Below are 63,445 nucleotides of genomic sequence, written 5' to 3'. Positions count from 1 at the left end.
GTCCTAAAAAATGAGGACTCAGCCATGTAATGTGTGAGGCGCAGCTCCCTTGAGTTCTGAAGATCAGTGCTGTGAAACTCCACTTGTCAGATGGTGAAGGGTAAAAACATGCAGGGGATGAGCTGGGAATGTGAGCAAACGGCAGCAGCGGGCGGTGTGCAGTCCCTGCAGTCTCACGGGGTTACACTGCCTGCTGATCTTACTTTGGCAGTCCTGTAGCCATTTTAAAACAGGCTTCCCAGAGGCCTCTACCTTCTGCAAACCCAGATCTAGCACTCAGGAGTTGAAAACCTCACACAGGTACTCAGGGCTCTCTTTTATACAGCCAAATGCAGATCGTATTTATTTATTGGCCAGTGAGCAGTTCCAGTAGGGTTGTTCTTTGAATAATGGCTCATTCCATTTTTTTTCCTTCTCTCTCTCACCCAGGTTCTCCCCTCTGCCTGCATGTGCTTTGGAACTGCTTCCCTCAGTGCAGGAGTTAAAGTGCCCTCCCACAGCCATGGCCGACGAGGACCTTATCTTCCGTATGGAAGGGATTGATAATGCTAGATTGACTGAAGTGACCTCTGGAAATTACCTGGATGCAGACAGTGATGATGAAGACAACTATTACATCTGCCCAATAACTGATGATCCAGTTTCTAACAAATCTGCCAGTAGTAAAGTTGACAGTTATTATAGCAACTTAGCCAAAACCGAGCAGTACAGTTCTAGCTCTTCTCCTAGAAACTCCTTTAACTACAAGGTAAGTACTGGCTGCAGCCTTCAGTGAGGTTTGGATTTTGCATAGGTGGCATGAGAGGGAAATGTTCTGTAACTGCTTTGTTTCTTTAAACTAATGCTTTCCAGTAAAACATGCAAGTCTCTTGTCTCCAGACCTGCAGTTAATTCTATGAAACAGGTGGTCTGCCACTGAACTGCAGACTGTCCCTCTTAGGACAGGAGGGGAATCCCCAGGAGACAAAGCCTCAAAACCAGAAGTGACAGGCACTGCATGGTTGGGTACCTGTAGCACGCACTGCTCATGCTCAACTGGAACGGCCCTCAGATTTTCTCTAGACTAAGGTTTAGAGTTTTATTCATGCACCCTTTATTAAAATGTTAACATTGTTTATTTAATAGATACTCTGAAATCTCAATTATGCCTAATGCATGCTTTGTTTCTGCAGAGATACCAGAGGTTTTATGTAAGTCAGCTGACAGATAATCCATCAAAAGTGAAACCATTTTGTCTATAGTAAGGTTTTTGAGAAAGCTAGTTAGGAGAAGCATTAGAATGTACATCTTCTAAAGAATGTGAGGAGTAAAACATTTAGTATAGACAATGGAACAGATCTTAATGTGTGCTGGGCTAGACAAGTTAAGACCTGTGGGGAGATTGGTCTGTAATTAGTTTTGTAGTAAAAACCTGCCCCTGGGTTTGCATATGTGTGGGAGTTCTGAGTCATGTGGCCAGAGATAAAACTGATAAGGATTTAAACTGCATTAATTTCCTCTTTTCTAAGCTATCGTGCTGCTTCTGCTGTAAGCTTATGTCCTGCAGTAGGGAGAGCAGAATGTGTGTGCTGTGCTTTGGGCTTTGCAAGGCCTGCTTTGGTATCTTGGCTCTAGCACAGATAAAACGTGATCAGATGTGGAGCAGGCAGCTCTCCGGACATTGCTGAAGTCACAGAAATGGTGACTTCTGACACAGAACGAAGCAGCCAGCCGGGGCTGACAGCACCTTATAACCTCCACCAGAGCTGCTGGCAGCGTGGGGCATTGCTAAGGAACTGCAGAGATGGAACAGTTACTGCCAGTGCTGTGCCTTTAGACAGCCCTCAGCAGTGATTAATTTGCTAGGTACTGAGCAAGACTCTTAACTCCTGTTTGAAAAAATTGCCAACTTGAACAGGTTTGTTGACAGATGTTCTAAGAATTAACTTAAATGAGGGACTCAGTCTAAGAGCGGCTTTTAAGTGGAAAAAACTTCTTTTTAATTAACAGAGAGGAGGCTATTTGTCAATCAATTGACTTATCACCTGTGTTTTCCTACTTTCATGTCTCTATGCGTCCTATAGAGTGACACACAGCATCGCTCTAAGCACGGCTCTGTGGTTGACCGTAGTCGGGTAGGTTAAAACAATGTGAACACCGTATCTAATAGATGCATAACTTTTTTTGTCCTTTTTTCCCCTTCTGTGACTGTTTTTGTTCATGATTTATTTTTTGCTGAAAGAACTGCTTGCCTCAGCCCATATGTGATCAAGATAGCTGTTCAGTGAAACAGTACTCACCTGTTGTTCTCTGCCCTGAATTAGCACTTCCTTTAAAGCATGCCTCTGCAGTTGTTTCTTCACCGTATTTCCTACTGTGGGCAACAACAGAATAGTAGCAAGATGTCTGCTTGGTCTGTATGGCAGCCATATGCTGGAGGAAAACAGCACTCAGTAGATTTACACAACATCCAACTTGCTGTTCATTTGAAGATTAGAACAGAGCTGTATGCAGAGCACCTTGCAAGATCAAGCACAAAACTCATTTGTTTAAATCATTTCTATGTATCGTGGACACATCAACTTTTAGAGAGGCACCCTACTTGAAAATGGTTTGAGGTAGGTAAGGGACCACCTAATTCTTGTGTCTGTCCCTGCTTATGCCTTGCATACACAGTTAGGTGTGCCCAGACCTGTATGAAATGTGCATCATCACATGATCTGAGGCAACAGCATTTTTGCTAAAAAACATGCAGAAAGACTTTTTTCTCATTGAGTCTTTTAACCTTACTTTATTTACTATAGTTCTGTGTTCATTTCATGGTTTTCTTGGTGGAAAAGGACATATTTGAATTTTTAGAGTGTGCTGATTTACTGCCTAAATAAACACGGCCATACTTCTTGATATCATTGCTGAAATAATTTTATACAGTATTTTTTAAAGTTTTGGCTGAGATTTAAATATGAAGTGGAAAAATAAAATTGTAAAAATTGTAATTGTTTCTGCATGTTTGAAATTGGGTCTCAGAGGCAGTATCAAAGTCTTTGAGGCTGGTATTTCCTCACTTACAGAGGTGCTGTTTGACCAAGGGAGCAGAGCATCCCTTTCTCCTGCTCACCTAGCAGAAGGCATTACAGGATCGTGGCTCCAGTTCTTTAGGAGCATTACAATATAAAAAGAGTAATAAAAGTGTTGAGAGAAATTAATTTGATAGAGCTGGCAGAGCAAGATGTTAAATTCCAGCAAACTCCTTTCAGCTTTTGCAGGTGACTTGGTGGGGATTGAAGTAGTCACTAGTCTGGAATTGTTACGATAATCTATTTTTTACAACATGCCAATTTCTAGTTTCTTACACTGAGCACAGTTTGCAGGCTCTGGTGATTATCACACTGTTTTTCCTCCTTCATATTGCTCTATTGCTAATGCTCTTTTTATGCTTATACCGCCAGCAAGTGCTTTTAGTTACAGAAAGATAGAAAAGCAGAAGGGAATTCATATCATTTAGGTGTGGCATTGTTATTTATATTCTATATGAGGGATGTTTGCCAGTTACAATTTTTGCTAGTTCTATTTGGTGTATACTATACCAGATTACCTGTTCTCAGTAACTTTCTGATGGTAGGAATTGAAGTGAAACCTGATGCAGTGTATTTCTGACCTACTTCATAATAGTTGAAACTATAAAATATCAGGGTGATCTTCTGTACCAAATACAGAAAAAAAGGGAAATAAAATGATGGAGGAAGTCTGCCATATCTTGCTCCCGCTGTCAGCAGTGCTTTGGGGAGCTGTGCAGCTGCACCTCCTTGTAACACTGAGATTCCTGCGCTCTCTAGAAAATGCCCTTCTCATGGGCTGCTGCTGACTGTAAATAATGTACTGGTTTGCAACTCCTTCAGGAAACCTGGAAACATGCTATTGAGAAAGCTAAGCACATGCCTGATCCTTGGGCAGAATTTCATCTTGAGGACATCGAGACAGAACACGGCACTCGCTACAGGTCTGAGGGTTTTTTGCTCTTAATGCTGAAATGAACCAGAATCTGATGCCTTAAACAAGGGCTGTGTTGGTGTGGTATAGAGTGCGTGTAATTACATGGCTGAAGACCTTTCAGTAGTGTCCAAAATGAGTGTGTCTTAACTGAATCTCCCAGCAGTACATAAATACTGCATGCAGTCAGACAATTAAACCTTTCAGCAAACGACTATCTTGTTCTTTTCCCTCTACCACCTAAGCAGTTTCACCGTACAGATAGGAAACAAGTATTTTCTGATCGTCTTATTAATTCTGTAAACTTAATCTAATAAGGAAATAAATTCCAGTAAAGAAGGAGAGTTTTTTCATAGTATTTTATATCTATATTGCAAGTTACTTAAATAACTTAGGAAAAAAACTACATTCTGTGCCTTTCCCAAAGTAACAGTTTCAGTGTTGCTTATCTGTGCAGTATTGCTGTGTGTGGCTGGAATTCACATCCTTACAAAGCCCAGAATAGCTCAGCGTGGTGTACGTGCTGAAACCCAGTCTGGCCTTGTGAGCTATTCTCAGTGCTTTAGCACAGCCTTTGCCAAAACATTTACCCCACTGACACAGGTTTCTAGGAGGAATGGGTAGGAGGTAGAGGCCAGCTAATCACCCCTGAGCATCAGTGTTTGGGGAGGCCTCCCTTCCCATCACATGATGTTGTCACTCCGCACTGTCTTTCTCCACGGACTGCATCTGGTCCTGATCTGCCACACTATTTCAGTCCTGAAACAGTTTGCACGCAGGTTTAGGGCTGCTTAAATATCCCATGGAAAAGAGATGACTCGAGTATTTCTGTTTCTAACTCTCTTTTGCCTGCTGCAAACAGGGGCGGTACAGAATATGTAATGGGAACTGAAGTGTATACGTGCATGAAATACTTGGTGCAGGGCTGGGGAGTCAGGCTGGAAATAATCTTGTGTTGATGACTCAGCTCCTTTGGTTTTCAGTTTGGTTTTACTGTACTGGGAGTTAAGGGGGTGAGGAGAAACTGGAGTCATGGTTCATATTGCCATGGGGTTGTGCAGAGACTTGCTTCTCTCGTGATGCAGTGTTACGCCCCTCTGCTTGTCACAGCCATAGCCTGTAGAGTTGGTAGAGCTCTTTGTGCCCCCAGTGAGCTGCCTAGGCATCACAGAGGAGATTTACTACCAAAGCAGATGAGGCCTATTTTGTATTGTTGCAAAACTCGAGCTTTGGTAGCAGAGTCTGTTTATCATCCATAGGATTCAGTGTCCATTTGAAGAGGGATAAATTTCTTCTTTCTCACTTGAAGGACTAACCATGGAAGGCGGGCAGGAGCATGGTAGGAGGACTGGAAGTTATATTGGATGGCAGCAGGCCTTTCAAGCAATTAATTAGAGATGAGGTGGTGAAAATGGGAAGATTTTGGTTTGTTCTGCATTACTTTTAAGAAGCACAACTTCTGGTTTTGCAGGTACAATGCAGTTACTGGGGACTGGGTTGAAGATGAAGTTCTCATCAAGATGGCTTCACAAGTAAGATCACACTGCCCTTCATGTTTATTGTGTCTGCACTCAAATTTATTGTGTCCTTCTTAGTACTGACTAATGGCAGCAGGATTTTTTTTTTTTCACATAAAAGCTTTGATGCTTCTTTTCTCCTTTCTTTTCTATTCTGGCTCATGCATTATGTTTTGGTATCCCAGCACACTTTTCTTCCCAGAACAGTAGAACGTGGAATCAGACCTTCCCCATCAGCACTGTAAGAGGCATTTGTTTCTTTCCCAGAGATCTCTCCCATTTCAGCCCTCCCATTTCCTGCTGGCCTCATCTCTGCCTGGCAGTAGGCCTACTTATGTTCAGTATGTGAGGGTAGAAGCTGCTGTCACTTGGCAGCTAAATCATATGATTAGTGATGAGTTGGAATCACCTTGCTCTGTGTTTCTTTTCCCCAAATTACTGCCTCAAGTGGATGATGGGTTTTCAGTTTTCCTTGTGGGTATGGGTATGCTATAGAGCCTATCTGAGAACTACTTTTTCCAGGGTATAAGGGGGAGGAGGGCATTGTTGTGTCTCTTACTGGTTAGAAATGAACTTTGTGAAAATGACAGTGACGGGTTTGTTTTTTCCTTTTCCCCAGCCCTTTGGCCGTGGAGCAATGCGAGAATGTTTCAGAACGTAAGTGTTTGCTAGCTTTATCTTTACTGCAGTATTTTCTTCTGTGGTGACTGGAGTTTTTCACAGATGGGGCATCTAAGCGAAGTGCAGCTCCCCACTTTGCTTTTCTAAAAGGTGTAGCTGAGGGGTTTACTCCTATTTATGCAACTTCAGCCACAGCACACAGAGTGGGATTCACAAAGCGGATCATTCTCTTAAGTAAGTGTGATGCATGTATCCACTGAGCTTGCTTTGGAAAGCCAACCCACAGCCTTTACTGTAACCACAGTGGCATGGATAACATGCAGTTGTGCCTGGCTCCAGCAAGTTATACTGTCAGTTAGCAGTTCATAAATTCATGCTATTTCCACCATCTCTTGGAGGCAAAATATTCATAAAAATACAGAAGCAGCAGCTTTGTTTCATTTTTATTGGGTTCTAAGTATGCCATATTATCTCTAAATTTGGTGTGCAGTCTGAAGGCCATCTCCAGGCCCATATTTGGGCACAGAAAAAAGGAGAAGAATAGCTGAGTTCATGTGATCTCAATTCAAAGGGCCTTCTTTAGTAAAGAAGGCTGTCCTCCCAGAGTTTCCTTTGGATCACGGGTACCAGACATCTTGTTCTGAGTAAGACAGAGCTTGAACATTAGCAGTTGTTCATTCCAGAACAGAGAAGTGTGAGGAAAGGCAAAAGGAACTATTTTGTTGCCTTCTGAATATTAGGAAATATGTCTATGGGCATCAGCACCTACCTGTAAATGAGTCTGTCCTAGAAAAGTACCCTGTTCTTTCAGGTTCTGGATATGACTTTCCTGGAGAATGTACATGTGCACTTTTAGGTTCTTCTCTCCACTTTCCAGCTGCAGGATCTAAAGAGACTGTATTTCATGTCTGGTTTCATTTCTGGGAAGAAAAACTTCTGAATATCAAAAACATGCTGTTTTGAACTTCAGGAAAAAGGGGCAGAGTAACTCCTCAGTCATTCAGTTCTTCGTTGTTTTGGAATGGATTCATGCTGGTGGCTCCATGCTTGCAGAGCCACGTAGATAAGCAGTAGAGAAGCCTAGGAAGTAACAAATCTTGATCTGCTGACTCTGCTTTTAGTTTTTGTTTCTGAATGACCAAGTTTCACATTAGGGAATATCTTGAGTAGAGACAGGAACAGATTTATCTTTGCAGCTTAACCTATTGCACAAAGAAAATGTAATTTATGTGTCATCTTCCTAGTCCTAAATCGTCTATAAATCTCAGTGGTGCACTGATAATTCCCATCTGGAGTTCTGTAGATTTATGCAGGTCTTTCATCATTACAGTGATGGCATTAGCTGTGCTTAGTTCAATAAACTTCAGGGAGTGTTGGCTTTAGAAGAGCACATAAAATGTTTTATACAGCAAAGTTTGTTTCTTAAGAGATCTGGACAGGTTTCAAATTCTGTCTGTAATTCTTAGCTCACTTGCTCCTTCCTTCTAAGGCCTGTGTCACAGTGGCTGTGTAACCTTATAAAAGGGTTAAAACCTATAGGAGGTCTTTTTCTTCACTCTTGAGGGACCTGTGGGTTAGAGATTTGCACTTCAGCAGAAGCTGGAGTCAGGGCAAAAAGGGTAATCTACAGTTCTCCTTCTTGGAGAAGAGGATACTGAGCAGTTATCACCCTTGTGTGCTGAGAAAGCAGCACTTTGCTCTTCTCTTAGGAGAGGTTTGTCTTCTCTCATTTCTTGTTTGAAATGCCACTCCTTGTTCATTCCTACATGAAATAATTGTTGGCTGTAAAACTCCTTCATACTGTGTTTTGTGATATTTTTTTTTTGAGGGGCGGAGGGAATGGCGGGAGAAAAGTCAGGAAGTGGTAAGTTCAGAGAAGTAGCAGCAGGCACATGAAACACGTGCTTAGAAGACTCCCAGCCATTCATATGGAATGCTAGTTTTTCCTTTTCTCCTCACCTGTGCTTTGCTTTTCAGATAATCTATCTGGTACACGATGTAAGATTTACTCCAGACTGAGAGTCATCCTGATCTCGTGGCCTGACTTTGTCAGTGGAGACAAAGAAATGGGGAAGATTGAATTAAAATGACTTCTTTTAAAATTCAAACATGATTTATTTTTCAGGAAAAAGTTGTCCAACTTCTTACACACTCAGAACTGGAAAGCTGCCTATAACTACGTTGCCAAGCGGTACATAGAGAGCGTAGGCAGGGAGGTGTATTTTGAGGATGTCCGACTTCAGATGGAAGCAAAGCTCTGGGGAGAAGAGTACAACCGGCACAAACCACCCAAGCAGGTACATCCAGAGGTCTTGCTATGCAATAATTCAGTCCTGCTCTTCTGTTAGATAGTTTGCAAATGTATTTAGGGGGGATTAGTTGTTCATGTTCTATTATGTTTAATTGCTGAATGGTCTTTTGCTGTCTTTCATCATTATGGTAGTTGTGTTTTAATGAAATAATTGCCAAAATTGCCTTCTGCTGTCCAAAATTAGGCACTTTGTCAATGTCAGACTTTTCTCAGGTGTTGACTGAACACCAAAATCAAATGATGTTTGCTTTGCTCTTTTTGGTGTTTACCCAGCTGCTTTTCAGATAACCAGATGTCACAGTATTTATTTCCAGCAGCAGTTTCAGCAGGCACTTAACTATTAGTGCTCCAGTGAAGTAGTTGCTTAAGTCTTGTGCACTTAGTTGGATACCTCTCTAGCATTGATATCAAGAAGTGAGAACCTGGAGCTGTTCAGATACAACCCTTCCAGGACCCAGGGACTGGTGAAATAATTTAGATGCTGTGACTCCTTCTCCTTTAGGTGTCTCAATACAATATGTAAAGAGCAAAGCATTAAGTTGTGTGCAGCTCCCAGGTAGATGGAGCATCAGACCAGGCTCAGGGTATTGAGAGAAGCTTTTGTTCTCTTTGCAAGGAATGTGCACAATCACATAAGATTCAAAGCTGGTCTTTTATTCCTGCACAAAAGCACCTCCAGCACCAATCTGCTTTTTGAAAGACAAGAATTATGATGCAAGAATGAAGGGCTGCACTGTCCTGCATTCCCAGGCAGTAGCTGCTGTTTGTTGGCCATCTGTGGTACACATCAATGTGCGTAAACTGCTTTAATCTGCTGCTGCTGTAGCTTTAATCTGCTACTGTGGCTTCAACTGAGAGGAAGAAAGGATTGGAAAGGCACTGCCCTTGCTCTGTGGGACCTTGAGTCCTGCTTTTGGTTCTACCACAGGCTGCTTGTGATGTGAGATTGGACAGGACTCCTGGGTCAAAATGTGTGCCTCGTTGTGAGGGCTTTCACAGTTTGATAGCTAAAAACTAGTGAGCACTTCTGACTACGTGGACTATGTGTGTTGCATTCCAGAAAAGGGTTGGTTAATAACTGTCTGTCTGGCAGTACCGAAAGGAGGTAAAGGTTGAAGGACACAGGGAAGAATCTAGTCAAGTTCTAAATGCCATGGGAGAAAGGTGTAATCACAGTGAGAGTTATGCTGGGTTCTAGGAATGCTGGGCTAGGAATGTGTCTGGTGCAGAGAGATGAGGTGGGCCAGATACAGAAATATCTGTATGGCAGAAAGTCTTCAGTTCTTCTTTGAAGAAGCACATCTACAAGTTGTGCAGTGGTTACTGTGTATTTTGGTATCTGGGCACAGACTCTTTGCAGCACATTCTTAAAGTCTCCAAAGAAATAAAATAGCCAACATTTGCTAAGAATTTTTCAGTAGGATTTTTCTTACAGAAACAAACTGTTTTGAAGTGACTGCTTTTAATTTATGAAATTCCCTCAATAGCCAAAGCAGCAAATGGCTTATCCTCCATCCCTCTGTTAAACAGACACATCTTGGCAATTATTTGGCAAAGTGCTCCCAGCTGGAGCATTCGCACGCACGTTGATCCGAAGACAGTATTCTGATGGTCACTGTTTATTTTCCTTCCCTTCCTAGGTGGACATAGTACAGACCTGTATTATCGAAATGAAGAACAGACCCGGAAAGCCTCTCTTTCACGTGGAACATTACATTGAGGGCAAATACATCAAATACAACTCAAATTCTGGATTTGTGCGAGATGACAACATTCGTCTCACTCCGCAAGTGAGGCTTTGTGTAACACTTTCCATAGAGCCTGCTGGGAGCAGTTTGTTGGCTGTGTCCAGAAGTGTTACTGCCAAGAAAGGAAACTGCAGGCGTTACAGTACAATGCCAGATGAATTTCTCTTTTTGCAGTATCTCCTCCCCTTACCAGGGGCCTGCTTTTTCAGTGCTGAGCAGTTCTTTTTTGCTTTTCACTGTCTGGTGATTTTTAGTGGAGTTGAACATGTTTAATGCTCTTTGGGAGCCATAAACCTTTTGCCTCTAAGGATTTTGATGCCTGTAATTTTAATTAATTACTGAGTTAAGGCAGTAAAACAATTCCTGAGTTAAGGCAGGCTTTAATTTGTAGTAAGTAGTAACTGAGTAGTCTGCTATTACCTCAGAGTAATACACAAAAGGAGGTGGCAGATATCTAATTCAACCAAATAAACATCATCTGCATTTGTGCTTAAGAACTTTTTTATCAGCTGCAGTGTCTGAGTAGGTGAATCTGAGATTGCTTGTAAAAACACAGCTATGGATTACAAGCGATTGGAATTCTTGTAATTCACAGAGCTTTTAAAATACTTTACAAAGAATGCAAAGTGATTAGCATATCAAATGAGTGTTTATGGAGAGTTGAGAGTTATGTTAGTTTCATTTTCCCCTGTTTTTAAGGTATTTATGCGATGCTCAGTGTAAGCAGGACATTTATGTTAGTGCTGAATTTTCACAGTTTGGGAACAAAGTGTTCTGTGAGATTTGCTGCAATGAAAGTGTTTGTTTATCACCACCAGTCACCTCCCCCAGGCCTGGCAGTACTTTTTTGGAGGCCTTCCCAGCAGATCCTAATGGCTCAGCTTTCTGCCAAAGGGCTTTTTATACCTCACTCTTGGAACACAGCATTTAAAGCATACAAATGTACATTTTACTGTCTGATACATGAATATAGAGCCAGATCAGCTATTCTGGAGGGCCTCCCAGTGGGCACAGTAGTGGAAGAATTCCAGGGGATGCTCATGTTTTCCTTTTGCATAATGTGGTGGGGCTTTTCCTGGTGGCAGAAGCAGTGTCCAAGGCACTGCCAGAGTGTTTATGCAGAGGTGATTCTGCACAGGCTCTGCTGGCTGCTGGTTATTCCCTCTGCCTAGCAGCTCTGAGGGTCAAGACTGTATGGGAAACAGAATTTCCTGTACTGGAAAGAGGAATAAAGCACGTTCTCTTGCTGCTCTTCTACCTGTTACCTGTTCTACCTGCCTCTCCTACCCCTGTTAGCCCGTCTTAGAGTTGGGCCAGGTTGGAGAAGCAGTGTCACAGAGGCAGCTGATACTTCTTTGCATTCAGCAGATGTCTGAAATTTTCATCCACATTTGCACCCTGGGAAGCAATTACTTCTTCCCCATCAAATAATGTTTAGTTAGCCACTGCATAGGATATTGGGTATTTTGATGCAGCCTGAGTAGCAGTAATTAGTAAAACAATTTATGAGGAACTGCTAGTGTTTCTGTTATGCCCTCCAGGTTAAGATCAGAGGCAAAATCCCGCTTGATTGACTTGCATGGTTTCACACGAGCCAGTCAGCCAGAATTTATGCCCAAGTGTAATCAGTGTGACGCCAGGCTTATGCAGGGACAAAACTCTGTAAGATCCTCTTAGTCTCTTACTGCTTTCATCATGACGCTCCTACCTGTTCTGGTCTGTTTCACTAGTACAGTATCTGTAATTTCTGAGCAGTCACAGGAAGTGTTGCTGGTTTTGGTAGTTCAGGGCTGAGTTTTCTCAGACATCTGTGTTCTTTGCAGGCCTTCAGTCACTTCACATTTGAGCGCTCAGGACATCAACTCATTATTGTCGATATCCAGGGAGTCGGAGATCTTTACACAGACCCTCAAATCCATACAGAGAGTGGTACAGATTTTGGAGATGGCAACCTAGGTAAAAGCAATATCTTGTTTCTTGAGCTACTGGCTGCGTATTTTTTTCTTCCTGCTGTCTGCTGAATAGCAGCTACATGGCTGAGCAGGCAGGCACTTCTCTGAGGGCCTTGGAAACAGCTGGGGAACCTCTGTTGCTAGTAGATTTTATCACAGGCAGATTTAAAACAGGAGCTGATTGTGGCTTATGTCTGCTGGCCCACACCTAGGCCAAACGAGTAATGAAATGAAGTAGTTTCCTACAACGTGAAAGCAGTAATTATGGCCTTTAATTTCCTTGCCACGTTGCAGAAGTGGGCACTGATGAATGTAGACAGGTAAGTCTTGCATGTTGTTAAAGCTCCATACATGAAGTTGTTCATGGAACACAGCAAGTCTTGGAAGCAGGATCAAGTTTAGGTGTTCTCTCCAATTGTCTTTATTTATGATATTCCATGCATACATAGTTGTTAAAGATTTTGCAGACTACTTTCACGTGTTTGTTTGTTTCCTTTCTGTCTTCTTTTGGCTTCTTAGAAAGCGCTTTAGAACTTCTAGCTTTTAATAAGTAATCCATCATGTACACTTCAAGCAAACCCTTCATAGTTTTTTTCAATGCCACAGGTGTTCGAGGTATGGCCTTATTCTTTCATTCCCATTCCTGTAACAAGATTTGCAAAAGCATGGGCCTTGCACCGTTTGACCTTTCATCCAAAGAAAAAGATGCCTTGGATCATAGTAACAAATTGCTTGTAAGTGCTGATGGAAATAAATGAAAAGTGTAGCTAAGCAGTATAGCTGATTTATTCTAATTTTAAAAGCACTGTTAATAAAACTCAAATACATAATTTATGTGGCAGATAAAACCATGTTAATTACTAATGTTGCATTTTAAAATACAACAGTTTAAAATGTACTTATCTGTCCTTGGCTCTGAATTCATTCAGTAACTTTAATTAGAGCATCACAAAGCAAACATATTTAGGACCAAATCTGAATGCTTAGAATGCTGAAATTGTTAGTAGTGTGGTTTTTTTTTTTAGGTCACACAACTAATTTGGAAACTAAAAAAGAATAGAACTGCTCACCTTCAACTGATCTCAACTTCAGTTGATGTTTGCAAGACTGGAACTTGGGGATATGTTTTGAATGGAATTCATTCCTAACCAGAATTTCCTCTGGCTGTAATGATGCCAGCACTTGATATTTTTTGAGGTCTAGAACTGTGCAAAGGGGTCGTTATGTACACATGCTTACTTTCCCCCTACTTCTGTGGAGGGCCCCTGTGGAGGAGCAGTCATGTTGACTTACGTGTCATATTCAGAACACAGTGAAGCATTACTCATGGGATTTTCTTGTTAATTTGCAAGGAATCAGCTCAGACAATTCTGCGTGGCACAGAGGAGAAATGTGGCAGCAGCAGGGTGAGAACCATCTCTGGTAGTCGGCCTCCCCTGCTCTCTCGCCTGTCTGAGAACTCTGGAGATGAAAGCATGAGTGATGTGGCATTTGACTCTCTGCCCTGCTCTCCTTCTTCTGCAACCCCCCACAGCCAAAAGATGGACATGCTTCGTGAGTGCTCTTCACACATAGCTTCCTTGAGGGTTCTTAAATGTTGTGTCATTTGGTTGGTTTTAAATACGCAGTATGTTGTATTTAGTCAAAGTACTTCTGTGTGGACAATTAATGTTTTCATTTCTTAAGGGTGCTTTTATGAAAAAAAACTGATTGAAGTAAGATAACATCTAGAATTTTCTCCTTGGGCATGTTATCTTTAGATAAGATGCACTTTTTTTTGTCCTAGATTGGCCCGTGTTCAATGAAGTAGATAATTTGGTTCACAAAGACTGTGATCAGCTTGATAACCAAAGGGTGAGTTCTTTTCAATGGAAAATGAGATTGATGTTCCTTAATGAATATCTGTTCAAAGAACTATCAGAAGGCTTTGCTCAGTAAGAGCACATGAAGGCTCTCAGCCTGCTCTCAGTGCTGCAGGTCACATTACCTGTGTGAATTTGTTATTTCTTATACAGGAAGAATATTTTATTTTGAAATAGCATTATTTTCTTCTTCAGAAATTTATTTACATCTGGTATATTTTAACAGAGAATTAAAATATGTATCTGTTCCCCTGCCTGCATGTTGCGCGTGCCTTAGGCGCTTTTGCCAGCAGCTGTGGTATGACATCTAAACAGAATCCCCATTGATGAGGTCTCTGCAAATATCCATACTGAGGGATGTTAGTCTCCTCAGTTGAGATTCTCTGCAGTAAGTTTGTGAAAGGAATTTTCCTACACCAGAGCCACCATGCCAGGGCTGTCCATTAATTATTTTATCTTTCAACTGCCTAAGACTCAAAACTACATTAAATGAATTCATGGCTTGATCAAATACGCATCCTTGATTTTTATTTATTAATTTATCATGTATCTTGGAGGAAACGTGGACTCGAGCTGTACCTTCTGAGTCTGTAAGTCTTGTTCTGTCTGTCAGAGGTCGCACAACATACCTCATTAAACTAAGCGGAAGTTTTCCTCTGAGGAAGTGTCAAGCTGAGGTCCTTACAAAGCATAATGCTAATTCATGCTTTCTTTTCATCTTTTGTAGGATTTTGAAAATGGTGGAGACAGTGGATATCCCAGTGAGAAGAGAAGCGAGCTAGAAGACCTGGATCATAGAGAGAAGGTAAGAACCTGACTGTTGGCTTAGCAGAATTAAGCCTTTTGTTCATACTTTAAGTGATTGTATACAAGAATCTCATTTTCATCCTGATGTAGACTTTGTGAACAGAGGGAACAGTTGGAAAGAAACTTCCTCACGCTGCGAAATTACTTACTCATCTTGGAAATATTCACAACACCTTTACACTATTTGTAATGAGGAGTTTAATTGCAAGCATCACATTTGGTTGCATATTGTTGGTTTATGGATTGCTGGTTTGGGTTTTGTTTTTTTTTTTTTTTTTTTCAAGTGTAGTGTGTTGCACTTGAGAAACATTCCTTAATAGCAAGTCATATTGAATCTGTGAGTCCGACTGCTTTCAGACTTTACATTCTCTACTTTCTATTACTTGTTATGGCTTGAGGTATCACAGTATTTAATATTGTTCTCAGTTAATGATATGCAACAGTAGAATTCCTGTGGGATAGGTGGCTACTGCCTTAAAATAAAAACTTACAAAGAAATGCTTTTTGACCTGAACATCTTAACTAGATACTTAATTTGCAGATAAGAAAGAGAAATATTGCTTTAAAGGGTAGCACTCTTTCTGTCACCTTGGAAATCTCAGGGTAGTTCTCATAGAATATCTAGTTTACAGGATTAAAGCTTGGTGGTTCTATATTCCTTACCATCTCAGCATATTCCTTTTTATCTTACATTGCAGTATCACTGAGTGAAGAGAAGTCACTGGAAACTATTTTAATTGTTGTCCCTGTTTTCCTGGATAGGAGTAATATAAGGGAGTAACTTGCAGACATTGGTTGCTTTAAATTAAATGTTGCAAATCTTTTCATTAACATAGGGCCATTCAAACAACAACCGAAGACATGAATCTGATGAAGACAGTTTGGGAAGCTCTGCAAGGGTAAACAAAGCAGAAATGTTCACAGACACTGAGTTTACCACTCTGCTTATCCTTTGTTCCACTCATTTACCATTTAGCTTTACACCACTGAATCAGATACCAAGTTTTCCTTCCTTTTCAGCTACAGAATTTCTGCTAATAATAACTTACCCCTCTGTGTTCTTCCTTTTTGTTTTTGTCTTTATTTTTCACTTGCAGAAATACCATCATAAATAAATTGTCACCTCTTTAACTGGTACCTAATGTAAATTAGTGACTTCCTGGGTTTCTAACTTAAAAAAGAATCGTAGTTCTATGGATTTTTTTCTGCCTAACTTGATATTTCATTTCTCCACTTTTATTTTCAAATTGTGTCATATACATAGCTGGGTAAGGTTTTTAAAGCCTGTGGCATTTTAAGTGCCTCTCACCACTGTACATGTAATTGAACTAGGGAAGAACAGACCTGTTTGTATGCTTTTATAAAAAACAGCCCGTTGTAACTAGTTTCTAGAACAATGTTACTGGTCAGTGATACTATCAATAGAGGCTTTGATTTCTGAATGGCAACCAAAATGAATAGTATAGAAGTTTTAAGTTGGTGTTATGTTCCATATTTCAGGTAAGTGTGGAGAAATGGAATCTCTACAATTCTTCCAGAGTCCACATCCACAGGCCATCCTGCGTTGCTCAAGAAATTCAGAGGCTCAATGCACTAGAACTTGAAAAGAAAATTGGGAAGTCAATCCTTGGGAAGGTAGGATGGATTTGGTAACTCTTCTTTCCAGATGGAAGAAGTGTATTTTTATTTATGTATGGGTGCTTCCCCGCATGAGTTAATCATGCAGGTGAAAATAAATGGCAAGTGTGTAATGCTTTCTGTCACCTAATCATATTTCATGAGGGATGTCTAAGTTCCACGCGTTCCGTCTGCCTTTGGACTTGCAGTAGTTGGGCTCCTTTGGGAAGGATTCTGCTGTTTGATTCTGCAGGAACGTACACAACTTTAAGTAGTCACCTCAGTGAGGTATTTCTTGTGCCTCAGTGAAGTATGGGCAGCGGCTTCTGAAGAATCAGGTCTATTCTTAAACCTGTGTATCTTTCCTGCATTCCTGTGCTCTAGGTTCATCTGGCCATGGTTCGTTACCATGAGGCTGGGCGTTTCTGTGAGAAGGACAAGGATTGGGATCGTGAGTCGGCCCTGTTCCACCTGGAGCACGCTGCAGACTGCGGGGAGCTGGAAGCCATTGTGGGGTTAGGACTCATGTGCTCTCAGCTGCCACATCACATTCTTTCCGAGGTCACTTTAGAGGTAAACAAGAAAAAGGAAAGAAAATTTCAAAATCCAAAATTGTGTTCACATGGAAAAATGAGAGTAGGAGGAAATGGAGACAAAGTGATGGTTAGGTGTTCTGTAGTATTTTCAGAGAAGATGAATGACTTTGTAGTGAAGGACTTGGACGAAGCACCAAAACCACTGCCTGTTGCTATTGCCAGCAAATTGTTGCGTATCTTTAGGAAGTTTTTAAAGTACTTTTATTATTCATCTACTCAGCAATTTGGAGCCTGTTTTTCAGACATATTCAACACTTGCAGCCATTGGTAACCTACAGAAAAATAGGCATGTAGTGTTAGAGAAAGGAAAGAGTGGTTGTACTTAAAAACATTCATTTTAGAGGTTTTCTTTATTTTACTAGGACACAAAGGAGAACAGAAAAAAAGGATTTGATTACTTGCTGAGAGCAGCAGAAGCTGGAGACCGGCCTTCTATGATTCTGGTAGCAAGAGCATACGATACAGGTGTCAATCTTGGTTCAGACAGGTACTATGCATGACTGAGTGATCTAACTTACAGTTAGTGCATTTGTGTATTATAATTGCTGCACATCTTCTTGTTCACATGAAGAGCTATTAAGCTATAAGACCAAAAGCATGCAACTAGTAATGAAAGCTCACTTAGGAGTTCATCAAGACACTTCAGCTTGATAACTTCTCAATGAAGTCACCCCAGCCTCACCTGATAGAGTGATCTGGTGTTACAATGCAGAGTTAGTGAGCCTGTGTGAAAACACTTGTGTTTTTGGAGACCATCAAGGCTCTGAAAGTCTAGTGCAAAATTGAATTCTGAATCTACAGTGCAAGGTTTATTTGTTTTCTAAGATAACCACCTTCTAAATGTTCTTTAACACCAGAGAACAGAATTGGAAGGAAGCTCTGTACTGGTACAACGCTGCCCTGAACATGACTGACTATGATGAGGGAGGTGAATATGATGGCACTCAGGATGAGCCCCGGTATCTGCTCCTGGCCAGGGAAGCAGAGATGCTAATGACAGGAGGGTTCCACCTGGACAAGGACCCACAGAGATCAGGTGAGTCCACTTTTTTTTCTATAAGCAGTAATTCTGCTTTTTTTTCACATACCTAAAAAATGCGTTTCATTGCATTGTTCAGCTATAAAGCATTCAGAGGGTTGGTACCCTGAAGTTGTAATGACAGTGAGTAATGTAAGGCTGTAAATACTGGGGGGAGGTGGTGGGAAAAGATTTTGCTGGTAACAGGGGTAGTGGGTGGTGCCTGCTCCAGTCTTGTGGCACACCAAGAAGCTAACGTTATCCTTCACTCCCTATGAGGCCACTGAACTGCAGGTTGCTGCTTGTATTTTAAGTCACACCCATAACTTCAGGTCCTATGCAGTGCTGTCTTAGTTATTATGTAAGCTGTATGTTAGGCATATAAATCTATACTAACTTGTTGTAGGGTCCTGTGGGCTACTCCATTTTATGGTCACTGTAAATACGTTGAAAAGCCATCAGCAGCCAGATGTGTAACTTTGAACTTAAAGAGTGAAAGCCAGATTCCCAGCTGATGTAACTCTGCTAACAGTAGTAAAATACCCAGTTGCACCCATAGATCTGGCCCTGTATTTTGAACCCAGTTTCTCTTTTTGTCCTTTAATTGCTTCATGATAAAGAGAGATGCCTTTAGCTTGTCAATGTCACTGATACTGTTTCCTGCCTCAGGTGATCTCTACACAGAAGCAGCAGAAGCAGCAATGGAAGCAATGAAGGGCAGACTGGCAAATCAGTACTACCAGAAAGCAGAAGAGGCTTGGGCAATGATGGAAGAATGACATTGCAATTAAGCAGTCCTTGTAGATAAACTTTTTTAAAAGACTTACTATGTTTGCAGCTAAAAAGATATATTTTTGTGGCGTTAGCAGTTTTTTGTACTTTAGTTTTCTAACTTCTTTTGAAATACAAATGCAGCTGGGATGTAGGTTACTATAGCATATTTCAGTCAAGTGTTTTAAAGTTGTAGAACAGACACTCTGGACCTTTTATATAGCTATATTTTTAACTGTTAGAACAGAGGAGGTTGATTTTTTTAAATTTTTTTTAATTTTTTTTTTTTTTTTTTAATGAAAAGTGAAGCTGAAGACTGCTTGGGTTTCACATGTCCTGCTTTATACACAGCTACTGCTCAGTGTGTTTACATTTTTCTTCTCTCCCCCACATACAAGATAAATAAACTTTCCTACATTCACAGCATTTCTTCATTGTTGGTGTATCACACCAAACTTGCATGTGAATGTAGGTGTGCAGTATAAGCACATAAAGCATGCAGCTCCTCCTAGTAACTAGTCCCATTCTTTCAGTGGGCGCTGGTTTATTCTCAAATTAATTTTAGATAGAGTCTTTAGAGTTTGGAGAGGGGGAGGAAAAAAGGCTTCAGAATGACAGTGAGGTTATTCAGAGTGGAATATGTGTTGTTGCCACCACTGCATGTTTTACCATCAGAAAAACATCAGTGATCCTAAGGAGGTGAGGCATCCAGCTACCTCTCTCATTTTCACACTTTGTACAGTATAACAACCTCACTGTGTAGAATTCTACTGATCTCATGTAGTAGTTTTTGCCCAGTGATTTACAGTAGCATGATCTGTACTATATGGGTAATATATAGTTAATTTTACAGAGACATCTCAGTTCTCAGCAAAGCGAGAACATCTCACTTCAAATGAGAATACCAGTACCAATACCCAGCATTTCCAGAGGGATATTTGTAAAACTTAGGTGATGTTGATTTACCTATATCTATGTATAGAAAATAATTTACCTGGTTTAAATGGCTTTGTGTATTTTATCTGCTCTCTTATGGTTCATATAGTAACTTCACATGATGCTTTGATAGATTTGAGCTGACTGATGAAGGATATATGCAAGTATATATGTAAATTTCCAGATTATGTTGGGTAATTTATTAAATACTACCATACAGTACAAAGCTTGTTTTCCATGGTATTAGCACTGGGGAGTTTTCACCTGACTTTTAGCATCGTCTCCTGTAGTTTCTAGAAGGCCTCTGTTCTTCAGAAGAGACCAAAAATGGTTTAATGGTTTTAAGTGTCAGTTTCAGAAAATTGCTGACTATAATGAGAAAACATTATAATCCCCAAACACTTGAATTCCTGAATCTTGTCTGCATAATCTTATGCCATACAAGGTGGTGGTTGCATTATCATGGCACGGAGATTTTTTTTTTTTTCTTCCCCAAATCCAGTATTTTATTCTAAAAACTGCAGTGCTTCACAGAGAACATAGCAGCTCTTGCTGTTTCTTATTTTGGCTAACAGTCATTCTGCAGGAGATTAACACAAAAGCTTTATGGCTTGTTGGTGCAGCAGTCTCCTGAGGACATTTCCTGGGATGGAGAAGGAGCAGCCCTTAGGAATTGCTGAGTGTCTGTAATGCATAGCCAGCCCCACTTTAGCAAAGCTTTTGAGCTTTTATGGGTAGAACTGAACAGGCTGCATGTTGATGCAGTTGATTTCAGTGGAGCTGCTTGCGTGCATATACAAGGACTATTGTAAAATTTAGAAACTGTTCAGGAAAGAGAAGTTCATTCTTCCTTTCCTTAATGAGTGTGCTTGTCACTGGGCCTCGAAGCTGCACTCCCCATTTACTCTTCCTGGCAAATGGATCTGAAATTGCTGTTAAACAGTGTCGAAGCATGATGCTAATAGCAACTGCAACCATCAGTGGATGCTTTAAGTGCCTATCCAAGTTGTGTTTTGAGTGTCTGAAGCCTCTTGGATGTGGCCTTTTTGCTCGTCCATATTGTTTAATTATTACTGGGTGATGAAAGGCGAATGTGCCATTCATCTCTGAAGGTGGTTGAATAGGGAGTGTTTTGTGCAAAACCTACAGTGAAGGCATTGTAATGAGTGGAGACAAAAGGTTTTGTTTTCCCTGTAAGGTGTTGGTGCCAAGAGTTTGAGGTTTTCCTTGAGAAGAAAGCATGTGTGCAACAACCCCACCAACATGCAGGGAGGAGAGATTGAATGCAACCGTCCAAAATATGTAAGTAAAGGACTAGAGTATAATTATTGACACTTTTTGATGTAGTTTAATTTGCTACATTCAGTAACTGCTGACAGTTCTCTGTAGATCTGACATGTAAATGTCCACATAGCTCAGTGAAAAAATGCCGTGATCAACAATTTGTTTGCCAGCACTTGTTAGTACTGTACCTTCAGTCCTAAGGTGGTATCATGTTATTTAGCTGTACAGTAAGGAGGGCTGACAGGAAGTTGAAAATTAAGATCGTTTACAGAAATATGCACAATTTATTCTATGATGTTCTTTTGAAGATAAAGAAAACTGTATTGACAGACTTTCTGAATGATACTGCTCCATGCTGTATTTTTAATCTATTCACAATGAATAAATAAAAATCTGTATTTTTTAAAAATGCGAGAATAAATCTTGAGGCCTGGTGCAATTTATCTGGGCGCAGTGCTTCTGAATGTCAGTGGGAGCACAGCTTGGGTAAGGACAACACGATGGAATCCCTTCTTTGTACAGCAGCCATGCAAATACCAGTTTCTGCATCATTCCCCGCCATCTCGCGTCGTCTGGTTTCGTTCTGACTGGTCACTGAAGTTGTTCTTTTGTCAGTTTTCACAGTAGAGTTCTTAAAATGTTCCAAAGTTCAGTTTTACTCTTAGAAGCTTCCAGAAATCTTGTTGTTTTTTCCTGTTCAATCCTTGCTTCCTTGCACTCCCAACAGTTGGAAATAGCTGGGAGGAAACTACTGGACGTGTGACAAGGAAATCTGTTTTCTTCAGGAAAGGTGGAAGGGTGATGTGCTGTTGTCTTTGTGTTGAGTTACTCTGCAGTGTAATGAGTACATGATAAGAAGTAAGCACTGAACTGCCCCCTTGTTACAGACTCATCTTTATTGCTCAATGTTGAGAAAAGAATGGAAATATTTGGCCTGGATGATATGAGGAGAAAGAGTTTTTTTGTGACAGGTGCTCATGATGCACTGTCATCCTCAGTACGGCTTGTTCCCTGTTCCCTTCAAGAATAAACTCATAGGAGCCCTTTTAAACTGGAGCCTTTGTATTGCTTTTGCCTTTTTGCTTTTTTGCCCTTGTATTGCTTTAATGGGAAAGGTTTAAACAATGTGGCTACAATAGTTATACAATATGAAATTGTTCCGCAGTATACCTTGAAAGAGCAGAGCAACCAAGCCCTGGGAGGCCTCTTCATTCTTACTAAGATGGAAAATGGTGAAGTTTAGCCCAAAGTCTGGTGCTGGGTAACAAGCAGGTGGTGGAAAGCACAACAGTTAGAGCTCATGGAGACAGCCAGCACACTGTAAGAATTCTGTCTGTAACCAGCTGTGAGACTGACATGAACCTCACTCTTCTCCCTGCAGACCTGCAATTCCCTTCTGAGAGCAGCAGGACAGCCAAGACACGCGTAGTGTAGGTGAGCTGAGCTGAACCGGGACTTCTTGCCCGTGTTGTAAAAGGGAGGATTTGGCTCCAGCCCTTGACTGCATTGCAGCGGAGTGTCGGGCTGGGTGCAGGGTAAGCACAGAGATCCACCCTTGGAGAACAGAACACTGTGGGGCCAGGCCCTCGGGCTGGGCATCATTAATATGAGGGGTGGGACCTTGCCTGCCTTGCCCAGCTCCTGTGTCAATATAATGCAAAGCAGTAAAATGACGCAGGTAGCTTGAGTTTTCCAGAAGGTTCACCTTTAATTTGGAAAAAGTCTCATCGTTATCACCTTACAGCGGTGGCGAAGATCCCACGCACACCTCCATGCATGCGTTCTGCACAGGGGAGGGACCTCGGGGCGGCGCTGAGCAACTTTCAGTCCTCGCACTGCCGTAAGGGAGCGAGAAGAAAACCAGCCCAGTTAACATGAAGTCTGTTTTCTGACTCTTCAAAACTGAGTCTTAGTTTTGCAACAAAGAACTGAAATGCGTGTCACACTTTTTCGGACTTGCAGCCCCGGCTCCCGCAGGCGTCCACGTGGCAGCTCAGCTGTCGTGATGCCGCCTCGGCTGCGGGCGGGTCGGACGGACCTGGTGCCAGCGCGGAGTCGTGCGGAGTCAAATGGGGCGCCGAAGGAAGCGGTGGTACGGCGGTAGCGTGGCCGAGCGGTCTAAGGCGCTGGATTAAGGCTCCAGTCTCTTCGGGGGCGTGGGTTCGAATCCCACCGCTGCCAACAGCTCTTTTTCTCTTTTGCAACCGCCGTTGCCGCAGCGCCCCCTGGCGGCCACGCCACTCCATGCCGGTAGAGCATTGTGGGTAGGAGGAGGGCCGCGGCCCCACGTGCCGGCCGCAGTGACACCAACATGGCCGCCGCCTGAGCGCCGCCCGCCGCGCCGCGCACCGCCATCGGGGACCGGCGGCCCCGCCGTCCGCGCGGCGCCTCCGCCAGGTGAGCGGCTGCAGTGCCCTTACTGCTGCTTTCGGGGCCGTGCGGGAGCGGGGTACGGCAAGGGGCGGAGGGGGCGCGGCCCGGGCTGCGGGGCTCTGGCCGCACCGTGGGGCGGTGGGAACGGGCGTGGGGCGCCGACGGGAGCCGCCGGGCGGGCTTTGAGGGAGCGGACGGGGGTCCGGCCCGGGCCCGGCGTCTCGGCTCCTCTCGGCGTCGGGCCGGGGTTGCCCGGCACGGCTCTCCCGGCACGGGAGGCCCCCGGTGCTCCCGCCGGGCGGAGTTCCCTCACGGACGGCCCGGCCCGTGCCCCGTGTGAGGTACCGAAGGGCGGCCGCGCGTGGCGCCTCGTCTCCTCAGCACCGGCGGGAGCTGCGGCGGCGCCGCCTCACGGTGCGCGGGGAGCTCCGGATGACTGTGCAAAGCTCCGGCGGGGCACGGCGCGGAATTGGGTCAGCACCGCCGTCATCGCGGACGTGTGGAAGGTGCCCGCGTGCTTTTTGCAGCTCCGTTTTGCAGAATGCCGCGGCGCTGCCTGGGAGGGGTCGGGCCGGAGGGCATCGGGGGCGTCGGGTCGGGGAGCGGAGCTGCTGGCTGCCCGCCCGCACAGCGGGGACCCGGCACGTCCTGCGTGAGAAGTGCCGGTGTTGGCGGTTGGGGTCGTAGGGTTGGCCGCCCTAGAGACTCAACCCGAGAGGAAAAGGGTTCGGTTACTCCGTGGCAGTTTTATGCTTTTTTGGCCACAGTGTTTTTTCTCATTGCAGTGGGAGGGTGGTTACGGCAGCCCAGCCTTGGTGGTGCTGAGAAGATTTGTATCTCCTGCTCTCGTGTGCTCCGAGGTTTAATGACTCACACAGACAACTTGCACTGATGCTGACATGCACAGGAAAGTCCCTTTATAAAGAAAGAGATCTTGCCAAAAGAAAACGTGAAACAAGTGCTCTTGTGGCTGCGCTTGATACCTCCTAGAGCTTAATTCCATTCTTTTGTTCCTGGGGGGGTTCATTTTGTATTTGCCATGCATACATGCAAACTGCAGATGCAGAATTGTGCCTGTGTGTCTTCAGTCGAAGCTTCGTCCTGATCAGAGGATTCCTCACATGAATGTTGAGCACTGTTCTGGCACACACTGCTTCCTGTGGTAGGTCTGTCACTCTGGTACTCCAGTGAAAGCAACCTGCAGTCATTCTTTATCCTTAAATGGTGAAAAACAATTTTAATCTTTGTGATCTGATATTTTCTGTAAGTACTGAACTGGATTCCCAAGATCTCATGTAAAATGGAAAGAACAGCATTGGATGAAGGACCAGAAACCAGGTCTTTCAGGTTAGGTTTCTCTTTCTCACCTTGGCCCAGGAAATCTGAATTTCTGTTTGGGAAAGTGTTGTCAGGCAGGAGCAGATTCCCCATCCCCACACAGGGCAAGGACAGAGGGCTCAGACCCGCAGCTCCCACCTCTGGGTCTGCCGTGTGCACACCTGCTGAGTGTGCTCCCAGTGCCTGCTCTGTTCTGAGTGAAGGCCCCATTTTGTGCCAAGCTGTCTGCATGCTGTACTGTACTGAGCACCTGGGTTGTGCAGAGCTGGAGCTGACACATCTCACTGCTTGAAAAGAGCGCGGCCATGGATGTGCTTCTGGGAACTGCAGAGTGCCCAGTGGTTGTCGAGCTCAGTGACACATTTCTTGGATAACTGTGTGCTGATGATTTGAGAAAACCATGTGTGTGTTGAAATATATTGGAATGGTTAAGAGTGAATTGTGTACTTGAAAAAAAGTCAGCACAGTTGGGGATGTAGCATGGATGCTTCAGCCTCTCACAGACCTCTGTCACTGGCTCCTTTCTGTAGGAAGCCCAGCAAAGAGGGGAGTGTGAGTCACTGGTGAGAGTAAGATCTGTTGAGGCAAGTTCTGTTTTCTCATTGTTTTGAAGGGTCTGAGGGAAACAGAGGAGTGTCTTAGAGCTGCCGTCCTGTGTGAGCAGTAGGTCTGTGCTCAGCCGTGGGCTGTAGGCAGGGTCAGCACAGTGCAAGTGTAAATGCTGTCTGGTTCTGAGCACAGGGCTGACACAGGCTTTTTGCTTCTCCTGGCTCTTAAACCAGAAGCTTTCTCCATTTCTACTTTCAAGGAAATTTCTCTGGGAAGGGAAGAAGGCTGGTGAGCTGTGTGGCACCATCCTTAGTGACTGTGACAAGTGCTGTGGATCTTTCAGAGCTGGGGCATGCTGTCTGCAAACCAGCTGCTGCTGGGGTGCCGTAGTCACACAGGTATAAAGCGTGTGCTGCACACAAGTTCTGAAGGCCTGTCCTTCCCTCTGCAGAGCTCTGCTGTAGTGCTCTCTTTTTCATTAAAGTTACGGGAACTTAATTACCTTCGAGACTCTTGTTTGTTTTTGGAGTTGGTGGCAGCTGGTAGAGGTGGTGAGGTGCGAGGGGCCGTGTTGTGCCAACACGAGCACTCCTTCACAGCACACACTGAGTGCACTGCCTCTGAAAAGAAAGCGGTGTACTTGAACAAATAGTCTGGGCTCCATGTGGTACGTGGCACAGATGTAGTGACTCATATGACATATCTGTTTTCTTTCAGATTGTGCCAAGGAATAAGCCAGCTTTTTGTATCCTAGCATGGCAAATGAAGAAGATGATCCAATTATACAAGAGGTAAAAGTGCTTTGTGGCAGCTGTGGTTCTATGTGCAGATTTTTTTGTGCTATTCGACTTCTGTTCTATTGTTCTCATTATAATTTTGATGAATTCATATCTTGCTGTACATGAAGCTGAAGTGGTTTATTCCTTCTGCTAAAAACAAACAGTTGTACTCCAGTTCTGGACTTCCTTAAGGATCTGTTCCATCCCAAGCAGTAGCCCAGTGTCCCATTCACTTTGTGTATGAATTCAAGCACCAGAAGTGTGAGCAAGGGCAAGCTTGTGGGGTTTGACAGAAGTGTCTCAGAAGGTACCTAAGATGGAAATGTCTGTGTGTGATCGTCGTGACACATCTGTGGATTTTAGGAGTTGGTGGCAAAGTGCTTGTATTAAATCCTATGTGGCGTGTGGGTGTTTTGTCTAGCTTAGAAAGTTTTCATGGCAAAAAAGCAGCGAGGAAGTTAACTTTCAGTCTTGCTGCCAAAGAGAGAACACCCTCTTCTTTTCAGATTGTGATGATAGATACACTTCAGCCACACAGACAAAAAAATTTCTTGTTTCATTTCAGAGACAAAAATATGCAGCACTGTCTCCTGCCTCATTATAGTTGTGCTGTTTTTTCTTCCCTAAGAGGCCAGCTGCTATATTACAAGTCAAAATCAGCAGATGAGACCTTTATCAAGAGTCATGAGTGAGCCTCATATGCAATTCATAATTAGAAGCAAAAATTGACAGTATTAGAGCTCTAGGGATTGTACTTAGGTCTGAGGATCCATCCAACATAGCTGTTAACTGATGCAAGTTGTTTGTGTTGCTTTTTAGATCGATGTGTTCCTGGCCAGAAGTCTGCTGGAGAAGTTGTATCTGTTCCAGGTATTCCAGTTAGCTTTTATTTAGTGAAAATTTGTTTAAAATAAATTGATTGAAGGAGCAATAACTTTATTTACCTCTTACAGGGAACAGGCAAACCTGCATGCATCTCAGTTGAAACACCTGGTATTAAGCTGTTTGTAAGAGAGGGGTGATTGTTTGTGGCATTGACTTGTCATTAAATCACTGCCTATAGCCACACTCAGGGAATTATTTTAGTAGGCAATATCCTTATTGTGGTTTGGATAAATCTGCAGTCTCTTGGCCATTTTCTGCCAATGGCCAAGTTGATTTTTGTAACTTTACTGAACAAATGTTTATTTAGGACCTGTCCTATCTAAGACAATGCCATCAGTGTTCATAACCAGTGTGAGTCATCAGAAGAGACCCCTAATGCTGTGGAGATAAAACTGATGAGTGATTAAAGGTGGAAATATGCTTGAAATTTGAAGATCTGTTTCCCATTCTGTTCACTGAATTTCTCTCATCGTTTTATCTTTGTGGTTCACTTTCCCTATCTGCAGAGTGGGAGCTCTTTTGAGGCTGATGGATGAGATATTCTTTATAAGCCAGTGGTGCTAACTGGCATAGCCTCCTGTCCAGGTCTTCTGCCCAGCATGTGCAGCTTCATGATGGGTTGCTCTGCATGTTCTGGACAAATGGCAGCTCTGAGCAGGCTGCTGCCTTGCTGGAAGACTTCATCTGGGCACCACACTGTGGTCTCAGCATCCCCAAATAGTTCAGAACAGAGGATCAGGTGACTAAATGTGACCATATGTGGACCAGATCGTGTAGGCTGACACTGCTGGTGAAAACTCACATGTATTTTACTTCTAGATAAATAAATCTCCAGAGAGGTGATATCAGTTAATGGATTTTTGTGGCTTCTATCACATTCTTTTTCAACTGGATTAATATGTTGTAGGGTTTTCTTGTCTTATAGCACAGTGATGTGTTGGAAGCAGGAAATGGAAAAGAGTGAAGTGACAGGAATGGAGGGCGGAGGGGAAGGCTTTCTAACCAAACTCTGAGATCTGATGACTCACAAGATTAAAAAAGTCGTTTACTGAGATCTTGTAACCATCTGGAAAGTGGCTTTCCATGTGAAGGGGCAGGCACGGTTTAATTAATTTCTGTGGAATTCTGTTGTCTTTAAATTAAGAATTTTTATGAAATCATTGTGTTTTCCAGTATCCAATTCGTCCAGCTTCCATGACATATGATGATGTTACACATTTATCAGCGAAGATAAAACCAAAGCAGCAAAAGGTTGGTCATCATTTGAGTCCAGTCTCTGAAAGTTGTTTTATGCTGTCTGCAATGTGCTTCAGATCATTACACTGTGCTGCTAAGCTGTTGTAAGTGTGCAGCTTGTGGGACCAGATCTCTGTGCTTGGGCTTAAAAGAATGGTTTATTAAGAGAGGAGATAAAGTCACAATGGAAAAAAACAATATAAAAACAGAATCATTCAGGAAAGTCTGGCTACTATTATTCATTCTGTACAAAATTGGTTTATAAGATTTTCACAATATTTAGAAGAGGGTTGAGGTTTGAAGGCATGCTTTGTCTTTTGGAGTCATTGTGTGTCTTGATTCTTCTCTGGCCTGTCTATGAACCATCAGCAGTCCTCTTTGAGAATCAGTGGGGTGGTGAAAGTATAACCAAAGCCAGAATGGTCACACTTACCTGCAGACGTATTCTAAACCTGTAGCTCTGATTTAAAAATGTCTCATGTTAAAAAATAAAAAAGAACACAAATAGGTCTGTGATAGCAGGATATTTTTCTGGGAAGTAGTTGAGGAGAGTGCTTACGTGAACTTTGGAGTTAGTGTGTATTATGTTATGTTAAGGATTTTTTAAATTAGAATTAGCAAACATTTACGTTTTTAGGCCCAGTGCAGACATAAATCTACCATCACTACCAGGGACTGGTCACCAGTTCAGTTTACAAATAACATGGAGGGGAAAAAAGCGAGGTGATGGCTGTAATTTATAAGTTCAGTTGGTGATTCATTTGGAGTTCTGCCATTGTAATTATTTGTCTTTCCTTCATTTTTTAGGTTGAACTGGAAATGGCCATTGACACTTTGAATCCAAACTACTGTCGCAGCAAAGGAGAACAGATTGCTCTCAATGTAGATGGCACTTGCACAGATGAAACAAGTACCTATTCCTCGTAGGTGTCCTTTTGCTTTCCTTCATTTCTGTGGTAGGCAGAGGTATGTGTATGTGCATTAGGCTCATGTCCATCCACACATCTCTTAAATACCTCCAGGAATGAGGACTCCACCATTTCCTTCTGCAGCCCATTCCAATGCTTTGCAACCCTCTCTATGAAAACAATCTTCCTGATATCCAATCTAAACCTCCCTGGCAGAACTTGTTTTGTTGTGACCTGTCACCTGAGAAAAGACACCAACACCTCCTCGCTGCAGCCTCCTTTCAGGCAGTTGTAGAGAGTGATGATGTCTCTCCTTAGCCTTCTTTTCTCCAGACTAAACAAACCCAATTCCCTCAGTCATTTCTCCTAATGTTGTTCCGTAGTCCCCAGCTTTATTGCTCTTCTCTGCACGTGCTCAGTCAAGTCAGTATCCTTCCTGTAATGAGGGCCTGAAACTGATTGCAGTGCTCAAGGTGTGGCCTCACCAGCACTGCATGCAAAGGATCAATCACTTTCCAGTCCTGCTGGCCACAGTATTTCTGATGCAGACTAGGGTGCCACTGGCCTTCTTGGCCTCGTTAGCTGGCTGCTGACCAGCACAGCACACTCAGGTTCTCTCCTGGACAGATTTCCAGCCACTCTGCCCCAAGGCTGTGCTGCTGCATGGGTTGTTAATGACCCAGCACTTACCCTTAGTTCATGTCATGTAACTGGGCTTGGCCCATTGATCTAATCTAGGTCCATCTGCAGAGCCTTCCTGACCTCAAGCAGATCAACAGTCTTGCCTTGCTTGATGTTGTCTGCAAACTTAGTGGAGTGCACTGGGTGCCCTCATGTAGGTTATTGATTAAAATGTTCGACAAAACTGGCCTTTGTATATAAAGTGTTTGCTGATAGACTATTTTGGGAATTGGTAATTTCAGGCCTTTTAGCATCTATGTGCCACGTTGCCTGTAGAATATAATCTTACAGCATTCATCTGTTTGCAGGAAGCTGATGGACAAACAAACTTTCTGCTCTTCACAAGCTGCAAGTAATGTTTCCCGCTATGCAGCTGCTGTTTATAGAAAAGGTGACTTTGTTTTGTTACCCCTCACATCAGTGAAACATGTGAATTTCTGGGTTAAATAAGAGCTGTTTGTTCTATGTTTCCACTAGCATAGGCTCATATTTAATTGAAGCTTTTCTAAATAAAGCGAAAGCTTTCCTTATGAGTGTGTCCCTGGAGTCCTTGAGGAGCTCCAGCAAAGTTCTAAATAATATAGCAGGGCACAGCCTCCAAGATCTGAACAGTCCACGATGGCCTGAAACACACATTTACAGTAAAAAATTATTTTTCTTACATTGTATTATTATCTCTGTATTATTATACCACAGCATGGCTGTTTTATTTGCCTGTTCAACACTTCCTGCCCTTCTTTTGTTTCCTACTGTCACTGCAGAGTTTTGATGAGAGGATCGTTGTAGATTGCCTACAGAGATGTCTGTTTCACTAGTAGTCTCCTGACAGATAGGTCAGATCTGAGCCAAAATGGGGCTCTCTGTAAGATCTGGCTCCAACATTAATCAAAAAGGTAGCAGGAGAACATCTTGATTTTTTCATACTCCTTTGATGTTCTGTGCACTGGGTGAATCACTTAAACCCTTTTTACTGTATTAAATATTTGTGTTCTCTGGAAGCTGTGCTGTTGCAGAGGTAGCAAGGTGATGCAAGTACTGTCTCTGTGCATTAGGAAACAGTACTTTTAACCAATATCAATTCTCTTTTTCAGGTGAACTTCACCTGACTCCACTGCACGGAATTCTTCAGCTGAGGCCAAGTTTCACCTACTTGGACAAAGCTGATGCAAAACACCGCGAAAGAGAAGCTGCTAATGAAGGTAAGTGCTGCATGAGTTATGTTTCCTTTTGAGAGGTAGGATACAGGTTCTCTGTCTAATTTTATTCAAAGGTGTTTAATATAACAATGAACTGATTATAAAACCATTTTTCAGCCAGTTCTTTTCTCTGGTCATACCTTCAGTGCAGTTGCATCAAGATTTTTGTGGAAAGGTGTGGAGGACTGGCAGAGAAATAGGAGACAGCGGGTGGTGTCAAGGGGCAGCAATAGGAAGTGCCACCACAGCCACTGAAAAGCAGCAGTGCCAAATTCATGGGGGCAGTTTCTCCTATTACATGAGTGGTGTGGCACTGTCATATGCTGCATAGTTTAGCAAGCTGTAGTTCCTATTTCTGCCTTCTTCCAGAGTAAGCCTCCAGGCAGGTACTTGTTGGCTCTGGTTGTTTTATTGTAGTGGTGGTTTTATCCTGTTGGCTTTTTTTGACAGGTGGTGATTCATCCCAGGATGAAGCTGAAGATGACGTTAAGCAAATTACTGTATGTCCAGATTTCCTTTTTGTGGTAGTTCAGGCAACAGTTTACAAGAAAGCATGTCAGTTCATACCCAAATAATTGGACAGGAAACCTCATCTGGTTCTGGTGACCCTGGGCTTGGAAGGGGAAAGGCAGTTGTTGCACAAGAGTAAAGATGGCAACAAGGGTTGATTAATTTGAGCTAGGACCCCTAGCTTCTGTTCTCATTCTGCCAAATAGGTAATGGAGGTGTTTTGTTTCAAGTGTTTGGAGCTGTATTTAATGATGCCAAAACTTCTAGGTACGGTTTTCCCGCCCTGAGACTGAGCAAGCTCGTCAAAGACGTGTTCAGTCTTATGAATTCCTGCAGAAGAGACAAGCAGAAGAGCACTGGGTTCATCTCCATTATTATGGCTTGAAGGTAAGCGTGAGACCTGATGGCTCAGCCAAATTAAATCTGGGTATGTGGGAATCAGGAAGTCATCAGAGGACAGTGAAGAAAAGTTGATCTGTAGGCTTGAAATGACCCCACAGTGCTGCGTGCCTCTGCCACCAGATAGTGCTGTGGGATCTCCACACTGGAGAAGCTTTAAAATTGAAAATTGGACAAATTTAAGGCAGGGGGTGTTTACGTCCAATAGTCACTCAGGTCTTAGCTTTGTAAAACAGTCAGGGAAGCCAGTCACTTAAGTGTCCTGACACAGCTTTCTCTGACACAGCATGCATGTCAGGAGATTTTTGAAGTACATCAACTGAAATGTTTCCACATCATATCTGCATCATTCAAGAAGGCTTACAGTACAGCATCAGTGAGATGGAATGCTTGCATAACGCAGTGAGGATGGAGCAGTCTCAGTTCAGAATAAGGAGTCTCTCTGAAATGTTGTGTTCAGAATGCGTCAGTGATTTGTGCTTTTCTCCATATCTCCAGGACAGCCGTTCAGAACATGAGCGCCAGTATTTATTCAGCCAAGGTCACGGCCTTGCTGAGAATACAGAATTAATAAAATCTCCCAGGTAAAGGTTTGATGGTTTTCTAGGGAAGGTACAGTAATTTCTTGGGATTGTTTTCAGAGTAATAAGCAAATTTGTTCTTTTAAAATCATACCTTTGATACTGATATCCATGGTAGAAGTGGAATTGTTTAAAAAATAAAGGCAAACTGGTCTTCAGCTTCAGTTGCTTTCACTTGAGATTGTAGCCTTGTCTGTGTTATCACAGCCCAGCTTTATTGAGACTGCAGATATTGTAAAGGAGAAGTAAAACAAAAGCTCCTTCTGATTAAAATAAATGAAAACTCTAAAGCCAACGACTTCCACTCTTAGAAAACTTTATTTTGGTGATTTTTAGGAGACACCTGATACTACTTGGAACATGTTTGGTTTTGTTTCTTGCTGACTGCAGCTATGTATAGGAATCTTCTGTGGTGCAGACAGCAATAATGTTTTGCTGTAAACTGATAGACCATGGCCCGAGTAATAGGAAGGTGGTGGACTGCCTCTCTCCTTAATGGTGTGGGTGTGCTTTTTGTAGCATTTAACATCTCAGTGGAGCAGTGCCAGGTGTGATGAGAAGTCTTTTGGATTTGATTCTTTCAGACACTGGCAGTTATGTTGGCAGGTGTAACTGCAGGACTTCGTGTGGCCCCACTTGACTCTGTGTCAAAGTACCACGTTTAATGTTTGCACTCTTGCAGTTCCTCTATTTGGTTGGACACAGAAGAGTACAGAAGAGCAAGGATTCTGACTCCCATCTGTTTCATGCTTTTTCTTTGAATGGATGAATGTCAGTAGCTTTTACTAGCACTGAATTTGTGGAGGAAGATAAGAAAGGAAAGGGGAGGGACTCTCTTTTTAAGCTGGTGTTTGTTTTGTAGATTCTAATAAGTAGGATTGCTTTAAGCAAAAAAATAACTGTACTTAAACTTGGGAAATCTCAAGACAAACATTATGAAATGTGTTTTCTTTTCTTGTAGTGAATATTTAATGATGCTGATGCCTCCAAGCGTAGAGGAAGAGAAGTAAGTGTACAGAATGTTCAACACCGATGTTGTCTGGATGCTCTCTCATAAGCTGCAACTCACAAAGCTGTTGTTTATTTGCAGTAGCAAACCAGTGGCTCCAAGCAATGTGCTTTCTATGGCCCAGCTGAGAACTTTACCCCTTGCTGATCAGATCAAGATCCTGATGAAGAACGGTTTGTAATCCATTTGCACTTTACTTGTGACTTCTAATTGTCTCAGATAAAATATCTTTCCTAGCAGTACCAGTTCTGTCCCTCTTCCAGACAGTGGCTGGATCTCTGATTCTGTGGAGCAGTTAAAAGCTGAGTATTTGCTTGAGAAGGCTGAGAGTGGTCCTTGGGAAAGAGAAGAGCAGTAGGTGGAACTGACAGCTGCTCTGTGTGTTTGCAGTGCTGTCACTCTTAGAATATTTTCTGATCTGGCGATAACTTTCAGAATGCATTTATTTCTGCATTATCTCCTGGAATGGGAAGTCTAAAATGGAAAGTCAATGCAACAGGCTGCACTTTGGCATTTTTTTCCCTTGAAAGTTTTCAGTAATACGCTTCTTGAGTGTTACATATGTTTTATTCTCTCTCTTCAGTTACTCTCTAATGAGAGCAAATCCGAGAAACTTAGGAGCTGTCTTGTCAGCTGTCTGTTTCCAAATATTGCCAAAGGATTAGATTTTTTTTTAATCCATGAATTAATTTAGGGCCAGTTAAGCTAATCAACGTTGTTGCAACATGAATGTGTATTTTTTGAACAGATTCTGACTATGGGTACTAAAATTTAGGCTTTGAATTTTTACTTTCCCCAATTTTGACATAAACATAAATCGCAATATCCTAGAATTGAAACTCCGTTTTTGTTTTGCATACTGAGAAAGCCCTTCATCTAATGCCTCTTTTGCCTTTCAGTGAAGGTGATGCCATTTGCAAACCTGATGAGTTTGCTGGGCTCTGGGACAGATTCTACAGCAGTTCTCCGCTGCATACAGCAGGTGGCGATGCTGGTCCAGGGAAACTGGGTGGTGAAGAGGTAGGTATGTCTCGTCTTTGTTGCTGAGATGTGGTTTTCTGCTGTAAGAAGAGAATTAGAACAATGGATTTTATGTAGTCATCTTCAGTGTGTATCTTTGTTCTCAATTGCAGTGCTGTGAGATAATCATTCAACATTCTGTGTTTTGTTCTGCAATAGGATAATAAAAATTCAAACAGATGATGGCACATGCCAGCACAGTTGTACCCAGCCCAACTAGAATTGTGGTGGAGCTGTGATGTAATCTGTATTTGCATTTGAGCTGTCAGATATTTGTTGTCTTCACTCGTGTTCTTTTGTGTGGGGACACTCCTAAATCCTTTCAGAGATTAATGTCAAATATAAATGCATACAATGAAACCATCCCAACCGTTAGTGTTTCTTAGCTAAATTCAGTCAGAGAAAGACCTTTGTGCAGTCGCTTTGCTATTCATCAGTGGATGCTGCTCTAGTCAGCTGAAAGCATTGCCTGCCTTCTAGAAGCTAGCTTTACCTGTCATAAAATGGCACTACCTGTGGTGTACTGACTGTAGCACATGAAATGGATGCTGTGTTGTTCTCCTGTTTATTAGAACAAGGCATCTCACTGGGAGTAAGTCTGAAGAGCAGTGTGATTTTTTTTTTTTTTTTTTCTTTTCAGCTGGGTGGAGCATTGCATGCAAAGAATTACAGTGTGTGGAGTAGTTTTCTGCACTAAGATGTGTGGCACCAGTTACCAGCTTGTCTGTTAGCAGGATTCTTTAGCTGTTGTGATACAGGCCTGTGCTAGCTGTGTGAGCTGCTTCTGTCCTTGCTGTACCTCCAGTCATTCCAGAAGGCAGCTGGGTGCAAATTAAAAGTGTTATAGCACTCAGGGGGTTTTTACGTTGTATGTGTTTCTTTGCTGTTTGTCTGAAGACTCTGTGTGCATCTGTAGATGTAGCCTGTTAGGGATAGTTGTGCACAGAGCCGTGTCTGCACACATCAGAGCTTTAAGTAAGGAGGCTGAGGAGATCAGGATTGTTAGCCTGGGTTGCCCCAAGGCTTTGGAGTCTGAAAAATGAATGTCATCTAGTTGATCTTGCAAGCAGACTAGGACACCAGGGTGGTGTTAGTCCTGGATCTGATTGGTTTGAGCATGAAAGCTCATAGCATTGTTCTCTTTAATCTTTGATTGCTGAGAAGGAATTAAAGCACACCGAAAACTCATTCCTATAGATCAGCATTTTGGCTAAATGCTACCTTCAAGGCTTAGGTTAGTCTCAGCACTTCTTAGAATCATGTTGGTCTTGTTTACACTCATGCAAGGAAGGAAAGGCTTTGCAAGAACAAAGCAGAGCGTGTACCTGCGTTGCGCACATCTACCAGTCACAAGGCTGGGCTTTGCTGGTGTAAGCACTTCTTGTACTAATGTAATTGAAGTGGAGTAATTACATTAATATTAGTTCCTTTAATGAAAGCGATGTTTTGGATAAAGGTGTAAATTAACTGCAGAGCTGGGAGCACGTTTATTATGTTAATTTTCACCAATGCTGTATTTTGGAGAACCAAGTAGCTAATCCTTCTTCCTTTTTAATTAACAGCGATGTGCTCTACCCTAAAGACACTTCCAGTCCACATAGTGGAGTCCCTGCAGAAGTGCTTTGTAGAGGGAGAGACTTTGTTGTAAGTACAAAAGAGTTTGTTGTTTCTAAAGGAAAATATTGTTGAAGTTTGTCTGAGAGCCATGGCATTGGTTTGCACTTGGTTTCACATCCACCACTACTGCAGTAAGATGTTTGCTTCAGAGAAATTATTTGCGCTGTAACCCTTGTGGTGGTGTTAAAAGTCTGGCATGGGAGCGTTTGTGTGGACTGACATTGTGGCTGTCTGGTAAGTTCAGATTGCTGGTCATTAACAGTAGGTGGTATTCATCTCTTTGTAATAGAACTTGTAGAGCTGCTATCACATAACCTGCATGGTGCAGGGCTGGCAGCGAAGCCAGGACTGGATAATGAAGTGCTTGTTTCTCCAGATACGTTTCCGTGGGCTCAGGACTGCAAGGTCTCAGGAGGGCAGTGTGGTTAAGCCTCTGCTCCCGGAGCATGCACTGCTGATCTTTAAAAAGGATTTTATTCCCCTGAGCTGCTAATCAGTGAAAGGACTTTGTTCCTAAGCACCTGCTGTGAGTGGTAGCTGCGTATGGAAGTTGTAATGAGTACAGGTCTCATAAACAAGCACATAACCACAGAAGGGAGGAACAACTTTGTTTCATGTTTGTTTTTGCTAACCACGGAAAGAATTAAGTTCCTGAGTGCTTCCTAAGTTCATACCCAGTTTATGGCTTCCACCCCGTTGAAAAGAAATTAGTGAGTGCATTGCTTTCATGTTTTCCAGTTAGACCTAAGAGTTCCCCTTATTTGCAAAGTCTGTTCATAAGATGTAGCGCTGAATAGGAGCATACTGTGCAAGAGACCTTACGGATGTGGCAGCACTAGCATAAGATAAAATGATGGTGATTGAAGCTGACTTGTTACTGTGTCTTGATGTCTGCCCAAGACACTGCCATACGGAGCTCTTCAATCAGATGTGACCCGGTGACAGTAGGCTTTAGGACCCAGCAGATTATGTGACACGTCATGTGTCAAGTTCTAGGGACCAGAAATTATTATGCTTGGTTAAGTAAGTGCTTATGCTTAGTGACTGAAATGTAAAGATAAAGTGTTTAATAATGGAAGCTATTTTACTCTTACTTTAAATACTGTAAAAGACCAGTGGCGGCTTTAGTGTTCAATTGTTCTGTGCTGTACTTTGAGGGAGGTAAGTAATTCTTGCCTTTTCTCAAACCTGCTATTTTTTCATAATAATTTCAGTTTCTAGTTTAGAATAAAGTGCCTAATGAGAAATGGCTGTCTCAAAGTTGTGTGCAAGGAGAGGTGACAGATCTGTTTCCTTTAGGCAGCAGCTTCTTGTCCTTCAAAACAGAAATGCCTTGTGTTGTAAGTGTAGTGATTTTCTGAGTCTGTAGGAAGAAAGAAGCTGAGTCAGAGAGAAGGAAGTATGGGAGTATTGAAGCACAAGAGGAAATTGACAGTAATGAGATTTTTGAATTATTTGCAACACTATTAATAAACACATAGTAAGGAAGATTGTAATCGATTTAAATGGAGATGGGAAGAAATCAAAGGTCATAGTCAGACAGTAGGCTCATGTACCCATTATCCTGCTCTCAGCAGCTGCCTCGCGGTGTGCTAGGCCTTGGGAGCTGCTTAGCAGAGCACCTGGCTTTTCCATTAACGAGAGACAAATACATGAGTGAATTGCCATCATTGCGTGACTGTAAGTGACTGTGGTGATGTGCATTGGAAAAGGCAGCAGACACTTTCTAGGAGGTTGTGATCTGCAGAAATGCAGCAGTCAGCAGCTTCTGCTGGCACTGCACCCAAAGAATTGGAAGAAGAGTTTCTTCAGGTTAGTGAACAAGTGTGCTAAAGCTGGGCATGAGGTGTGACTCCTGCAGTTCCAGCATCACCACAGTAGGGCTTTTTTGGAAGCTAAATGAGGTTTGAGAGATTCTTCAGAGCTTTTGTAGTCAAAGGTTCACCAAGGGAGACCATGAACTCTCAAAGATTCTGATACTGCACATGGCCATTTGAGCAAGGAATAGGTCAGAAAGTGCTTTCCTGCTGTTTGTGTGAGCATCTCCTGTTTCCACATCCTTGAAAGGAGTCAAGTTCCCATTTTTCTGGTAACATCATTGAAAAGTGTTATTTCAGTGACTTCGGTAAGGCAGCTCCTAACTATGATTAACAAGGTTTTCTCTTTTGTTTCCTTCCTAGATGTGGAAGTTCACACAGGACCGCTGGGTTGTACGAAAGGAAGTGGCGGCCGTTACAAAAGTGAGTGACTTCTTCCTAACACAGAGGTTGGTGCTAACTGTGGGCATTGTCTGCAGGTCAGTAACAGGTGCTGCTGCAAGCCTTTTCTTTCAGGTTCACAGTGTCTGCATTACTGCTGACTTGCAGTGTTGCTAACCAAGGCACATCTTCGCTTTGGAACAGGTATAGATACTCTTTACAGAATTATTTCAAGCAGCTCCCACAGTTACAGTTCCATAGGACATGACTGTCCTTGCAGCTGAGCCACTGGAATGCATCTTTGTCCCCTCTTCTGTTTTGGTGGAAAGCTGAACATCCTTTGAATCAGGCTCACAAAGCACCAAAGCAGATGAGAACTCATGCAGTCCACACTGATTCTCCGCTTTTGCAGAGTGCGTTACAGAAGCACAACACTTCTAATAGCATTGCAAAGCCGCCAGTATTGAATAAAAGCTTTAAAACAACTTGGGCACCTGAATATTCTGTCAGAAGGAAAAAAATTTTTGTTTAAAACAAAATAAAATGGTAGAGCACAAATGGGTTGATGTACAGACTGGCTACTTTTGGAATTTAAGATCCAGTTCTGTTTAAAAGCCGTGCACCTGTAGGTGCAGCATTCTGACTTGGAGCTCTAAACTAAGATGAAAGTTGTAGGACATGCTTCTCTGTGCAATAGTCTTTTCATCTCAGTTAGTAAACTCCCTTTTCTTTACAAAACATGTCATGAGCTATTTCACTCTCAGCTGATTAATTACTGCTCTCTGAAGTGCTCTGCCTTTAACATTGTGTGAAAGCACTGGTGTTGCAAAGGATAAATATCTCTGACCGGCTTAGGCATGTGTTTGTGGGAGTGCCCCATGTACACCAAATCAGTCCTGCTCGTCCTGTCGCGGGGAACAGTGTGCCCTGCTTCGTGGCTGCAGATGCCCTGTGTGAATTGACATCCATATCATTTTTCCTTTTTCTTTTAGCTTTGCCCTGAAGATGTGAAAGACTTCCTAGAGCACATGTCTGTGGCAAGAATAAACAAAGGTTGGGAGTTCATGCTCCCTTATGATGAAGACTTTGTTAAGAAGCATCCAGATATAGTTCAGAGGCAACGTATGCTGTGGATGGGCATTCAGGCCAAGTAAATGACTTACTTTATTTTGGGGAATAAGCTGAAAGTGAAGAATGATCTAGTGTGAAGTTTCTGTGAATACTGACAGATCTATATTTGATCCATATTGCCTGTAAGGTTTACTCCTCTCAGGGGGTGTGGTTGTATGGGGATTGTGTTGATGCATCATTCAAGTCACTCCTTTTCTTTGGCTTCCTGAGGACAGCTTTGTGGAAATTAAATGTTCTGGCTGAAAGTTAAAGGTGGTGTGGCTGCAGGCAAGCATAACAACAGAAACAGTACTGGTATGATTTCCTTTGTATTTCAGATTAGAAAAAGTCTATAATCTTGTAAAGGAACACTTGACACCAAAGAAGCAAGAGTCACAATCAGGTAAATGAAATTGTGTGGATTACCTTGAAACACATGCATCTCTGTATTTCTGGGTGATATTTTGTTGTTTCTCTCTGTTTTTGAGTGTCTTGTGTCTGATATTATCCCTGTCTTGTAATTTCTTCTGCATTATTTGAGATAACTTGGTCTTTACTAACATCAGTGATGTTAGTGGTGACACAAGCTTACTGTGGCAGAGCATGGAAGGACTCCTTGGCACTGGAGACTCTATTTGATAGAGTAAAATCATCTGGATATGCTAACAACTTCCTCATTTTAAGGCATGGTGCTGTAAGCAGATGCTGAGTTGAGTACAGGGACAGAGCATGAATGATTCTTACCTCTTGGTTCTCAGTCTGACATGCATGTGGTTGAGTCATTCCCTTTTCAGTTCCAAATAAAACAGGGTTGGATTTTTTATTTCCTCTGATTTGCTGGGAGGCTCTGTGGTGTGGTTGAGAGCTAAACAATTAAGGAGGAGTGTATTTGCTGGGGGGCTGCAAGGAGGTGTAAAGTTGTCTCTTTGCCATTCCCCTCCACCACAGATGTCAGGAAGAATATTAAAGTAGCTGTTGTGTAATCTAAAAGGTTGTGAAAACCTGAGATTCCAAAGAGCTTTAGCTAGGCATTTGGCTCACTGCCAGACTCTGGAGCCAGCAAGGAGAATGAGCAGAACTGACAAATGTGCATATAATTCCATTTCAATACCGTGTGTTTGATCTGCTTGGAAGGATTAGGTGTTGGGTTATTCGGAGAGAATTAGTGGGTCTAATAATAAAGAAGGTAACAGCATGAGTGCTGTGTGGGCTTTTGCCTTAAATGCAGCCTTCCTTCCTACGGGATTGAGGCTGAATTTCTGTTTTGCCAACACATACTTCCCTTTTGCCTTTGGGTTGAGGTGCAGGATTGCATGGGAAAGGATTCCCTTCTGCCCCTTTCTAACCAGCACTGAGTAATAGTACTTAGAAGAGTTCCAGATTTCCATACTGTGCACCTCATGCACAACCCGAGCTGCTGGAGAAATGCAGTGTCTTTGCTTCAGGTTCCTTGACTGGAAGACCTTCTGGCTTACAATTATCAACATGCTTAATTGTTTTATTCCCTTTTTTCTTTTCTTTTTTTTTTTTTTAAGTTATAGTAGCAGGGAGGGAAGCAAAATCTAATCAGTAAGCCAGGCTTATTCCTTAAGTAGTAGTATTGTTTCCTGGCTTTATTTCACTGTGAGCAATTCAAGCAACATTCTGCAAAACTGGAGTCTTGTTTATGGTGGGATTTTATGCTACGTTTCATTTCTTATCAGGCCATCCATTGCTGGTTTCTGGGGAGCAAAGAGTCAACATGGCAAAAGCGAAAGTCAAGCAGAACTATGGGCAGCTAGAGAAGGAGTTCCAGAAGCAAAAGGCAGAACTGAAATCAAGTGACACTTCATCCAAGATAGATGTTTCTAATATCCACATTAAAGAGGAGCCTGTGAGTGACGAGGAGCCCATGGACACCTCAGTGTACGAAGGCCTGAACAACGGCATTGTCAACGGCCTCCACATGGAGGAGGACTCCACAGACTCCTTAAATGGCCACTTGCCTGGAGGCTGCAGCGATCGGGTAGCCCAAGAACTGAAGGCATTTGTGTCCTCAACGTTTAGGAAACAATTTGTGCTCACCTTGAGTGAGCTTAAACGGTTGTTTAACCTTCATTTAGCCAGTCTGCCTCCAGGACACATATTGTTCAGTGGCATTTCAGACAAAATGTTACAGGACATGGTGTTAGACATTGGCTGCAAACAGATTTTGGTGCCTGTAAGTACTTTTTTCCTTTTGGCACAGTCTGGGTGGGAGGTAGGGGGGCAGTTAAATATCAGAGCTGTGAAATGTTTGCACCTTGGGCTGGACTGGAGGAACACTTGTGTTCTGTTGAAGCTGCTAAAGGCTTGTCTGCCTTCCTGCTTCTGGCTGGCCCTGTGCTCTGCTTTCTGCCCTCACGGTGTGCTCATAGTTGTCCTTCGGGCTCCTTTTCCACCTCTGGGCTGTTGGGCTGCAGGGACTCATTGTGCCTGCTCGCTCCTGTTTCAGTGACTTACCATGGAGGAGTCCCATCAGCTTGCTTTGCAGTGTACAGCTTTTTGCAGGAATGCTGCTGGGATAAAGATGATGGCTGCTGCCTGGAACTGGTGGGGCACACCCAGCAGAGCTCTCTGGGAAGCAGCAAACCATATCTGCAGATTTCTGTTGGTCACTCCTCCTGGGTTGATCACAGACGTCTTCACTTGTCTTTATAGAAATTATATGTGTTAATGTGTGAGTCAGAGCCAGCAGATTGCTTAGGAAAGAAAAGGGATTTTGACGTCATGGAAAGTAGCCTGAAAGGAAAATAATTTCACAAGACATCTGGTAGTGCTGATTGGTTTGCAACCAGCAGGAGTTTGGGAGTCAGGTGTTGTTAGGGAGAGAGGCAAAGAAACATGTGAGCTGCTTGGGAGAGCAGAGAGCAGGCAGGCTGGGGAGAGCCTGGAGCACAGGAGGTACAGCAACCCTCACGCCTTAGCTGGGCTTCAGGGAGGCAGAAGTAACGTGTTCAGTGGTGTGCAAAGTACATCCTGTGGCACCTGGAGCCGAGTGACAGATGTGAGATGCCACGCAGGAGGCCACTGCTTTTTGTGCTTTTTGCTTTCTTTCCTGACAGCTTCCAGGTGCCTGGGCAATGCTTACCTGGAGCTGCTTCTTAGTGCTGGAAAGACTCTCATTGTATGTGGTATAGGATATGCACTTGTCATGCTGGTGGTAAACAGCTGAAGTCACTGCTGTTATATTAACTGAGTGTGGGACTTGTTTGCTGGAGTCTGCTGTATGTTTGAGTTCTGCTGATCTAGAACTTCCTGCAGAATTTGATATCTTCTGCAACAGCCTGCATAAGCCTGTCAGAAATGTAAGTCAGCTCCCAGGCCTCTGCATCATGCTGTGGGTCAGCTGTGCCTTTTTTGTGAGCTCGTATACTTCGCTTTCTCTCATTGTTTTTCCTGGACCCAGTGAGGCTGCCTGAGCTCCTTGGAAGCCTGGAGGGATGTTTTGCCTGAGATTTCGTAGTTACTCATTAGTTTTCTGTAATTGAAACTGCTTTGGTGATAAAAATCAATGATCTGAGGTAATTAAAGTGATGTTCAATGGGGGGTGAAGACACTCTTGGCTTTCACGTTGCCCTGTTACAGAAAATGTGTTGCTGAAAACAGCAGTGGAAACCTTACTGGTGGAGTGTAGGATTTATAAAGCCGAACAGCTGCATCTGGGGTAGCAGATAAATGGTGCTCATAGGGCCTCAGAAGGTGCTTCAGCTGTGAACAGGGGCTGCCTGCAGGGTGCTGTGCTTTGCTTGTGCTTTGTAGCAGTGACAGCAGTGAGCAGGGTGCCTGGCAGTTTGCAGAGTGATGCGAATGCAGGGAGGTTCTCTGTGCTCTCCCAAATAACACTGTGTTGGTTCGGAAGCAGTTGCTTCTCTGAAAGCCAGCAGTGCAGCTGTGCTCAGCATGTGGCCGAGGCAGCAGCAAGTGCTCAGGTCTGCCCCAAGCAAACCCGGGCTCTGCTCCTGCAGCCCTCTGTTGCCTGTCCTGCTGCAACTTGTCAGGAGGGAGGCTGGTGCTATGGTGTTATCTGTGCTGAATGAAAGTACAGGAAAGTGTTTCTGTGTGTGGCATGTCCTCATGAGAAGAGGAGCATTTGGGTGTCGCTAGCCCAACAAATCTGAATCCTGGCTCTAAAGCAGGTGCACAGCCCTGCTGTATATCAGGAGTTTGTACCAAGGTGGAACTGGAGCTGCTGATTCCAGCAGGCAGCTCCTGCTCGACACAGCGCTTCCCTTTGCCACGGGATCAGAGGCAGCCCCTGAAAGAACAGGCTGAGCTCTCCCTTTGCAGTGCAGTCCTTCCGTGTAGTGCAGAAGGCTAGGAAAAAAGGTGTGGGGGGTGTACTGCAGTGAGGAACTGCAGCAATCAGACAGGCCTGTTGGCTTTGTGTGGGGATTGATTGAGGTTGGCAGGTCAGTGGTTAGCACGGAATGAATGGTTGGTGACTGACAGGAAGGCACACATCAGGAGGGGGAAGTATCCAGCATTACTTGCTAGTCATTGCTCCAGGGGAAAGCATTAAGGCCAATGGACATCATTTTATTTTTGTAGGAGTTTGGAACAGTTACATTCCTTCCTGCACGCAGAGGCTCAAGGTCTCTGTCCCAGAAAATAATGGTGTTCCTCTAGCATGGATCTTGGTAGGAGCAAAAACCACTTCAGTTTGGGAGCCTGAAATGCGCTGGTGTTTGGTTTGCTCTCCATCAGTGTCCATTCTCCAGGAGTCCCGTGGGCTGCTCCAGGGATCACATGCTGCACAGCAGCAGCACAGTGCTGGTCAGTCATGCTGCCTTGGATTTAGCAGAGCAAATTCGGTTAGAATCCAAATATCTAAAACTTGCCACTGGAGACTTCAAAATCTCCAGAAAAGCCTGCAGTCCTCTTCATGCTTAATTGAATTCTGCTTTGGGAAGTCTGGAGACACAAGCTGCTGGCAGGAACAATCCATACATCGTGCCGTGAGATACTGTCCACAGTCCACACCCTGAGATTATCGTGGCACTTGGTGGTTGTCCTCCCTTCCTCCAAGTCCCCATAGAGTGTCACAGGATCCCCTCGTACAGCTCTGACGTGGTTGGTGCTGTGCCCATGGCGCTGCTTGCCATCACTCCAGTGTGACCAGAAGCATCACTAAAATGCTATTGGGCATGCCATGTGTGCATCAGGCTGCCAGAGAACTGGTCCTATTCCCCAGGCAATATTTACCCCTCGCTCAGGGTCTGAGTGCTGTAGCATCACCCAGAAAAGCAGGTTTGGTAGGGTTTGTGTTTCTCTTGCAGGCACAGGGGCTGTTGCATAGTCACCTCCCTGAGCGTGGGGTGGGAGAGGAACACTTCTCATTAAGTGGCCACAACATTTTGATTCAATAATAGGTGTCAGGGGATGCCGTATCATAGAGTCATTAAGTAGAACTCATTAAATAGATAGTTATTTTTAACAGGCTCTTGTTCTCAGTTTCCTCCACAGACTGCTGCTTCACCAGATGAGCTAAAGGTTTATGCACTTTGGGAAGCCGGTGACATTTATGATCAGGTAAAGACAAAAATAAGTGACAGTCCCAAATACATTGTTAGTGAGGATTTGGCCTTGCTTCAATTTGTGTTTCTGGAAGCAGTACAGCCGTTTTTCACTGTTCCCTAAGGAAGATTCCAGGTTTCAGCACCAGCCAGCTTCAGGCTGAGAGAAAGCTCTCAGACCGTAGGATGGCTGTCACCACATCAGGACTAGGTGGTGTGAACAGAAAGTGAGACATTGGTAACTAACTCAGTGGGGTGTAAATACTATCAATTGTATGAAGAGAAAAGATTCTGCCGTGCAGGTCTTAGGGTGCGATCCAGTCAAATCATTCTTCTTTTTTTGCTAATGGTAATGCAGTGGTAATGCAGTGTTAACCAGTGGTTATATGATGATGGGACCTGGTGTGTCTGTTTGTATTTAGCACAGGAAATGATTACAGCATATGTGAACATCTCCTGAGTTTTATTTGTATCACTGTAAGTGAAGTGGAAGGAAAGGCAGCCTAACAGAATGTAGATGGGCAATGCAAGTGCTGTGTCCGTGACCTAAATAAATGTTTATAGGAAAGTCTCGAGCATTGTTCTAGAGAGTAAGCAGCATCCGAGCTCCTGGCTGAAGCAGGCCACCTGAGCTGCCTGGGAAATGTGAGAGAAATATGTCACAGCCCCTTCTTTAGTATGGTTTGTCCCTGTGGAGGTGCCTGGGGTCACAGGAGGGGGCAGATGTGCTCATGAGGTGTGGAGAGATCCCTGCAAGCTGCAAGACAATGGGAGGACACCTCATGAGAGCAGGTTGAAAGGGGACAGTTTCAGGGTTATGAAGCAAGAGTACTCTAATGCAGCTCAGTGAATGTTTTGAACAGACTAATGCACGTATAGCTTTTTTTTATAGAAAGCTAAAAGTAATTGTTTTTGTATTAATGATTTCATTCTAAAGCATCGCCAAGTTTTGCTTGAAATTTTTTCGAAAAATTATCGAGTGCGCAGAAATGTCATTCAGAATCAGCTGAGTCAAGACCTCAACAAGCAGGAGGTGGATAGAGTGCTAAAGGTAAGTTTCTGCTCAGTTGGGGTTTTGGTTCAGTGAATGCATAAATTTTTAACGTTCTGGTTTAACTGAAGGACCATTTATTGCCTTCAGTTGACAAGTGATCGTGATCATACAACAGTTGCTGTGGGAAAGCAGGCAGGGCTTGTTTTTCAGCCTGTTTTCTTTAAAATCATCCTCGTCTCATTCTACCTTGTTTCTCTCCAGAAAGCAGTGATTTTGACTCCCCTGTTATTTGGTGTTATTGCAGTAAATCTTTGTTCTTCATCTTGGGTCAGAAGGGAGTAGAGCACAGTAAATGTCACACTTCAGAGTTATTTTTAAGTAATATGGAGTTTATTAAGGCAGTGGGAGCGTTCTGAGTTTACTGAGCTGCCTGCTGTTGTTTCGTGCTGAAGAACAGGTGCCACATGTTCAGAAGGAAATGCATTATATTCTATAGTAGAACTTAAAGCAGTGTAGTGAGCAAAACCGCAACTAAAACAAGCATAGAGTCTTATTTAGCACATCCCATAGTGAATGTTTGAATCCTTTCATCTCTGTCTTTGAACATGAACCATTTACTTTCTAAGCAAGTTTAAGGTATGAAGTACCAACCACGCAGGTTGTGATTGACAAAGGAGAAAGCTGCCAGCTCATGTAGCACTGCAGTCACTGTTGCTGGGCCTTTGCTCACCATCACCCACTTCAATGAGACGAGTGCTTAAGTACTTTATTACTCTGGGATCTGTAAGCAGAGTAATAACCTACTTGAAAAATTACACATCTGTTGCAGTGACAGCAAGCAAACTGGTCTTGCTTGGATGAACCTGGGCTTAGTATTAAAATAAGCTGAGATGTTTCTGCCTGCTATGCAGCGTTTGGTTTGTCTTGCCTGAGCTGGGAGGTTTGTCAGGCTCAAATCGCAGCTCTCTGGGGATGTCTAGATAATGTACTGGCATTCGTTTGCACATTGTTGTTGATGTTTAATAAATGAATTATTTCTGGGGAGCAAAGAATCGTTGTCCCTGGCAAACCAGGTCCTGCTTTTGTAAAATATAAGTCACTGCACAGTCAGCCTTGTGTTGTGTCAGACTTTGTCTTGAATGTATTTGTCACAGAAGCATGTGAAACGCAGAAGCATGTTTCTGAAGTAAATGTTGAAAGTATGATTTAATGAAGTAGGAGGATTATCTGGTTTCTTTAAATCATAAGAGATTTGATTCCACTTTGAACGAAATAGCATTTATTGACTCTTATTTCCCCATCTGCACGTGTTCCTGTCCTGTACAGGAAAGAGCAGACTGACAGGGAATGTATTTTTGCATCTGCAGATCCAGAATGAAAACTCTCTTTTGAGCCTCTGCACTTAATTTCTTTGTAGAGCAGTAAGTCCCAAGAATTAAGAAGAAGTTACAGTTATTGGTACTTTTTTTTCCTTTTTAGTTCCACAGCATCAGTTCTGTAGCAGTGCTTAAGCTCCTGTTGAATTACGTAAGAGGGAAGGTTGCAGCAAAAGGAGTTGTTAGGCTTAGAATTCATGAGGCTTGGTGTTCATTGAATAGAAATAAGGAACCACAAGCTGAACTCCTTTGCTGTGAAGCTTGCAGCTGTGAGTGTAGCAGACACGGTCAGAATACCTGAGTACAGTTCTGAGGTTTGACCCTTCTTTACCACAGAACGTTGCTGAAAAGCTCCAGCTTGGGGCTGCCTGCATGCTTCCTCTGCTCCCTTTTGTCTGTTCACGTCTTCAGGCTGCAGTTACCCTGTAGTTCCTTTGGTTCTCACCTCTTTTCCTGTCCTAACCTGCTTCACCATTCTTCCCATCTCCTCCTCCCAGAAACCTTCCCTTTGTGTATCCTCCCTGTGCTCTCAGCCTTTCCCCTTTGTCTGCTTGTGTTAAGCTTCAGGGCAGAGATAACCTGCTGCTCTGGCTCTCGTTGGCACACAGGAGGGACGTTCCAATCACATTTAAGGTTGCAAAGCCAAATCATGGTTCCAGTGGGGCTCACCTCATAGTGTGTAATCCCTGCGGTTTGGAAATGCGGGGTGGTGCTGCAGGCACTCATGGGCTCTCCCTTTCTCCCCAGGACTGCTGTGTGAGCTATGGTGGAATGTGGTATCTTAAAGGGACTGTGCAGTCTTGACGGCAGCTGTGGCGGTTTCTGTGCTTCAGATGCTCTCCTGGATGAAAGAGGAAACCTGCGGTGGGCGGCACAGACAGTAATGCTGTGGCCTCAGGAGTGTGGGGCAGGAGCTGACCTACTCTGGGGCATGTGGCATTGCAGACAGTCACTGACATCACAGCACACTCACACATATGTTTGCATGGCCGCCTGGGTGCAGCGAGCAACTAGGAAGACAACACGGGACCCTGTCTGCAGTTTGATTAATCTGGGATTTCTAATGTATTTTGCTTCTCCTTCTCTTTCCTTATAATAAAATAAAACCATATACTGACACAGACATGATGGAAAATCATGGTCTAATATTTTATTTTGTAAGTAAGTGATGCCAATAAATTAAATTTGTTTACAAACATCCCAGGTTCTGTTAAATACCTAGATGCTCAGGCATTAGTCTGAGCATTACAACAGCCCTTGCCGCCTTCCTTTACAGCAAGGGTAGTGATGTTCATGGGCACATCAGGGCAGGGAGGGGGGGGATACAAAATCACTGTCTTTAAACATTGTATGACATAGCAACTGTTCTCACCTGGTGTCTGTAAAATGAACTGTCTGAAAAAGTACTTACACTTGAAATAGATGCGAAACAACTACTGGATGTCTTACTGATGTGGGTTTTGGTTGATGGAGTTTTGCCTTACTGTGTGCAAAGGTAAGTGCACCACGTGCAAGGCATCCAGCTGCAGTTATCACACTTGACAACAATGTAAAACCTCTATTTTGTGTAACTTTTTTAAAAATAAAATTTTATCTTGAAGGTCAGCTGTGGCATCCTGCTGTACTCTGCCTTGTATTTGCCCAGGAAGAAATGGAAATGATCTTTGCTCCTTTTAGAGCCCAAAGGCTTACAGAGGAAGGAAAGGTAAAGAATATTTGCAGATGTTTGAGGTAGATGGCAAACTGCCTCTTGCTGTACTTTTCTACTTGCATCACATTTTTTAGGATGGTTGTCAAGATGCAGCCTGTTGCTCAAGAAATGATAACTGAGTTGCTTCTGTTCTACGTTCGTCACTTAAGCTTCAGAGCAGTGAGGTAAGGAACACCCCACTGGTAGCTTTAGAGCAGTTACTGTTAATGGGTTTCGTTTTCTGTAATTTCCATCATATGAGAAGCTCAAGTAGATACTATTAATTTCATCTACTTATGCTTAAGGGCTATTTTTTAAACTAAAATAAGCAGATTAAGATTGACCTAAGAGCAGTGTGCCATACTTAGAGCATTTTGAACTTCTGTGGAAAGTACTTATTTCTAAACTGCTAAAACTCTACCTTAACTCACACACTAAGTTTATTCACTACTGTAATCAGGCAGTGTTCAAGTTCAGGCAGCTTTTGCAGCCTTTGTGCTGGGGGTCCCCATCACTGTCGCTTACCTAGCATGACCCTGTTGCTGTAGCATTGCCTACAGCTGCGCCCATAAAGCTTATCCCTGAGAAAGCCAGTCTGAGAGAGGTTATAGAACAGCACAGCCTTGGAGGTTTTTATTACAGGGTATGTACAGTTAAGTGTTAAAGTACACTGCAGTACAGCCAGAGCTCAACAACGGCACAGGTGGTCAAAGGCAGGTTATGCTACAGAAGATTTCTGTGGAAATCTGAGAACATTTTGGATATTTTGAAGGGGAAAAAGTAGATAGAAAGTGCCCTGCTAACCAACAGTATTAAACCACTGAAGATCACATATTTAACAAGAAATTCTAAAGTTGTTTCTGCACAACTTCTGGTCCCATGGGTGTGGATGCCCCACTCCCCAAAGTGAATAGCATTAGTAAAAGAGTGCTTGTGACAGCCAGAACACATATCTAAAGTTACTGCTTTGCAGTAGAAAGCCTTTAGATAATGACAATCCAAGTGCCAGGGAAGCAGTGACATCAGAGCTAACCTGGTGGCAGAACAGCAGCTCTCCTGCCTTCCACCCCTCCAACACCCTTTTTGGAACAACACTGACAAACACGAGAGAAACAAGAAACTACTTCATTGCCTCTGGCCTTATAGCGCAGACAGGCGTATCCTTTTCTACCTACTGTAACTTTTTTAGAATAAAAATTTAATGGGAACTCCATCTGAGCTGTGTAGGATAGACCAGATAATGCAGCTGCCATCTGCACAGTTTACTGTTTCAAGATAAGCACAGATAGGCATAATTGCTAGTTACACGTGGAGCTTGACTGGCTTATTTATTTGCTTAGAAAAATATTTACAACATTCGGATTCCCATTTTTAAATAATTCTTAAGAATGCAATACATATTTTTGAGAAATTCCCACAATACGGAGTCTTAATACTGCAAATGAAGGACAACTATACACAAGCTTAACAGGTAAATAAGGCAGACAACTTAATAGCAGCAGTTGAACTAAAGCTGAGAAATTGTCACTCTTCCAGCTGTTTTGGTATATTGCAGCAACTCAGACAGGCAATAAGGAAGTTCCCAAGAAGAGCTAAACAAATTAAGCTATGAGACCCTGTGTAAGAAGGATGTCACCTTTCCTGGTGCCTTCTTTCTCCTTAATTGCTTAGCCTTTGTTTTCCATTCTTCATACTTCAAAGCAGTTCTAAAGAATGTACTTCTGCATATTTTGTTTTTCAGAATTTGAATACCTATGAGCTACTATTAGGGAGTGGAGGAGGAAAGTATGAACAACAACACAGCCCCACATTTTCAGTAGGATATGTTCTAGCAGTGTTGCATCCAGCCTCCCACCACCCCATAGGCAGCATGGAACAGGTTCGCTGAAGCTGACAGTGGAAGCAATGGGCAAACCTGTAAGATAAGGCTTTATCTGACCCGTCTCCTTCAGTGCTTGGAGTTTGTGGTATGTGAGCTTAAAAGCTATCTCACTGTATCAATTCTACTGCTAAAGTTAAATGACTAAATTGCAACTTTGTCTTGCCAAATACACACTAGTAGGTACTTTGTTGGCCTCCCACAAAAAAAAAAAAAAAGAAACAGCTCCAAATAACATGTAATCAATTCACAGTACCTCACCTTAAGACGAAGTCCCCTAAATAAGAAACCATACCTAAACAGCCACACAAACTTCTTGTCAAAGTCTTTCTCAGTACAAAGACATCTATTCTTATCCATAGAAGAGCCTAGTTCATGTGAACACATGGCATTAACTTTACCAAGCACAGCGCAAGCTGCTATGCTAGCTCTCCACCTCCCTGTCAAAGCAAATTCAGCTAGATTCGCTAACTTCATTCTCAGGACTCGAGGAGAGGCTGCCTGTGATACTGACCTGGGGCTTTTTGGTTTTGTTTTTTTTTTTGTTTTGTTTTTGTTTTGTTTGTTTGTTTGGTTTTTTTTTTTTTTACAGTTACTGGGCTAGATGATCACATGCAAGTTAAAGAAAAGCTTTTACCTAGTTCTTTGTGAGAAGTAGTGTACAGATTTCTTAGCTCTGTTAATTTGAAGTGGACTAGGAAAACCATTGTCAGTTTCTGCCAGAAATCAAGTGTATTAAGTAGCATTGTAGTATTAAGCTACAATGTTTTTTCCTTTACAACCACTAGTTCGTGTGACAGTGCCAAACAACATTACATCTATTGCTACGTACCTACAGGGAGACTGCTAGTCTAACTAGCTTTTTAACTACTCTCTATGAGCCAATTGAAAACATTCCTTTTTAGTGCTAAAAGAAACATCTGTGCAAAGGGGTCTTTTGACATTTGTGTAAGTCTTTCCCCCTTTCTGGGCAACAAATTAGTCACCAGCAACAAATCAGTCATCAGAACATCTAATGTTATGGCTGAGAAGAAAGGGACTTGTACTTAGATCTGTGCTCATCTATTTCTTCCTTTGTTTTTTTGATACAGCTAAAGATTTCCTTGAAGAGTGCTTTATATTCAGGAAGAGTATTTGTGGAGCAAAGTGATTCTCCTGCATTCGTGAATTCTTGATTGTTAGCTGAAAGATCATACTGGGTATTTCCCACACTGTCTTTAGAATACTGCTTCAGTGTTTGTACAGCCTTGTGTTTCAAAGAATCTTCATCCATTTGACACTTCTTCAAAAGTTCCTCATATTTCACTTTCAGAGCATTATACTGAGCATCAACTTCATTGAGTACAGAGATTCCCCGCTGCTTCACAGCTTCAGCTCTCCTGATGCACGTTTCTTCATGGCCCCTTAGAATGTCTCCCCCTGCAGCACTACTCAGGAAATTTTCACTACTGCTCCGCTTCAATGCCTTTTTCTCAAGTTCAGGGACAGTCAGAAGCCCATCATCAGCTGGGCTCTGACCAAGCTCCCTTTCTAAAGATTCTTTAAATGAAATGAAAAAGGATTCTGGCACCAATTTCTCTGCATTGTGGAGTGTGTTTTCAGATTGAAGCATCTGTCGCATTTCAGCTACTTCCACTTCCAACTCCTCTGCACGAGCCCGATACAAGTCAATATCGACAAGCCTCTGTTCAAGGTCACAGTTCTCTTTCACCACAAGACTGTATTCCTCTTCCATTGTTACCCTCTTCTCTTTTTCTAGGTTGAGTTGGGCTTGCAGAACCGTAACTGCCTTCTTCAAGTTCTCATTTTCTTCTTCCAGAGGGTTTAGTTGACTATCCATTGAAGTAATCTTTTCTGCAAACACGTGATCATAAACAAAATACCTGAGGAAACAGAAGCGAGGATTGTTAATAGGAAATACAGCTAAAGTTTAGAAATACAGACCACACCTGAAGTTTTCCTGTCGTTGGTAAGTAATGACAGTTTAAACTCTGTGTTAACATATCTGAAAGTATACATAGCAGTCATCTTGCCAACCTAACAGTTCAGTTGATAATCATGATTGGAGTCTGCAGATACTTCACATGCCATCAAGCCTCTCAGCTCAAGCAGGATGGCAGCTTTTTAAACAATCTCAAATTACAGAAAAGTTTACTGAATAAAAGATCTGTAATTTCAGTTTTAAAGGATACTGCCTCCACATATTATGTGATACTCCTTCATATTTTTACCACATCTTTCACAACTTGTGTCACCGCCGACTGTGGAAACAAGCTTCAGAATGGACAAGGCAGTTCTGCAGAGTGGTAATTCCACAAACCTCTCACAGTTTGAAACAATCCACTTATCTTTTGAATTGTCACCACATAATTCCTTGCTTGCATAGATTAATTCCCCAGTCTCACTTGCATATACTGCTGGAAGCCCAGAAACAAATCCCATTCTCCCTGTTTGCAGAACTATTTCACTTCTTCTATTAGCTTCTAGCAGCGAAGACAGACTGGGACCATCCCCCAGGTGACTCCTGATGAGCATACAATGCAGTTCAGCTGGGTAGAACTGCTCTAAATTAGAAAGCAGCCCAAAGCTTCAGGCACTGTTTTACCAGCTTATAAGCATTGTTTTATCCAGTTTAACTGCAGCTACTACAGCAAGCCCACCTTGAAAAGAAGGTGCCCACAGATGTCCCAGGAAAAAGTAAGTTACAGAAAATATTGTTTAGGATAATTTACTTGGTAGTTATCTGTGTTTGTGCTTTATCTGACTGAAAAGAGGAAGGTTCACATTCTTGAAGGCTTTCTAGGCTACAGTTTCACACAGCTGGAGGCTTTGGGGGAGAACCTGTCAAGATATTAAGTAGAACATACTGTTGTTTTCCCACAAAGATCAATACAGTCTGCAGCCAGAGCACACCAGAAGCAACACCACCACACATTGCACAACTGTACAGATATTTTTCTAGTTGCAAACTTAGAATGCTTTTCTGCTACTCTGTTAAACACCCATGCTTGTATCTAGTTTTTGAAACTTTGCTTAAAATAATTTTCATTTTCTGTTTGTTGTGTAAGGAAAGAGTCTTACTGGCGAAGGTCGTACAGCTCCTTCAAACACGAGAAGCTGTGCATTGATCTTGGCTGGTCAGATCTCTCATGGTTCATCCGGCCTCGTCCAGACTTTTTCAGCTCTTCTACTTGCCTTTGCAGGTCATCTATGTGTGTCTGCAGATTTTCAATAGTCTCTGTCAAGCTAAAAGTGAAGGATCTCTGTTAAAGCATTTGACTGTTTAATCAAGGACAGATTAATTCCCATCTCCTCACATTTCAGCTTCTCCTCTGAAGATTGCTCTTTAGCCACAAACAACCTTTAAATAAAACTTTCAGTTTAAGAGTGTTGTAGAACAACACTAGACAAACAGCCACCAAAACGCTGCATTTATAGGCTTAGATTACTGGTTTTTGTATCATCAGTTGAGTAGAGAGGAGAAAAGAGGATGTTGCTTAGGTTTGTTACCTTAGTATCTTTTGTTGCGATGCTCTGCTCTCTGCAACTAGCTTTTGATTAGTGTCTTCTAGTTCTCTTGCTGTCACATCCAACTGTTCATAAACTTTTGCATGTTGATCATTCATTTGACGCAAGAGCTCCACTTGCTTTGTGAGATACTGCAAGACAACATTGCTGTTACAAGTTTATATTAGAAACACAGGATAGGGCTACTATTCTGCAGGTTTGTTCACATTCATTAAATAACTGCTATGTTCTAGAAATGTACATGTTCCAGTGGTTGCTTTGGTTACTACCCAGTTGAAAAGGTGCAATCAGTATCTTAGTTACTTCTCTTGTCTTTGTCACTGTGGTCAATGAAGGCTGATCAACCAGTCCTTCATCCAGATGACTTGGGTTGGTTTGTGAAAACTGTGTTTATCTGTTCAGCTATCCTTGCTGCAGTTAAACTGCTGCCAGTTCTACCACAAACCCATCCAGATTGGGTTTGTACTGCAGTCATCACACAAACCTGGATTTCAACACAGTTCTTCACAGAGTCCTTTTAAAAGTTGCAGTGAAATCTATCATAAGTTTTTAAATAATGTTGACCCAACAATTTTCTTAGCATTTAAACTGAAGTATTGGGTAGCACTATCTTGTGTTTTTTTTCTGCTTGCCTATGTTTGAATCAGCGTTAGGTTCAGCAAAACACATTTTAGGATGTGGTCACACCTGAGATTCTGAGGACTACTACGTGTCAGGAAGTAGAACCAAACTATTAGATTCAGCCTTTAATTACCTACAAGGAACTATTCCAGTCCACTGAACAAAAGTCTCCTGTGCTTTTTTCTTTTAAATACAAGTCCACACGAAGTGATCTCATTTTAACTCCCTTTAGTTTGATGGTTAACAAAATAACCTGCTAAGTTTCTAGAATTATTTCAGAAAGCCTGGAATTCTCCATGCAAGAAGTTAACGATCACCTAAGACTCTCAGTACAAGTGCCTTGTATTGTCCCATCTAGCAAAGGACTGAGCCAGTTTAAAAAAAAAACAAAAAAAACAAAACAAGCAAGAATTTGTATTAAACAGACTTGAGAACATAAAACCCAACCCTTAACTATTACATACTTAGTTGCTACATAGAAGTAATTTCAAAAAATAAGTTGTGTATTACTACATACTAAATGTATGAATGCCTACTGGACTTCCAAGCAGAACTACATCTCAGTACATACTGTCACATACTCAAAACTTCTAATATTCTGCTTAACCTTTCACCTCCTTAAAAGATCGATGTGTTTATATTTTAGGCAATTTAAGAACAGATTATAAGTTAATCTAGGACTAGTAACTGCTGCATAGACTTCCAGAAGATCAGCATGGTAGCTGTTGGCTAGATCCTTTTGCAGCCTGTGTGCACGTGACAGGATTTACACAAAAATAGTACGTGGATTAGCTGCAGAATCTCAGCATGACCCACTCCAGATTAACTTTTCCTACTGGTCACTCTCAGAAAGTGCTAGAGACTTCTTCGTATTTTCTTCACTTAATACAAGAGTGGCTGAACACAGAAACCAAGGTGTTGGTGGCAGAATTTGATGTCACCACTTCTCACAGTGGGCTTTAGTGGAAGTTTTAGCTGAGTGAAGATGTGAAATGCTATCTCCTTCATCTTGTGTCTTCAGCATCTTCAGTTCTGGTATCAAGTTGGCCTGGTGTAACCAGAACATCACAACAAAGTATGGCTCTGGTAACACCTTAGGAGTTCCCATTTGTTCATCCTGCACAACAGCTGAGTGCCCATCATGAAGCAGCAGTGGAGGCTTCACACAATGAAAGGAGAGCCAGTTCTTTGCACTCCAACTTCAGAAATACTAAGATGCAGACAGAGATAAAGCTGCCCTTTCAATCCAGCATTTATTACACCTGCAGCAATCAGTTTGCGGAACACGTGTCAGCTCAGAGGTCAGATATAATGATCCAAGGCAGTAAAACACTTAATATCTTAACTTTTAATATATCAACTGTAATATTAAGCATCCTGAAACCTTTGACCCTTCCTTGTTTTGTGCAGACAACGTAGTACCATATTTCAAAAAGGTTTCTTAAATCATTGTAAGTTTGGGAGTTTGCTGCCTGTAAGACATGAATTAGTAGGAGGAAAGAAGTCATTGCTTTTTTGCTGAAAAGGCTAGTTTAAAGCCTGGCAAAGTAGCTACAAGAGCAGTTGAAAGAACACCTGTATTGCAGAAACAAGCACTTCAAAATTAGGAACATCGAGCATAAACCCTGGAAATAGGGCTTGCACATTTTATCCTGAGCAGCAGGGAATTCCTGGTTCCCAATGGCTAAGCCAAGTTAAGAGAATAAATAAGTCTGTGTGAACATATAAGGACATGACCCTGCTACACACCAACTGCAGATCACTGCTAGAAGGGCTCTTCTCACCACTTCTTGTGCTAAAGCTCTCCTATGTAGAGACAAAATGAAACAAGATCTTAGTCGAATAAAACATCTAAAACCAAACGAGATACCACATCCTTAATAGCACTAGGCTATTTCTGTAAATGAATCCAACTTAGCAATCGTGTCTCTTTCCATGTTTTAAGATGGCATTATAATAGAGCCACTGATTAAGAAGCTCTGCTCAAGGATCCAGGTTAGCTGTCTACTGCAGAGTTAGGCTGTGTTATTTCAAAATATGTCGTAACTGTGTTAAACACTTCCTTATCAAGGCTGTCATACAGGAGTTGAACCTGGAGTAGAACAGTGTTTGTACAGCACACCTTCAAGTGTGCTATACAGTACACCATGAAGTACTCTCCAGATCTAAAGAATCAATCTTTCCTGTAAAAGCACTCATCTCAGTGAGTCAAGTCTCTGCATAAGTGAATACTAAAAAAAAAAAAAAAAAAAAAAAAGCTATAGCATTGGCAATAAATACAGGCCATTCCAGCCGTTGTGTCATCAAACGAATGTGGTAACAGTGTGATTCTTCGCCCTATTAAGTGACAACATCAAGGTATAAAACAAAAATGTTTTATAAAACAAACAAAAAGCTGCTTATTTCTATCAATGTGACTGTTTTAGAACACACCTATATACTTCTAAGTCTCAAGTTTAGGTTCTTTAAGTTGCCTATCGCTACAACAGTGATAAAGGTTTAAGTCCTAAGCTGCAGCTGTACAAAAATACTCTGACTGTAACCACATAAGTAATGCTTCCACAAGTGAATGCAGACTTTGTAAGAATTTAGCACACACCAGTCACAGCCTATTCCCTGTGATTCATACTAGAGCCAAAATGAAACACTGGACTACATTTCCATTACACTGCCAGAGTAATGGAGAAGTACTGAATATTTAATAAATTTAATTATTAGAGGCCGTGCATTGCCCTCAAATAGCTAAAAAAAAAAAAAAAAAAAAAAAAAAAAATCATTATATTGGCAAATGTTAGGTCTGCAAGAATAGAAGCACCATTAAAGAAACAGCCACAAATGGTCAGGGCTTTCCATGAAGTAACAAAGATGAGTGTTTCCAAAAGGGCAGCTCTGATTCTCCCCCCAAAAAGACATAAGAACATACCCCCTACAGCCTGTATTTAGGCAGCTACATGTTTTTATTCTTGTTGATTTTCATTTTTTAACTGAACTGTATTTCCCTTTACCCCCAGTAGAAATACATATCCTCCCATTTTACTTAAATCTTTATCACGCTTTTTTGTCAAGCATTTAAATTTCAGTGCAGTAATCATTAATAGTTAAAATAATATGAAGATGTTCATTTATTCATCATATGATTTTCATATCATTTTTACCCGACAAGACCAGCAAAATTTAGCTGTAACAATCCTGAAATAGCTTGTCTGTATAAAAAGTATCAGTCATGTCATCATACAAGCCGAATCCAACAGGAATTTTGTGGCACAAAGACTCCGTTAATGAGACAAATGGGTCTAACAATGATCAGAGCCTGGATGAGTTTTTGAGGCAGCACCGGCAGATAAAGGCCGACACTTTCAAGGAAACACTGATCAGATGTTGAGAAATCAGAACTCTCAACTTACGTGCTATTCTGCTGCATATCTACATGACTTACACCTGGATTCCTGTAGTATTTACCTCTATCTCTTGCAGTTGCTCTTGATTTGTTGCATACATTTGCTGTAAAGATTCTTCTAATTCAGTGTTGCGGTCCAGTAGCGTCTTCCCAAGCTCAGCAGCAAGGTGAAGATCTAAACAAAGAAGTCATTTGCACATAAGGTACAGACCCGATAGCATGACCTGTTTTTCAAGTATTTTAACCAAAAACTGACTGGAATTATTATTTTTTTAAATGACTGTGGTACCCAAAAATGAAGTTAGCTTACAGATGCATTGGCCATTCAAATACTGTCTGTAAGACAAAGACTTAAGTGAGTCCTGAAACCTAGAAGATACTCCAAATTCATGGCCATTCCTGGGGTCCTCCTTGGATGCTGCAGCCTCGGGGCAGATGCAGGCAGCCACCTTCCCTTTGCTCCCCTCCACCTGCCCTGTACTGCATGCACCTCTTATCGCAGCATCTGTTAACTATTTCACTGTGGTTGCAACAATCATGTTTTAGAAGAAGTACTCTTTAAGTGCTCATCAGGTTAGACTGAGGCCAAAGCTGACTGCACTCTCATATACTGTGCTGTTCTTCCCTATTGCCCCTTCACCAAGGAGCTTGGGTTGCACAGGATTGGGAGCAAAATGAAAGGTCCAGGCATTTGATGGTGAACTAGTAATATCAAAGACAAAACTTAAAGAAATGCAGCTATCCTGCCTTTCAAGCTCATAAATGTAGGAGACAGCAATTGCTTTATGTGCTCCAAAACACCATTTTAAGTGTAATTTGTTCAGAGGCACTTAATATCTCTATTTCGCTTAATCACCTCCGGGGTACAGTGACTGTAATTGTTTCAAATTAAGAAATAAGTCATCTGAAGACCCAGGTTCTTTCTCAAGGGAAGCAATATGAGTATTGCTAGATGTTTCATATTATTATGTTTAAAGATGCAATTTAAAATCTAACATAACATGATGAAATCAATACGGTGTTATTGCTAAAACAGTAATTAATCTGTGTAGGCATTACATGATTTCTAACATCTTACTTTTCACCTCCTTCCCATCACCTGGGCCTGACCAGGTTTCTCCTGCATGCAGGTCAGCCTTGTTAGTTCTCATATGGGTAGGAATAGCATCACTAATGGGAAAGAGGCAGAAGGAAGTTCAAGAAAAACTCAGATTGTCTTCAAGAAGCCTGAAATGAATACAAGACATACTGCATCACCTGCAGCTGTAGTTAGACAAGAAAACATTTTTAATTGTCACGTGATTAAGATGCCCTTGTTTTAAGGTGTTTCTTGTCACTTTCCTGCCCTTTTCCAGCCCCTTATCAGCTGGTTTCTGTAGCAGACAGAAGGCTGTTCCCAGGCTGCTTTGTGCTAACCTTCACTTTGGCAGCCTGTCTGAAATGAGTACTCGGTCCAGATACATAAACCAAAGACTGAGTTCAGACCAAACAGACAAATGTTCCTGTTCACTTGTCTCTGTAAGCTGTAGATGTCCAGTTCAGGACAAACAACAGCTGTGGTAGTCATTACACATTCTTTAAGGTAGGAAACAACGGGCTGTAGCTGTCAGACCCTTTGAATAATGTTTGTGGAATTTATTTACAAGTCACCCTGTACACAAGTTCTTGCTAGAGCTGGAAGCCACATGGCTCTCTGTTTTACACTTACTTAGCAGTTTATCCTCAAGTAGCTTTTTTGTTGTAACACCCCTTGTTGAGAAACACAGCCTACTTCACAGCTTTTTCCCAAGTTTTGAAGTGTTTGGATGAAGAAACCTTAAGTTCTTCCCATTTTAAAACAGACCTTATACATTGCTTATCTGTGGATGGATCACCTCCTCAGCAGCCCAACACCACTCTGCTCTATTGCATTATGGAGTACTGGAGTCTTCAAACCCACTCAGCCCTCCTGTGAACCTGGAGTGACTCGAAGTTCTCGTGCTACATAAATCTTCACCAGTACCCACAGTCTTTAAAGTCTGTCAACAATATTGGAATCATTCAAGACCACTCTTATTTTAACAGAGCAGAATCTAAAGAGCTTTAACATAATCCTCAATCCTTCTCAAGACATAATGTGCGATGGTATTACTTGCTGCCATTTCCCTTCCCAAAGGGAAAGTTTCTTTTTATGTTTAAATACATTCAGAAGTAGGTAGTGCCACTTTTAAATGCCCCCACACCTACTAAATCAAGAGGCATAGCCACATGGTGCTTTGAATACAGTGCAAATAACAGAATTCACTTTACTGTACTTTAATAATCATTGTGTTCATTAGAATGACTGAAGCACAGATGGATTACCATGGGAGAAGCCTACTGTTTGCTAATTATGGCAATTTGGTTTTGAGGGGGAGAAGACTAGGGTTCAATAACATGCAATGAAACCCTAACTGCTACCCTGGAACAGGTAAGAACTGAACCAATCTGACCTGTTCTGAAGTTAACAGTTTACAACGTAGAGAAAGAGGTGCACAGGGAACCTTCATTGGTCTAAGAATCACTGTACGATACTAGAAGCACACAGCACTTTTATGTAAAGCAACAGCTCTACGTCCTGCAACAATTTTGCTCCATGAAGATGTAAGCACAGAGTTTTTTAATAATGCAACAAGTCAAATTAGTAAACCTGTTCAGTCCTACTTGTGTCTTCTAACAGCTCCATCAGAAAACAAAGTATGATTTTAGTGATGGATCTTCCACGGTGTTAAGCCCTCACTTACAAGCACTTCTGTGCAGCCTTTCAGCAGTGTTTTTGTAGTTGAGAAAAAGACAGAACATGGCACAAAACTCTTACTTTATGCTTTCATAACCCACCTAGCAAAGCAATTCAGATGATTTTTATTCTAAAAATAAGTCTATTCTTTTCAATAGGAGAATGCCTTAGTAATATAGGATGTTTAAGTTGAAGTTTACACTTAAACTTAAACCCTTAGTTTTTCACTTAGCTACGCACCTCGTACTCCATGTTCAGCTTACTCTGCTTTGTTAAAGCAGGTAGCAGCAAGATGCACAGAAGAGCAATCACATAGAACAGCTCTTTTCCACATGTCAGCATGCAGCTGCAAAAGATGGATGTTGCAGGAGGGAAAGCTGCTCCCATCCTTACAAGAATTCCATGAACACTGTTTTCACCGACACGTGCCAGACAAGTCCACCTCTTGCCAAGGCAAAACCTTCTGCTGCACACAGAGGCAATGGAAGTTTGGCCAGCTGTTGCCCTCCCTGAGCTCTTGGGCAGGCTGGCAAGGGCTGCAGGTTTGTGGTACTGCACTGCCTGGTTGTTCAGTAATGCGTTCTCACAAAAACACTCCTTGATTTCCAAATGTGCTCTGATTCTTTGGGTTCTGACAAGTTTCACTTGTGCCCTGTAAGCGACCTCACTGCTCCACTGACACGCACTGATATTGCTTGGTTTTAGAACGAGGAGTATGTTCCAGACTGTAAAAGTCCAACAGAACGTTTTACAGACGTTCCCTTAAGGAACTTATCTGCATGTCAGCTCGCTCATCAGCTCATTTTCCTCCTTTCCCTTCTGGCAGGCTGTTCTATTTGGGCTTGCGAGAAGCTCATCCTTAGGAAGAGACGCTTCTGGTGCTGGGAGCGCAGTCAGTGAGCTCTAAGCACACCGACCCTGGAAGGAACACCGCCAGCTCCGGCAGGGAGCAGAGGCTGGGCATTCACTCACGGGAGAAAGAAGCGGAGTTAAAGCAGTAGGGCGGGAGGTCCGGCACCGCGCAGCATGGATCTGCTCTGCAGGTCTTGCACTCCACCAATATCGACGCGGTAAAAATACCAAACCCTGTCTTCAAATTTTCAACTCATCTTTTTGCAAACAGCAAACAATGGCTCCAGAATCTCGTTTAAGTGGTTCTCTTTATAACCTGTGGCCGCGACGGCATCCCTGCGCGCTGCGGACCGCCCCTACACACACCGTACACACACAGAGCAGCTCCTGCCCGCCCAGCGCTGCCGTCGGACGGTTCGTGCCGCTCCGGAGCGCCGCTCGGGACTCACTGCTGCCTTTTACAGCGAGTTAGCGTCCAAACGAAGCGGACGCCCGTCCTGCACGGCAGCGAGCTCCGAAGGAAACGGCGCGTTCTTTCCGTCACCGCAGATGACTTTTAACGCAGTTACATCGCTGTACGTCCGCGGTTCCACCGGTAACGCTTCTCCCTCCCGCGGGGCCCCACCGTCCCTACCCGGCCATGCCCCGCCGGGAGAAGACCGTGGAGCCGCCCCACTGCTGGCAGGGGCCCGGCCACGGCTGCAGCCGCCGCTCCGTCAGACAAAGACGGCCGCGCGGCGCCGGTACCGGCGGTCCCCACCTCCCACCCTCGGGCGCCCCGCGCTCCGCCGCCGCCCCGCGTCCCTCCGGCGGCCTCGGCCCCTCCCGCGCGACCCCCAGGTCCGCCCCGCCGCGGCTCCGGCTCCGGCTCCCGCCGCCCCGCACTCCCTCGCCCACCCTCCCCGCGCGCCCCCCGCCGCTCACCTTGCTGCAGGTCCTGCTGGTCGTACCACGGCTCATCCTCGCGGATCTCGAACTCCTCCACCAGGCTGTCGGCCAGCATCGCGCCCTTCCCTAGCGGACAGGGCGCAGCGCTCACCTCGCGCCGGGCGGCGGCGGGGCAGGGCGAGCCGGCTGCCGCTCCTCGCCTTAAAAGCCGCCTCCGGCCATTGCCGAACGTTTCCGGACTTTGCCGAACCTCTCCCCCTTCTGGTCGGGCTGCGCGGAGCCGCCGGCGACAACGTGGCACGCTATAGCCGCCCGCCCACCGTCGGCCCGCGATTCAAACACTACGCCCTCACCTCCTCTGCCGAGAGCCAATGGGGAGCCGCCCGCCGGGTAGATCGAAAGGAGCGCCGGCCAACCAGGAAGCGGACTCACGGCAGGCGGCCAATGAAAGAGAAGGAGGGGTTGGCCCTGGCCAGCCGGCCCTCCCCTAGCGTCCCGCTGCGCAGCCTCCGGGCGGAGGAGGTCGGTCGGTG

General features: G+C 43.0%; 3 protein-coding genes across 5 annotated transcripts; 2 read left to right on the top strand and 1 right to left on the bottom strand.

The window, feature by feature from the left end:
- Positions 1-502: 502 nt before the first annotated feature.
- Positions 503-18,797, top strand: EEF2K (eukaryotic elongation factor 2 kinase; the record flags this gene model as incomplete). The annotated part of the gene is made up of 17 exons (XM_079543003.1): positions 503-748; positions 3,879-3,979; positions 5,441-5,501; positions 6,106-6,143; positions 8,233-8,404; positions 10,059-10,208; positions 11,990-12,122; positions 12,725-12,852; positions 13,471-13,672; positions 13,905-13,972; positions 14,708-14,785; positions 15,624-15,686; positions 16,288-16,422; positions 16,789-16,977; positions 17,363-17,487; positions 17,858-18,036; positions 18,688-18,797. 17 exons carry the CDS (start codon positions 503-505, stop codon positions 18,795-18,797), a joined length of 2,178 nt encoding a protein of 725 aa, XP_079399129.1.
- Positions 18,798-26,024: 7,227 nt separating this feature from the next.
- POLR3E (RNA polymerase III subunit E) lies at positions 26,025-48,106 on the top strand (the record flags this gene model as incomplete). Of its 3 annotated transcripts, none has more annotated exons than XM_079542810.1 (20): positions 26,025-26,060; positions 26,868-26,918; positions 28,107-28,184; positions 28,977-29,092; positions 30,067-30,149; positions 30,850-30,957; positions 31,405-31,454; positions 31,732-31,851; positions 32,362-32,447; positions 33,406-33,450; positions 33,535-33,626; positions 34,353-34,473; positions 36,036-36,117; positions 38,271-38,330; positions 39,281-39,438; positions 39,737-39,801; positions 41,102-41,598; positions 44,871-44,948; positions 45,933-45,983; positions 48,050-48,106. In XM_079542810.1, the coding sequence occupies 20 exons, from the start codon at positions 26,025-26,027 to the stop codon at positions 48,104-48,106; spliced, it is 2,034 nt and encodes a 677-aa protein (XP_079398936.1). The 3 variants fall into 3 exon arrangements, with proteins under 3 accessions (XP_079398936.1, XP_079398935.1, XP_079398937.1); XM_079542809.1 differs by having other exon boundaries at positions 45,870-45,983; XM_079542811.1 differs by lacking the exon at positions 45,933-45,983.
- Positions 48,107-51,889: 3,783 nt separating this feature from the next.
- CDR2 (cerebellar degeneration related protein 2) lies at positions 51,890-63,027 on the bottom strand (the record flags this gene model as incomplete). Its single annotated transcript, XM_079542651.1, has 5 exons — positions 51,890-52,754; positions 53,953-54,117; positions 54,382-54,530; positions 58,480-58,592; positions 62,949-63,027. 5 exons carry the CDS (start codon positions 63,025-63,027, stop codon positions 51,890-51,892), a joined length of 1,371 nt encoding a protein of 456 aa, XP_079398777.1.
- Between the last annotated feature and the right edge of the window lie 418 nt (positions 63,028-63,445).

This window comes from Tetrao urogallus (assembly GCF_951394365.1).
Source record: "Tetrao urogallus genome assembly, chromosome: 15".
In the NCBI taxonomy this organism is placed as follows: Eukaryota; Metazoa; Chordata; class Aves; order Galliformes; family Phasianidae; genus Tetrao; species Tetrao urogallus.
The sequence above is the reverse complement of the archived record's forward strand: the minus strand, read 5'-3'. Positions and strand labels throughout refer to the sequence as shown.